Source organism: Pinus tabuliformis, chromosome 3_1 (assembly GCF_031772625.1).
Source record: "Pinus tabuliformis cultivar Carrire ecotype Pingquan chromosome 3_1, CPIR1, whole genome shotgun sequence".
NCBI classification, from domain to species: Eukaryota; Viridiplantae; Streptophyta; class Pinopsida; order Pinales; family Pinaceae; genus Pinus; species Pinus tabuliformis.
This window is the reverse complement of record NC_142301.1, coordinates 635,071,503-635,143,591: the sequence shown is the minus strand read 5'-3', so window position 1 is coordinate 635,143,591 and position 72,089 is coordinate 635,071,503. Positions and strand designations below refer to the sequence as shown.

Here is a 72,089-nt window from a genome sequence, read left to right as displayed (position 1 = left end):
TTAAGATTATTTGATAGTGGTTAATTTTTATAATTTACTTAAATTTATAATAAATTTATCTTATAGCTTAAAGGTGAATGGACTCAGTCCCTAGATTACGAGAACACAACCTTTCGCTGCCGAAATTTCCATCACATAGGGCACCTTCAGAGCTCTTGTCCCTCGTTGCCTTCCCAAAAGAAGAAAGCCAATCCTAAGTCGAAATCGAAAAGCTGGAAGCCTCATGATCCTACTCCCATGGATGATTCTGATTCCAGCTCAGATGAAGAGGAAGGGGATGCAGAAGGAATGGAAACAAAGTAGGCACAGGATCTGCCTTCGACTGGTCCTGAGGAATCTTCTGTCCCTTCAAACTAACAGAAAAGAACTCATGAGTCCTCTCCCTCAGATTCAGACAAGGATTCCTCTTCGTCAGCCCAGCTCAGTGTGCAAATCATGCCAGCTCAACAGAGTCATCTTGATTGGGTCAAAGTTGGTAAAAAGAAAGGGAAAAAATGCCGAATAGTTGATTCTACCCACGTTGGGTAGAATACTCTATTCTGCGCTTGTTTCTCTGTTCTTCTTGTTACTTCTTGTTTAGCACTGTTCTCTTCCTGATTTCTCTCAGGGGCCGAGGTGGATAGTCAATCCTTTCCGGTTGCCCGTTTTCTTGCTTCTCTTGGTTGTAACTTCATATTGTACCATACTTCCTCTTAATAGAATTAGTTTTTACCGAGAAAAAAAACTTTCAATTGAGATAGCTAATGCAAAACCTATACTAATTTTTTTTTAAAGAGGTGAGTGTTTTACATTTGAAGTGTGTGTTTACTCTAGAAACCCTTATGTTTTCTAGAATTTTTTTTTAACACAAACATACACAAAAGAAAACATAAGGAAAAAAATAGATCCAAAGTTTAACAATATCATAGTTAGATCATAGTTAACTTACCTACAAAATGCCATTTTTCTTGTTGTTTATGATTTGTTGAGAATGCAAAATGCATAGAGAAAAATAATGTACAAAAAATAAAATACTTTTGTCTTTGTTTTTGGCTTGTTGAGAGTGCACGAATCACACAACGAAGAGCATATATATATATATAAAAGGATATCAAACCAAAAATATGAATGGAAAAGACTAACATATTAATATGGTGTTAAAAAAACTGAAATCCATAATGAAACTTTAAACTTTCGATCTAAAAAAATTAGTTGTATCTTGGGAAAGCATAAACTTTTTCAAGTGAAACAAATAGTGTTTCTTTCTAAAATAAATACTTCAATGCAATGGAATAGCTTGGTTAAACCCAAAATGCACACAAATAATAAAATCCATAATCTTTTTGATGTATATAATAACACAAGGTTAGGATTATGATAAACAACCAGAATGCATCTTCATATGACCTCTATTACCATGTTGTATAAAACAAGATATTTCAACACAGATTGAAGACCTTAAGAAATTGCTTATTCAAACAAATAAAAATTCAATAAAAGAGTGTATTTTGTGATTAAAACATTTAAAAAGAAAAATAATTCCAACATAATCATTTCAACTTAAATTGAAAACCTTAAAAATTTGCTTATTCAAAGAAATAAAAAATAAATAAAAAAGTGTATTATATAATTAAATCATTTAAAAAAAATAATTCCAACATAGCCATTTCAACGTCATTAAGAAATTGCTTATTCAAACAAATAAAAAATCAAATCAACTAATGTAGTATGTGATTAAAACATTAAAAAAAAGAAATAATTCCCACATAACTATTTCACACATTATATTAATAAAAACCAATTATATTAAAATTTAAGAAAAAATAGCCATCCACATTTTAAATAAAGAATATAAATCAATTAAACGCAAAACCAAATTTATTATGAATATTAAAAATTATATATATATATATATATATATATATATATATATATATATATATATATAAAACCAATAAATGTAATAGATGTATAATATATTTAACCAATAAATGTAATAGACGTATAATATCTTTATATAATCTATATTAAAATTAAATTTTTAAACTTTTATAAAATAAAAATTTGTAAATAAATTATCTTTAATGTTGTGATAATATTCTTGTATCTCATACATAATTCAATATTAATACCAATAAATGTAATAGATGTATAATATATTTATGTAATCTACATGTATAAATGTAATATACATGTTCTTAACCAATAAATGTAATAGATGTATAATATATTTATGTAATCTATATTAAAATTAAATTTTTAAACTTTTATAAAATAAAAATTTGTAAATAAATTATCTTTAATGTTGTGATAATAGTCTTGTATCTTATACATAATTCAATATTAATTCCATTGAATGAAATTAATTGACAATCCCAAGAAAATTCCAACCATTTCTAAACAATCCACTCTCCCAAGTCTATCTGTTTGAATTATTCTCTTGCTGCTATTTATTTGTCTTTTTCCTGCTTGAATAGTTTCGTTGATTCACTGGAAAACCAATTGAAAACTCTCGAAAGCCGATTTGTTCCATTTTGGAAAGCCGACATTTTTTTTTCCAGTAGGAAAAAAGCACTATTTATATTAATAACAACGTAGAATTTACAGAAATTACAAGTAAATCTGGCAAAACAAGTGCCAATATCATAGATAGTAAGCATCATGTGGTAACAGCAAGAATCGTCTTCCCCAAACATTGGAAGGAAGGAACAGAAAACTAATATATGGAGGCTGTGTGAAACAGTAACAGAAAAAGATAAGATACAACCTATATGGAGGCTGTGTGAAACAGTAACAGAAAAAGATAAGATACAACCTAATACTTGGAACATATTAATCCTGTTGTAAATGAAAGATAATCACCATCTGGGAAGGAGAGAAATCCCACTTCGCAGAAAATACTGTATAATGCCGCCACGGTTAGAAACTAATATTTTCCAGGACAGTGGAGGACACATTCACTGGTACGCAAAAAATTGTTGGCAAAATATTCTAATTTTCAAATTAAGTCTCTTTGATCCATCATGAACCATCCAAGCTAGCCTCCACGATACTAACAGTGTGGAGGAAATCTCTTCTGATTTTCGGCCGCAACTATTTCACTGTTTTCTATTTAATAGTGAGAATCATCAGGTTTAATAATTTTTCATTAAGAAAATGTAAACACGATTTCGTCATAATACATTCTATAGTCTTTTGTTTAAACTGTTTTTTGGACATCGCAAAATATCAAAATTTACTCAAAGAGAGGTAGTTAAGTTTTACCGTTTCTCTCGCCTTTTCTGTTACCCCTGTACTTATAAACGATTTATTACAATTTTTTTTGGTAACTCCACTAACCGGATGTGAATACCTGTAGTGCTAAGACACGGGTTTGTGATGGTATCGTGATTCACAATACTTTGCGATCGGTCCAGAATTGAACATTAATGGCTACTATGAAGCAATTAATAAATTTCATTTATTTTATATAATAAAAACCATTATTCTAGTTTATGGGAGGTTTTGGGCAAAAACATGCAATCAATAAATTAACAATTTGAAATCAATAATAACTTATAAAGATCTTCTTTATACTATATTTGATTTTATACAATATCATCTCTAAACGAATTAAACTGAAAACGAAAGCCAGCAATGGCTTTAGCAATTACAATAGCAGTTGTTGGCGCAGAAATGGTACTCACAACCACTTGGTTTGTTGGAAATTTTATTCTATAGAGGTGTCTAGACTTTTCCAATTCTCGACACTCTTGTTGGAAATATTAATCTTAACCACTACCTTAAACACATTGATGAATGGTTACGATTTTGTTTGCAGGCGAAATGACTGAAGTCAGAACAGAAGTACAACATGATGACCAACAGAAGTACAACATGGTGACCATTTCGCAATACAACAAAGAGTTTAATGCATTTAATGAAGTTTGGTAAATAAATATAGGCAAACATTCACTCCGCCACTGTTGCCCACACTCCACAACACTTGCAAGTTTAGAAAACCATTTACTATGTAAAATCGCCCATGTTGGGTATTAATTATTTTATCTGTCATGTATTAATGTCAAATTTGTATGTTGAGATAAATATGGATGTAAAAGTCATTTGTAATGTATTAATGTCAAATTTGTATGTTGAGATAAATATGTATGTAAAAGTCATTTGTAATGTTGGACAAGTGAAAGAGCGAGAGGGTGAAAGTCTGTAAGGTATTGAGGAGAAAATCGTGGAGGAAATATTGGTGGACCAGTTTTATGGAGTGTAAATCACAATAAGTTTTTTTTGTGTTTTTCACTTGGAGCTGTGGCCTCCATTTACCAATGTATTTTCCTATATTTGACATATAATATAAAGTGTGGCTTGCTCAGTTATGGTATTAATCTTTGACAAGCAAATTTATGGTGACTTTTTTGTTTTACTCTGTTTTGCCGTGAATCTATGTAAATGCAATTTCCTTGCTGCAACATAAGACTTACCTTGCCACAATTGAGCCGCAACCGAATTTTGAGCTATACTCATGAAAGTATTTTTCCAAGGGTTGGAGCAACAACGAAGTCAAGCAAGAATGGGACATCTTCTAGACAACCTACCAAGGCATGGCAGAAGTCAAGACAACAAAACTGCAAATGTTGAGAAGAGATTTTGAAACACTTTGTATGAAAGAGTCTGAGAATGTAGACTCGTTTTTTACACATGTAATTGGACTGATTACTCAAATCAAGTTTCATGGTGAGGCACTTACACAAAGAAGAATAGTTGAGAAAGTTTTGAGAAGTTTGCCAGTAAGGTTTGATTCCATTGTTGTGGCCATAGAAGAGACGAAAGATCTCTCATAGTTCTCAGTGGATGAGCTTCATGCATCACTGATTTCTCATGAACACAGACTGAATAGAGAAATAGGCTCCTCATTGGAGCATTCCTTCAACACACAAGTTACATTTGGTCAAGGTTGAGGCATAGGAAGATCATATGCTAGAGGAAAATGAAGAATCCCACACAAAGGTTGATCCAAATTTAAACAAGAACGCAATAAAACACAGAGATAACCATAAAAAGGTTGATCCAGATTTAAACAAGAACGCAATAAAACACAGAGATAACCATAAACATAGATATGCAGCGGAAATAATACTTCACTTCATTAATGTAAAATACTGAAATATGCTTACAAACAGTAATGGAAATAAACCAGCTAGGGCGATGGTAGCTTATCTCTGAGAAGAGATGTGGTGGCTACATGCCTCTGAACTGTCTTACAATGAGGCTCGAAGGCCTATTTATTTTTGAGAAACAATAGAAAACCCTTAACATTCCGAAACCTAACCCTAGAAGATGAAACACCAAACTATGGGCCCCATTTGGGTAAATTGGTACATCAACTTCCCGGGGTCGTAACTTTGGCATACGATCTCCATTTGACGCGTACAATAGCTCGTTAGAAAGATCTACACAAGCACTACCACTTTGGGAAGCAACATGGACACATCTTGTCTCAGATTTCCCAGAAAGTGTCGTTTAGGGCCTCAAAATGGCTCTGAAAGTTTAGGACCTGAAAAACTGCTAAAAATAGTAAGTTGTGCTACAATTAAGGAAACTGAAAGCTCAGAGAAACAATGGTGGGGGTCTAGGTGGACTTGGCAGGTGGCCACCAGGATCCACCTGGATCATTCCTTCCCCCTTAGGAAGTAATGGTCCCCATTGCGTTGAGTTCCTCCATGAGATGAGGAAACGTTTGCTGAACTTGGTCCCTGGTGAGCCACTTGCCCTGGTGAAGGAGTTGGCCTGCTTTGACAACTCGATACAGTTCGATATTTTGTTGGCGAGTGTGCTTCATCTGTGTGTCGATGATTCGATCAGTTGCAGCCTGTTCCATGCAATCTGAATTTAATTCTCTGGGTGTGAGTTGTTCTGCAATGTCGGATGTGTCTAGCAATGGTGGAAAGTATGGCCGAAGATGGTCCACATTGAACACTGGGTGTAAGCCAAGGAATGGGGGAATGCTGAGCTCAAATGAATTGTCCCCCACAACCTTAGTAATGGTGTAAGGACCATATCGGAGTGGTCTCAATTCCCGATAGGCTCCAGTAAGGCATTCCTTTTGCAAATGCAAATTGACTTTGTCGCCCACTCAAAACTTGTGTGGCACCCGATGTTGATCATGTCACTGCTTGTACTTAGCATTTGATTTCTCCAGAATGTCATGGACCTGCTGGTGAATATGTTGGATGTGCTCAATGAAGCTGGTTTCCTTATCCGTTTTGGACTGGACATGATTCGAATCTGTGTGAGTAGCTGCAAGTGGCATGGCCACATCAATGGGGCATAGTGGCTGGAATCCCAAGCCCACTTGAAAAGGGCTATGGCCAGTCGAGCTGTGAAGAGCTCGGTTGTAGCTGTGCTAAACATAGGGGAGGCTCTCATCCCATGTGCTTGGATGCTTTGAGTTGTCCATGCGCAGAATGTGTACAATCATCCGATTGACAACCTCTGTCTGGCCATAAGTTTGAGGATGGAAGGTTGTGGACTTAGTGAGTTTGGTGTCCAGCATTGACTAGAGACTGGACCAAAATGTATTAAGGAACCGACTGTCCCGATCTGAGATGATAGACTGTGGGATCCCAAAGTGCACCCACACTCGTTCAAAGAAGAGTTTAGTAGTGGCTTCTGCTGTGATATTCTTCTTGCAGGCTGCCATAATGGCCTTCTTCAAGAACCTGTCGACGACCACAAAAACACAATCATTTCCATGCTTAGTGGAAGGAAGGCCTGACATGTAATCCATAGAGATGGATTCACAAGGTCGACAAGGGGTAGGCAGCGGGGTATAGAGGCCTTGCTTCTTTATTGTTGGTTTGGTAATGGCACAGGTAGTACATGATCTGATGTACTTCCTGACATCCTGTCGAACATTTGGCCAATAGAAATACTTTTGTAGTACTGCCACTGTTTTCTCAACCCTGAAATGCCCAGCAGCCCGACTATAGTGTGCTTCCCAAATCATCTTGGCACGCTCGCTTGAAGGAACACAAAGGTGACCCAGGTGGCATAACAGGGCATCTTGGAGGTGAAAATATGAAACATGCTGACCCCCCAAGAGTGTCTGGTATGTGTGGCCAAATTCTGGGTCACTTTTGTAGAGAAGTGGCCAATCAGAAGTCTTGTGCCCACAAGAGTTGAGCACAATGGTTAACGCCATGATTGGTGGTCGACTGAGGCAATCTAAAACATTATTGATGCTACCCTTCTTATACTTGATATTCAAATGGAACTGTTGTAGATATGTAGACCACTTCTGATGGCGATCATTCTGCAATTTCCCTTGGGTCTGTATGAACTGCAGGGGTCAGTGGTCTGTGTGGATGACTATTTCCTTCCCCAAAATGTAATGCTTCCATTGTCGGTAGGTCTGCACTATGGAATACATCTCTTTATCATAAGTGGGATACTTCCGAACTGTGTCTGAAAGTGTTTCACTGTGATATGCCACTGGATGCCCGTGTTGAGTAAGAACTACTCCAATAGCATAGTTAGAGGCATCTGTTTCGACCTCAAATGGTTTTTGTAAATCTGGTAACGCAAGCATTGGTGTCGTACAGAGGCGATCTTTCAATTCTATGAATGCCTTCTATTGAGATTCAGACCAAAAGAATTTTGCTTTTGCTCCTCCCTTGGTGACTTGACTCAAGGGTCAAGTGATATGAGAAAACCCCAACATGAACCTACGGTAGAAGTTGGCAAGACCTAGAAAGTTGTGGAGCTCTGTCAGGGTGGTCGGAGATGGCCAATCCCAAATGACTTGGATCTTGGTCGGATCCACATGCACCCCCTGTTCATCAATAATGTATCCCAGATACTGAACCTGGGTCATGCCAAAAGTGCATTTCTCCAAATTGGCACATAGCTTGTGTTGCCGCAGTGTCTGAAGAACCTGTCGGATGTGGTGGAGGTTCTCTTCCCAACTTTGGCTGAAGATCAGAATGTCATCCAAGTATACCACTACAAATGAGTTGGTGAATGGCCGCAAGATGTCATCCATTAGCCTCATGAAGGTTGCAGGAGAATTCGTCAATCTAAAAGGCATAACCAACCATTCAAAGAGGCCCTCCTTAGCTTTGAAGGCAGTCTTCCACACATCAGAGGGTTTGATTGATACCTGGTGATATCCTGACTTCAGATCAATCTTGCTAAAATATTTTGCCTCCTTTAGTTGGTCCAAGAGGTCATCAATCCGTGGGATCTGGTACCTATTAGAGACAGTGATCTTGTTCAGCGCTCTATAGTCAATACAGAGTCTCTAAGTCCCGTCTTTCTTTTGTGCCAATACAATTGGGCTCCCACAAGGCGATGAACTCGGACGGATGTGACCTTTCTACAGCAGCTCCTAAATCTACCTCTTGATTTCATTGTTCTCTAGAATAGAGCGCCGATAAATTGGTCCATTGGGTAGCGGCACACCTAGGGTCAGATCGATGGAGTGCTTGACTTGACAGTGCAGAGGAACCCCTGCGGGGGAGGTGAAGATGTCCTCGTACTCCTTCACAACCTTATCCATTTTTAGTTGTCGTGCAGAGGGGTCCTATCTGGAGGCTGTGGCCACCACCTTCTTCTTTCCTTAAGGGTGTATCATCAGGAAAACAAATTTCCCAGTCTTGGAGATGAGCTTACTGCATTGTTTTGCAGTAATCAAAGAGATGGTGGTAGGCAATTCTACCTCTGGTATCCTGTACAACCTATTCCCCAATGTAACAATAATAGCCCGGGGCCTTGATTTATACACAACATGTCGCTTCCAAGAGTATGATTGTCCTAATAATACATCACAAACTTCAAGGGGAGCAATGTCACACAATACCTCATCTGTGAAGGGCTTGACGTTGTATGGAAGGCAACACTGTTAGCTCACGCGAAGATCCCGTCCTTGGTGAAGCCACTTGATGGTGTATGGTTGTGGATGTGTTGTGGTCGGTGAGCCTAACCGCTTCACGACCTCTGCCGAAATGAGGTTCTTTTGGCTCCCGCTACCGACAATGAAATGTAGTGGGGAGTCCTTTACCCACATATGGGAGTGGAAGAGATGCTTCTCCTCCTCTGGATCTTCGGGTTCATTTTTCTGGATCTTGGCGGTAGCAATAGTGGCATTGGGATCTGTGTCAATGATCTGCTTCCCTTTTTCATTCCCCTTGTTAGGTTCTAACTCAGAGTTGGAACATGCATATGATTCTGGAACCTTTAGCTCAGCCACTAGTGACTGCTTGGCCCAACACTCACTGGTGTTGTGAGTGGAGCTCTTATGGAACTCACACCATTTTCCCGTGTGGCGCTATTATTTACCGGCAGCTTTGGCGGGTTGTCTTGGGCTGCCCTACCTTGGATTTGTCCTTTGTTCTGTGTTTTAGGGGAACCTTTCCCTTGCTTCAGATTCGCAGATCCAAAGTCTCGTTTCTTTTGTTTAAACTTCTGCTCGACCTTCACCGCATATCGGTATGCTATGCCGAGTGAGGAGATGTTCAGGAATTGCATTTCTTCCTAGATGTACTTGTGCAGGCAGCCGCGATATTTGAGTATCAAATGCTACTCCGTATCCTTGATACCCAACTTTGTACGAAGGGTATTGAAAATATTGGTGAACTCCGACACGTCTTGGTCCCTTCCCTGCCGCAGCATGGTCCATTTTATGTATTCATCCTCATAGCTTCTGACAGGGTAGTACTGCTCCTTGATGGCATCCCGGAATGAATTCCAGGTGGGTGCGGATGAAAATAGTGAGCCGGTATTTTCATCCTTCTGCTTGCAGTAGGTTTCCGACCAGTCCTTGACGTGGGGGGCTGCTTTGAGAAGAGCGAAAACAATCTTTTCCTGACTTGAAAATTCATGAACAGAAAGATAACCCTCCAGCAGATTTAACCATTTATCTACGGCATCTGCATCTATCTGACCCTCAAATATGGGGATTTCAAAATTAACTTGTACCTTAAAGGGCGTGGCGTTTCCAGAGTAGCTACTAGAAGTCGATGCATCGCTTCTGGGTAGCCGCTGAAGGATCTAGGCAAAGTTGTCCATCATCGCATTCCGTTGTCGCTCGAGGGCTTCTTCGAGAAAGATTTTGATAGGATCTCCTACCCCCTCGTCTTTCTTCTCATCTGCCATGGGAGGCCATCGGGATTTGCGAGGCTGGTCTTGCAAAGGTTCAACCATTTCAATCCCTAACTCCTTATATCCCGACCTCGTTGGGGACATGCAAAGAAAAACAGAGAAAAAGCAGACCGCTCTGATACCACTGATCCAAATTTAAACAGGAACACAATAAAACACAGAGATAACCATAAACATAGATATGCAGTGGAAATAATACTTCACTTCATTAATGTAAAATACTGAAATATGCTTACAAACAGTAATGGAAATAAACCAGCTAGGGCGATGGTAGCTTATCTCTGAGAAGAGATGTGGTGGCTACATGCCTCTGAACTGTCTTACAATGAGGCTCGAAGGCCTATTTATTGTTGAGAAACAATGGAAAACCCTTAACATTCCAAAACCTAACCCTAGAAGATGAAACGCCAAACTATGGGCCCCGTTTGGGTAAATTGGTACATCAACTTCCCGGGGTCGTAACTTTGGCATACGATCTCCATTTGACGCATACAATAGCTCATTAGAAAGATCTACCCGAGCAATACCACTTTGGGAGGCAATAATTGTCCCAGATTTCCCAAAAAACATCATTTAGGGCCTCAAAACAGCTCCGGAAGTTCAGGACCCGAAAAATTGCTAAAAATAGTAAGTTGTGCTACAATTAAGGAAACAAAAAATGCTGAGAGAAACAATGGTGGGGGTCCAAGTGGACTTGGCAGGTGGCCACCAAGATCCACCTGGATCAAAGGTGGAAGAAGCAACCCTTCAAGCTCAAGTGGAAGGGGGCAACAATCAAAATCTAAGTCAAGGCCCAAGCCAAAATCAAGCACAAGGTCAGAGGAATGATAAATATCAAGTTCAATGTCATTACTGTAAGAAGTATGGTCATTATGCAAATGAATGTATAAAGAAGCATGTTTTTAGCTTGTAATGTAGCACAAGAAAAACAAAGTGATATATGGTATCTAGATTTAGGGTGTAGCAACCACATGTCAAGGAACATAGAAATGTTTTCCAATCTCGCTGAAAGTGTGAAATATGAAGTGACATTAGGGATTGATAGCAAAGTCTCTATCGTGGGGAAAGGAAGAGTCAATATCCTGACAAAGAAGGGGGAGAAGAAGTACATCTCAGATGTTTACTTTGTCTTTGGTCTGAAGCATAGCCTCACAAGCATTGGGCAACTCATGCAAAAGGGCTACAATGTCTTCTTGAAAAATGACGTGTGCACAATTTTGGATAAGCCTCCAAGAAGGCACCTGATTGCAAAGGTTGAGATGACAAACAATAGAATGTTTCCACTAAAGATAAGATCATATTTGGAGGAAGAAGGTGCATAAGAACAACTATCAATGAACTCACAAGAGAATGGAAGAAATGATGCAACTGTCACACAAGTAATCTTTTAGGAAGAGGTTAAATATGAAAATTGGTTATGGAATTTGAGATTTGGTCATCTCAACTTTGGAGGTTTGAATTTTCTGCATAGGAAAGGCATGGTGAAGGGTTTTCCACTCATAGAAAAATTAGACAACCTATATGAAGGATGTATCTTGGGCAAAAAACATAGAGAAACATTTCCAGCAGGAAAGTTAGTAAGGGCAAAGGCACCTTTGGAGATTGTCCATTCAGATTTATGTGGACCAATGCAGACAACATCAATTGGTGGCAACCACTATTTATTGACCTTCATAGATGATTACACAAGAAAAACTTTGGTTTATCTCCTAAAACTAAAAAGTGAAGTGTTTGAGTGCTTTTGCCAATATGAAACTCTTGTTGAGAAGCAAAGAAGACACTACATCAAAGTCCTCAACACTGACAGAGGTGGTGAATACATCTCAATGATTTCCTTCGTTTTTGTAGGGAACATGGAACTCACAAGAAATTTACAACAAGTTATACACCTCAGCAAAATGGTGTCGCAGAATGGAAGAATAGGACCATTATGGAAATGGAAAGGAGTATGTTGAAGGCAAAGCATTTGCCAAATGATTATTGGGTTGGAGTTGTCACTTGTGCAACATATATCTTGAATAGACATCCAACCAAAAGCATCGAGAACATGGTTCCTGAAGAGGCATGGAGTGGAAGAAAACATTGTGTCACTCACATGAGGGTCTTTGGATGTGTGGCATATGCACATGTCTTGGATGAGTTGAGGAAGAAGTTGGACAACAAGGGGGAGAATCATATTTGTTGGATATAGTGATGAATCCAGGGCATACAAACTCTACAATCCATTAACCAAGAAGGTGATAATCAGTAGATATGTGCAGTTCATAGAAGAGGAAGCATGGGATGGAATTTTAGAGAAGACAATCAATGTGAAAGCATGTATACCACATGAAGACAAAGAGGAATTGACATCAACAAGAAATTCGTCGACAATGACTCCCTATGCTCTTATTCAAGCACAACAAATCAGGTAGCAAGTAACAACATCAACAAATAATAGGACAATTTCACGTAGTAAAGCAAGTTCTTCTCCAAGCATGTTGCAAAGTGCAACACCATGTGACATGTCAAGCTCTTCTTCAGCAGACACAAGAAGAACAAAATTCAGAAATTTAAATCAAATTTGTGAGCCAGATGAAGTTGATAGTAACACTGGTCTAAATTCCTTAATTGCATTAATTTGTCATGTAGATGACCCAATCCATTTTGAAGATTCCGTCAAAGATGAAAAATGGGTTGTAACAATGGAGGAAGAAATAGAAGCAGTCGAAAGAAATGACACATGGGAGTTAGTGAACCTTCCATAAGGAAAAGAAGTCATTGGAGTGAAGTGGGTCTACAAGACAAAGAGCAACGTTGAGGGAAAGATTGAAAGGCACAAAGCAAGGCTAGTTGTCAAAGGATACAAGCAGTAGAATGAAGAGATTATTCATAGACATTTGCACCGGTTATGAGGATGGAGACAATGCATACAGTTGTGGCGCTTGTCACACAAATAATGGAAAGTGCATCAAATGGACGTAAAATCAACATTCTTAAATGGAGTGATGAAAGAGGAAGTGTATGTTACACAACTGCCTAATTATGAGGTAGAAGGCCAAGAAGACAAAGCCTATCATTTGAGGAAAGCTCTTTATGGGCTGAAGCAAGCACCGCATGAATGGTACATCAGGATAGATGCCTACTTGTTGGATAATGGTTTTGACAAATGTGATAGTGAGCCTACTCTCTACATCAAAGAGAGCGATGGTAAGATTCTTATTATTGTCTTATATGTAGATTATTTGATTTTTACAGGTAATGATGGTGTCCTCATTGTTGATTTCAAAGAAGTCATGAAGAGTGAATTTGAAATGAGTGACTTGGAGTTGTTAAGGTATTTTTTGGGCATAGAAGTAAAGTAAACAGAAAATGGCATTTTTATCTCTCAAGGAAAGTATGTAGTAAACATTTTGGAGAGGTTTAAGATGCAGAACAACAAGCCCACACTAACTCCAATTGTCATGGTATTGAAGTTGAGCAGAGAAGACTACTACAACAATGTCAATCCGACATTATACAAAAGTATGACAGGGAGATTGATGTATTTGATCGCCACTAGGCTGGATATAATGTATGCAGTGAATTTGGTGTTGAGGTTCATGGAGACACCCAAGGAAACAAATTGGCAAGCAGTGAAAGGATTCTAAGGCATGTCAATGGGACAAAAAAATATGGCGTTTTGTACACTGCAACAGATGATTTCAGGCTGGTTGTTTACATTGATAGTGATTAGGCAAGAAGTGTTGATGACAGAAAGAGCACGTCAAGATATGTTTTTCATTTGGGTTTTGGTGCCATTTCATGGGCCTCCAAGAAGCAACTGATAGTTTCATTGTCAACAGTAGAAGATGAATATGTTTCCGCAATAACAACAATGTGTCAAGTAGTATGGATGAGAAGGTTGTTGAGGGATCTTTGTCACAACCAAGGGGGGACGACAACTATTTCCTGTGACAACACATCAGCAATTGCATTATCAAAGAATTCTATTTTTCACAAGAGGAACAAGCATATTGATGCTAAATATAATTTTATTAGAGAGTTGATTAACAATGATGAAATTGTGTTGCAGCACTGTAGGTCATAGGAACAATCTGCTGATATTTTCACAAAGCCATTCACATGTGAAAGTTTTGTTTATCTTAGAGACTATTTCGGAATTGTCAATGGGGGCAGTTCTTATTAAGGTGGAGTGTGGGAAATATTAATCCCAACCACCACCTTAAACACATTTACAAACACCATGCTTTCCTAGTCAACTACGGTTTCGATTTTGTTTGCAGGTGAAAGGATTGAAGTCAGAGCAGAAGTACAATGCTGACCATTCCACAACACAACAAAGAGTTTAAGGTGTTTATTTAATTTTGGTAACTAAATATCAGAAAGCATTCACTCTACCACTATTTTCCACACTCCACAACATTTGCAAGTACAGAAAATCATTTACTATGTAAAATCACCCATGTTGGGTATTAATTATTTTCTTTGTCATGTATTAATGTCAAGTTTGTATGTTGAGATAAATATGGATGTAAAAGTCATTTGTAATGTTGGGCAAGTAAGAGATTGAGAGAGGATGAAATTCTATGAGGTAGTGAGGAGAAAATCATGGAGAAAATATTGGTGGGTGCGTGAAAATGAGTTTTATGGAGTTTTAGAGACATTTACTCTGCATGCCTAAATCGCAATAAGTTTTTTTGTTTTTTGTTTTTTTTCACTTGGAGCTGTAGCCTCCATTTATCACACAGATGTATTTTCCTATGTTTGACTTATAATATAAAGTGTGGCTTGTTGTGTTATGGTATTAATATTTCACAAGTAGATTTACCACAACCTCCTTGTTTTACTCTGTTTTACCATGAATGAATTCTCTATTTTATTAAGCCTCTGTGTGGTTGTGATTTCCTTACCGCAACATAAGATTTACCTTGCCGAAGTTCACTTTGCCACAACTGAATTTTGTGCTAGACTCCTCTCCTCTGTGCCCATAAATTTTTTCTAACAACCCTATATGCCTTTTGGAAAACCATTATAGTTTTAAGTTTTAGAACAAGGAGTTGTTCCATTATGATTTTTGTATCTCTCCCTTTCTCTTTGTTCTTTTTATCCTAAAATTTATACGGATGTCTAGAATGATCTTTTTGGCTTTAAACCTGTAGGTTACATTGAGCCATGAACGATAGGCACAAAAGCCTCTATACGATAGAGCAACTCAATGGAAAAGAAGTGGAAATAAAGGTCATCTTGGAAGAACCTAAAGGCAAAGGTTTCCCTTCCACAAGCTTTGGTACATATGTTTTCATTTTTTTTTCTATTTTCAATTTCCATATAATTTCTTCACTATTATTTTAGCTGAAAGCTGGCCTACTATGAATTTTATTCTTCATAGGCTCAGATTTTCTTAAATTTAATTGGAAAATCATACCTCTCCAAATATAGTTTAGTTGGGCAAGTCATGCTCGTGACCTCTCCAAATATAGCTTAGCTGAGCAGGTCATGCTTGTGAGACACTTTAAGTCAAAATTTTTGTTGTCTTCATTGAAAAATTTCTAAATAACCTTGCCATTTACTCAATTTAGTAAATTTAGTTTGGCATGTCATTAGTAAATAATTTTTAGGATACTTGAATATTTAGGTATTTAATTAAACATCTTGAAGGGATATTGTTTTATTTTAATTAAACATCTTGAATGGATATTCTTTTCTTAGCCATTAACTAATGTAAATTGTTGAAACTCATTTTACACCTGGATTTAACATCATAAGATCAAACTTCGTTATTATCTCTAAACATTAGACACGTAATATGGAATTATCTATAAACCTTCCCAATGAACACATTAGAGCTCAAAAATGTGTCATAAAATGTAGAGAGAGAGGTTAAATGTGTTGAAAGATGGTTAGATGGGCGTTAAACTGTATCTAATTTGGATGCCAATAAAAATAAAGAAATTACTTTACTTGTAATGGTTAGCAAAGGAAATTGGTTAGTAGTAATGGTGTCTACAAGGTGGATAATGCATATACAAAGTGTTTGAATTGTAAGTATGTGGATATGTGGTTCATGATCCTGTAATACAATTATCCTAATTACACTATATGATATTTGTTCCTTGCAATAAAAGAAAATACATGTGGATAATGTGCCACTTATTTTTCCAAATTATGTTATATGTGGGAATAATATAGGGAGATGAAAAATTAGTTCTTTTGGAAACATTATATTTCCATTACCAACTAAATTGAACTGTGTAACTTGATTTAATTAAATAGCTAAAATTTGTTGCTTATGCATAAATGATGATTTAACTTCAAGAGATGCCATAATTGAGAACACCCAATAGAAAAACTTTTACGTAAAGGATAAGAATTTTTCAAACTAGTTGAAGGCATGCAATTTGTAAAATATTTGCACTTAAAACACATATATATTTTACATTTTAAATATGATTCTATGTTAACATGAAAAATTAATTCATTTATATATAAATTTTAACTGTACAAATTAAATTTATCTTTTATGTTAAATCATAACAATGTTGGCAAAAATAATTAATTAACTAATTTAAGTGTTTAAAAATTGACATATGAAATATGTAATATATAGTTATAAGTGTGGTTATATATTTCTATAAATGGTTAATAAAATACAATATTGATTTTTTTTAATTTTTTTTTTTTTTTTTTTTTAAATTTCCAATATCATAATTCAAAATCGTTAATATATACTAATCTTATTTATATAAAATTATTAAATTTAATCAATTATTTCAAGAAAATGTATCATACTACTAAAAAAATTGGAATTTATTTATTCATTTAATAATGTAAAAAAAATATAAAAAATTCATAAATATATAATTTTAAATATATCTATCTCCATCTCTCCATTTACCAAGTGAAACATTTGACCTTTTTCAAAATTAGTTTTTTGGCAAAATTTTTTTCATTTCAGAGACTATATAAACCCTAAACTAAAAGTGATCTCTACATCGAGATGGTGTTATATTTTTGTTCATACATCTCATTCACCAACATTTGAGTTAAAATCCAATACCAACTAAAAGGGAATGTGAGAAGAGAAGGAAAGGGAAAAATGATTTTAAAAGAATAGGTGTGAAGAATAAAATTAGATAAATTTGAGAGTAAATTGTTAATAAGTCTATTTCCCAAGTGATATATTCCCACAAGAAATAATCTCTCTTCACCCTCCCCCGAACACATGTTTAAGAAACAAAAAAACTTAAAACCATTTTGGCATAGGATTGAAGGGTGTGTGATAAAGGTGATATATTTTTATACATAACCCCAAAGTTTTACTATTGAATATTGTTTTGAAGCTTTATTTGGTTTCACAACAAGTCACATTTACCACTTGAAGCATTTGACCTTTTTAAAAATCAGTTCTTCTTAGCAACAATTTTCCATTTATTCAAAATACTATATGAATTCCAAATTAAAGGGATCTCTATTGTAAAAAGGATGATATTATATTTTTGTTCATATCTCATTTACCAAACATTTCAATTATTTAAATTCAATGTAATTTAAAAGGGATTGTGAGAAGAGAATGAAGTATATTTAAGTGATTATAAAATAATAGGTATTAGGAATAAAATTAGAAGATTTAGAGAGTTTACTAAAGAAGCTAAAGAGAGTGACTAAAAGATGAGAAGATGATGAAGATCTAGCAAAGTTGAGGAAGAAGATATTGTATAATAATTTGCAAGGTTGTTGAACTAAAGACTAATACAAATCAAGTTTAAATTCTTATATGGGAAGTCTAAATACATATTTCAGAGGGAATTATTACTAAATTAATGATATGGCAAAGATATTAAATTTGAGAGAATGAGAGATTCTTGAAAAATCAAGCTAGTGATTACCAAATTCGACGGCCAAGTTTATTTCTTGAGAGAAAAAAAAATCTATATCTATAGCTTTATACAAATCTAATCAACTATAAAATAATTTGTGACTAAAAAACCATAAATACATGAATTCACACTCCATGATACAATAAGGAACCTATTGAACAAGTTTTTAAGTATGTTAATATGTGAAGGTCTACTATACAATATAAAATTAGTTGAAAACATTTTTCTTCATTAAAAGCACCATGTCATTTAGTGTTTTAAAATGTGTAACAAAAATTACTATAAAACAATGGTAAGAATAACTTTATTAAAGGAAGAAATTATCATAACTACATAGAATTTTACAAATCCAATTTTTTTTTTGATGAAATGTGGGATGAGAAGTATGTGAAATCCAATGAAATTGTTGATAAGGAAACAAAAAGAAATCAAGAGATAGAGGTTTTAGTGGATTTAGAGAACAAGGAAGATTTTTCTAGGTCTTATCAAAAAAGGATGTACATTGTTATCATTTGTGGTGAAGAGGGGCACAAATAATTTAAGCATTTTTTGGGAGAATGTACATGGAGATTTTATCACAAAAATCAAATAGGGAACAAGAAGGGCTAAAAGGTTTTAAAAAACTACATGTTTCTACAAGGAACCTTTTTTATGCATGTTCAAAGATGGATATCCAATGTCCTTTATATTTTCAATTATTTTCATCAAATCTTAACAAAATTTAAAATAAGGTTCCTCTTTTTTACTTTTGAACCATACTTTGCAATATATTTCATGATTACATGTTGGGAACAACTATATAAATTAATTGACATTAAATTTCCATCGTCTAAGAAGATTAATGGTTTAAACATTTCTAGCATATCATCAATACATGCATGCTAATTTATTTATTTTTCATTTATTAGTTATGAATTTAATATTGATTAATCATATGAGCCTTCCATGGAGCATTATAGTTATATGCAATAATACAATCCTTTTTGGGCAAGCATGAATCTACACTACACTTTGTATGTATTTCAAAAACTTGTTCTATTTAAAAAATTCTCATAACCTACATGTGAGAATTGAAAGAAGAAACTTGTGAGGTTTTCAAAGGTAAGTATCATCATTTACGATTGAAGGAACCATTAAATGTTATATATGATTATGGATGTCACAAAAATTTAATGTTGTTATATATGTTTAACAAAGAATATCTTCTGAACATGCACATTGGAAGGAGGGATACTCTTGATCCTTCTAGATCTTGACACGTTTTCTCTCTTTTAACTCCTACAAGGATATAAAGCATCAATAAAAATAATGTTTATAGGTTTTGGAGTACTTATGTGACAACCATTTTTTCTAATCCCTCTTGTAAATACATTTCCATGAATTGTAATTCATGTTAAATAATATATGGAAATTATGTTACAATGATTTTCTTTAGTTAATTCACATCCTCAATTTTTGTGGGTTATCCTAAACCATTAAAATTTGAAGGTGGTTCATAATTTGCATGAATTCAAGTGGTTCCAAAAAATTCCAATAAACCATGGTTTCAAGTGGTTTTAAAAAAAAAATTCATGGTTTCAAGGGGTTTTCTTTAGTTGTTGTTACAACTCAATTTTTAGCTACATGGTATCACTTCCAATGCTTATTTTATCTTAGTTTTATTATTTCATTCTCCATTTGTTTCTTTTTTCAATCATATTTCCTTATCCATACAAGATGGAGCAAGTAATATGAGAAGTGAGACAACTTCAAATACCTGTATTTGCATGAATTTCTTGAATTGTATGATCTTCTTGTTCTCTCAATGTCTGTCATATTTCTCTCATCCTTTATCTAGAATTTTCTCGCATTTCCTCTATGATTGGAAATTTATTTCCTTTTCTAGATACAAATCTCCAATTTCTCATGTTTGTTGTGAATTCTTATGTAATTTTCATGCTCTGATATTTCTTTATGAATGAATGTTTGTTGTAATGTTTTCTACATTCAAACCTAAGCTTCTTTTTTGGTTGATAGTAGATGTTCGATCAAGATACTAATCCATAGGATTTAACATAAATGGCATTAATAAAATTTGGCAAAGTGATTGTTGGGTGGTTAGCCTTTTAGAGGCTCGATCAAGCCACTCGTTAACCACCTTCAAGGATTGATTAAGGGTTTCTTTAACACTCTATCGAGATTTTTAAGTTCTTGATCAAGCTCCTAATGTCCTAAAAATCATAGTTTTAGCACCCCTTCTGCAGATTTCTCTGCAACCCCATTTTGTACACTAGCAAATTTAGGACATTATTTTTCCTTAAGTGGTAGAGTTTATCATGTTGGATTCGTGAAATAATCCTCTATCCAATGCCATTAGTTTGACACTTTCGAATTCATATGATATTTTTCATCTAATTTCTTTAAAACATAACGTTTGAATTTTTTTAGACAATTTCAAAGGGGCTAATAAAAAATCAATAACATGAAATATAAATAACAAAAAAAATTCAAAAAATACCACTATCTTGAACCTACAACACACAAATCACACGGAATTTGACAAGATAGGATCTTGTGATTCTAACAATTAATCTTGATGTTTTTCTTATTCATTGTTTCTTCTAAATCCATCATATTCTTGAAATATTAGACTCTAGATAAACCTCTTGCTAAAAAATTGCATTGCCTCTTAGTGTTCTTACTTTTTTATTTTGGTCCCCTGTCACCATTGGGAATAGACACTAGATGAGATGGTTTGGAGTGGTTATTTTTCTATTACTTGCGAGGATGTTAGTTATTTATATGCTTGGATCTATCTCTTTGTGAGGCTGTTAGGATTTGCTATATGTACCTACAAGGTTGATAAAACATGTACTATCAAACCTAATGAAAAGATCATATACACTTAGCATCATTATTTTTTATTTTACAGTCTTCAATTAAAAGTTTGAGTGTTTTGAACTTAGCTAGATAATATTCAATATAATAGAAATGACCATAATTTAAAGAAACCAATTTGTTTTCAAGATGGTGGGAACAAATATCATTGTGTTTACCAAGCATGATTTCCAAATTTCCTAAATTTCATCTAAGTCATGCTAGATATGGAGATTTCAATTAATTTGTGTTCTTCATCACTTTTATTATACCATGACTTTCTTTGAGGCATTATTAGGGGTATCTTTTTTCCTAAGGTAATTATGTAAAGTGATTCACTTCATAGTACATTTTGAATACAATATTTTCATGAGAAATACTTTGAACTTATAAGAAAAATGTCACTTAGAGTAACCATTATAAGATATTTAAGTAATATGGTTTCAAAAGTATAAACTAACTATTTTGGGCAAAAATCTCCAAAGAAATAGGGAGTTAAAAAAATATCGCACTAAAAATAGACTTAATATTAAAATTGTACCTTTTTTAGCAAATGAACAAAAGATAACTAAAGTACCATATGGTAGGTAAAGGATCGTCGACATCATGATAAATTTACAATAATATTGATTAAAATTTTATTCTTCTTCTTTAACTTTTCCTACAAGCTCACTTTTACCAATAAAATACTTTAACATGAAGTCACCTAATTTTTTAAATGAGCAAGAATCACTTTTACAATGAAATTATTTTTATAGTGGTTAAGTTTTATAATTTAGGTGAAATTTATAATAAAATCATTTAATCTCTTAAAGTTGCAGAGACTCTTTTCAAAAAGTAACTTAATGAAAATAAAGATTTTAAATCAAGGCTTGTTTGGTTGACTTCTACAATTTACATGAAATTTATAATAAAGTTACCTAATATCTTAAAGTTGTATGGAATCTTTTCAAAAAGTAACTTAATGAAAATAAAGATTTTAAGTCAAGACTTGTTTTTTAATAGAGTAACTTTCAACTGAGATAGCTAATACAAAATATATATTAGAATTTTTGAAAGAGGTGATTTTTTTACATTTAAAGTGTGCCTTTACCCTAGAAACTTGGTGAGCACCAGTATTGCAGCAATAATGCTGCAACTCCTGGGGCTTCCTACTTTAATTTTATCAACTTGGTAGTTTGTAACAAACTTGGAAGCGACAGTGCTATATGCATAAGTACTAGCTCTTACTGCAGGCTGTCACTTGGTTAGTTGGTGCAAGATCATTAGGAGCTTAAGCCAACTTCTATGAATTCTCGGAAGAAGTTTTTAACTATGATGAAAGAAAGCTAACTCTACAGAGGATATTCTATTTGCAGAAAGAGAAGGAAAACTGAAATGTGACGCAAACCTTAGCAAACGCTAATTTACCTACTAACCCTACTTTTGTAGGAAAAGAGATGAAAACTAATGAAATGAGTGCCATTAACTATTGAAAATGTAAATTGCATTTATTCAAGCTACTTCCGAAAAGAAATGAGAAGAAAACATCTTTTTGTGCTTTTGAGTGTTTCTATGTGAAATTATTATGCTTGTGATTTATCTAGTTGTGATTGTGTAGAGGTTTGGTGGTGAAGGAAGATGGATTTGGATTTTGTAGAGGTGGAGGAAGGTGTGGATAGGTCCTAAGAAGCCCCTAGCACCCTTCTAAAGACATCCATTGCAATCGGATTTCGAAAAACCACTTACATGGAATTCTATAGGAGGCTGTAGGGGATCTACAGGAGGATCTATAGGAGGAGGCCGAGAGCTATTTTTGGAGTTTTGAAGGTGGAAAAATGTTGGAAAAGGGTAACTGAAGGCTATATGAAGGTGTTGAGGTGTCTGGAGCTTGCCAAGGAAGATCAAGAAAGAACATGATGGTTGGATTTGTTCAAATGGCAAGAGGTAAGCTTATGGAGAAAAATGCAGAAATTAGGGCAGATTGGCGAAATGTTGCGAATGACTTGGGAAATATGTGAGAAGTGAGCTGATACTGGCTACTTTGTGGATGTATGGTGAGTTGAGGTATCCTGCAAGAGATCTGCACATCTACTTAGAAAACCTGATCAAAGAAAGGACTAACTGTACCATGAAAACATAAATTTCTCTAGCTTGACCTAATTTCTGACCTACAAATAGAAAATGATGAACAGTAACCTTTGAACAGAAAAGAATGCAGAGAGATCTATGGTAAAAAAATAGGAAATGATCTAGGCAACTGAATCTTGATCAATATATCAATCTTTCCAAATCAAGTCATCACACTAGCAATTGCAAGGAAGAGCAAAACTGTGTTTTTGGTGGCAATAGTAGTGCCTTGACCTTAAATCATAGTCCCAGAAAGGGAGAAAGGAGATCAGGCCTTGTTTTTGACCTTTTTGAATCTTATTCTGTCACTACATTAACCTACTTTGAGCAATTGAAACAAAACCAGCTATGCAAACCATCAAAAGCAACCTAATCTAAACAAAGTAAAATGAATCTATGTAATAGAAATTAACTCGTGAACTGAAGCAGAAACATATAATTACAAAGCAAGAGGTGCTAGGTAGCTTGGGTTAAGCCCTAATGCAAGAGCTTCAACTCTCTGAAAGAGATCAGTGATGTCTCAAAAATTGTTTCATCTCCATTATCAAAAATAATAGTCACATTACATAAACTATTCTTAAAAAGGAACTCAAAAATAAGCTGAACAAGTGCTACGCAAAAGTGCGAAAATTCTACTAATGACTGGCTAACCTACTAAGGCTCGAAGCCCCCTTATTTATACAAATGGAGTCCTCCAACAATCCTCCTAAAATCAAGGAGCTTGGCTTCCCAGAACTGGAGATAAATAGTAGTCCTTCTTTACTTTCTCTGTTGCCCCTTGGAATGTGGACCTTTGTGCTCCGAGTTGCTGATGGAGGATTCAAGGAAAGGGGTAATAAATGAAGGAGATACCCCCCTACAAATCCTCTTCCCTATTTCCCTTGAGAATTTGCTGCTATTTTCTCATAAATCCCTTGACTTTGTCCAAAATTGGTCAAAAAATTTGCATAAAGCACACATTAGACTACATGGAAAAATGACTAACCCAATTCACTCTATTAGCATAAATATATTCAAAAACATGAAATAAACTAAAGAGAATGGTGGATTACGTTGAATTAAGATGCAAAATGAGCCCATATAATTACACATTTCTGGGGCTCATCATCACCCCCCTATTGAATGGGTTGCTCATCCTCTGAGAAACTAGTTTAACTCTTCATCCTTGATGGCTCTGATAGATTCCCTGACATCCCATGCTTCTGATGTGATATCTTCCTCTTTATCATGGAATCCTGCCTTTCTATCCACCTCTTCCCACTATTTCTATTCTTCCTCCTCTTTTACTCCTTCCAGCAATCTTAGCAGTAGTGGAGGACTGAATTTGAGGCCAATCCAATTGGCCTTCAAACTTTGCATAGAGTGCTTATACAATGGCACTCTCCTCATGGCTTCCCTCATCCTGTTTGGGGAGTGATACTCCCTGATCTGTAGGCTATGTGTTCCACCTTCTCATGCAGGCATGAATGCAATCATCTCCAAACAATCTCTCCATGTCCTCGAAATGTGCAATAGCTTGGGCCTGGTTATCAACATAGTTGGGGAGAACTTGAGGATTAGCCACAAGGTGTTTGTGGGCATAGATGAGAGCCACGGGTTCTGCTGGTTCTACTCTAATCATCAGGGGTTCATTCAACTTTTTTGCCATCATTTTCTGGATATCTGCTACCCTTTTCTCTTCATGGCTCATCCAAGATGCCATGGCCATCAGCTGTAAGTCTCCAAATGTAGCATTGGGATCCCATAGGTTCATATCAGTAAGGGCCAGGTTGTGCAAGTAAAAATCTACTAGCTTCACTTTGTCCTCAGCCAAACTATGATCACATAGATGTATGAATTGGCCATAATCTTAAAAAGGTATTGTGCCCCTCTAGGGCAGTGTCTTGATCTAAAATTGGAGCCACTGATCCTTGAGGTACACTACATATGATTTGGCTGGTTGCCTGCACTGTAATGCCTCCATAGCCTAACTGGCCATGCAGGCTAATTGGGCTTCCTTTCCCTGTAGCTGCCTTCTCAAGATCAACACCTCATTTTGTACCTAGGATTCCATTTCCTGTCGCTGTCTTATTAATGTCTCACTGTTTGCTTAGGGTTCCTCTTCCTGTTGCTATATTTTTAATATTGACAGCTCATTTCCTCCTTGAGGTTCCATTTCTTGCAACTGCTTCTTTAACATTTCATTTTCTGCCTCTAATTGAGACCTTCTAATGCTTTCTGTATGCCTAACCATGCCCAATTCTTTGCCCATTTCCCTCAATTTGTATTCCATGTGCCCAATGTCTTCCATCCCTCTTGATTTTTCAATCGGCATACATGTATGGGTCTTTACTCTTTCATTTTCCAACTCAAAGAAAAGAGGGACTGCAAAAGTTTGTGGGATGATCTTCCCCCCTTCCAGAAGGTTGTAGTAAGAGCCTAAGTTAGGCTAAGGTCTAGACTCTGGTATCTATTTTTCCTTGTCTTCCTCCTTGGTTTGTTCTTCTACCTTCTTTCCAAGTTTTTCAGTCTCTTGGAGCTTTGCCATTATCTCCTCTAGAGAGGTCTGTGCCTCCTGTAGGACTATTTTAGAGTCCATTAGTATGAACCTTTCTTTCCAAGTAGAGGTCTTAGGACTTCCTCTTTCATAAGTGATGGGGGTTTTAAATGGAGATTCCTCCTTTGTTGCAGTAGGGACATCCTCAATGATGATGGGCTCCTTTGAAGGTGGCTGAGGCTTCCCCATCTTTATTCTGGTGCTCTTTCGAGCCTTAAAGTACATAGATGGTTGTCTCTTCCTTTCTCCTTTGGGTTTGGCTAGAGTACTAAGTGCAGCAAGAACAACTGCTACCTCTCTTGCTAGTGTCTCATGAGACACTTCTTCTTGCTTTGGTATTCTTCTTCATTTGTTGTTTTTCCTATTTTTGTGGATTTTTTCTGCTATCTCTAATTTTGTTTTCTCCTCTGCTTGCTTAGTTTTTTCCTTTCTTGTGGAAACCTTTTTATGCACTGTCTTAGGCTTCTTCCTTTCAATTCTTGGTCTCTTCTTTTTCTCTATTGTGGTTTTACCCTTTTCTGCTTTTGATTCTTTCTTCTTCTTTGCTTTAGGCTCATCTTTGGTGGTGTCATGTTTCTCCTCTCCTATCTAGTTTCCTTCTTCTTCTATGTGGGGTTCCTCTTCTTCCAATTGAGTGTTCTTTTCTTCTTCATGGATTTCCTTCTCAGCTTCCTCTTTTTGTCCCTCCTCTTCACTTCTAGATGGACTAAGGTCATTAGTGAGAGTTTTTATATCATCCTCTTTAGTCATGTTTCTAAAAATCTCCTAGGCTATGCGGATTGTGAAAGTGTGGAAGGCATCCTCCACCAGAAATTTAATTAGCCCATGGTGAGCCAATTGGTTTGGAACCCCTACCTTCAATTTGGTGCTAGATTCTATTAAGGTTTCGAGGAGAAAATATGGAATACTGAGTTTTCTGGATGCAGGAAGGTCCATACCATATCTTAGTTCATGTAACAGTTTGAAATGATACCCATAAACTATGTTGTATCTTCCTTCACAAGAGATATATTTCATGATCTGATAATTGGCCTCACCCCATGGATAAGGTATAATTGTCCTCCTGATGCCATTCTTATCCTCCACAGGATGTTCATTAGGCTAGAAAAAGGTCTTTTTGGCCACTTGACCCAGTGTTTTTTCTTCTTTGCTCAAGGGTAGCCCAAGTGGGAGATCGATGACCCTACTGATGAATTCTGGTGCGAGTTCTATGGTTAGACCCCTAAAACTGACAGTAGCATGGGTTTTTGAGTGAGGTTTTAAAGACAATTAAATTTCCTCTGCGACTTCCTCATCATACCCATGAAATTTTTCAAAGGCATCCAATTTTCCCTGGTAAAGAGGGCTACCACTTCTGGATGTTCATGCAACTTAGTTGAATTCAGAGGCTCCTTCCTCATAAAACCACCTCTCATGATGTTCAGAGGCTGTTGGAATGTCTCAGGTGAGGAGGAAGGTAGCAAATTTCAAACCCGAAAACAGAGGAACAATTGAGGTTTTCTTTCTAGAACCAGAGAGAGAGTTTTTCATGTTCTTCCTTGTTGAAAGAAACAAATTGCAACTTTCCTTGCTTCCAAACTCTATTCTTAAACTTACATTACTTCTCAGTCTATTTGAGGGAAACAATATCTTAAAAAACAAAGAGTATACAGAACATTGTAGCAGACTACCCAATGCAAGTTCACTTTTTTTAGGCTTAATTTTCTAGAACTGCATCATCTCTTTGTAGAAGAGAATACCATGGAGGAGAAAGAGATAGTATTTCAGTGCAAAGAGTAAATGGAGAATCTGTATATATATATATATATATATATATTTTCTTAAAAAGCATAGGTAGACTATGTTCTCACTTTCCTTCACTTTTTCAACTCAATACTTCACTTCAAATCCCACCACCTTTTGTATATATATGGAAATGCAGAGTGGGTTTTATTGAGCCTACCTTTTAGAGCTCGAATTTGCCATAAAATCCCAAATTTTCCTCTACGATGCTGCTCACTGTCCCTCCGATAGCAAGGCTCTTGTAGGACTATGTTTCCGCTCCTGTAGAGTCCAATAATGCTCATGTAGAGCTTGATAAGCAGAAGGGTTATAAAATAGAGAGTGACTGTTTTGAGGCTCTGGAGGTGGTAGGTAGGTTGCTACAACTGAGAGCTCATTGATACAAATGAAAACAAAGGTGGTGGAGGTGGTCGACTATAGCATACTTAAGTTTATAGGAGTGTTCTGCGGTGACGAGATGAGGTGGCAGGAAGGGTACGTTATCCCCATCTGGACCATTGGTCCCTACTTCAGTGCCATTATGAAAATTCATGCCGCCTGCCCGCAATCATTTCCATCATTCCCGTTAGATGTTGCCACTACCTGTTTTGAGTTTTTTCCCCAATTTTACTGATCATATGTGCTGATTACACCCATTGGGTGTTGTTTCAATTGGACGAGGCACTGTTTGAATTGGATGAGGAGCTGTTTGAACTGGACGAGGGGCGCTGTTTGAACTGGACGAGGGTGGCCAATTAACTGGCCACCGATCTCGTTTAATCACAACCATCTCACATGTCCATGCAGTTTTCAAATTATACTCATGCAACAAAGGAATGAGTTTAGTCATGTACCTGTTAGTTGCTACCATGATGTTGCATGCTCAGAATTTGGCATTCTATTCATGGATTGCTGCTGCTGGCACTTGTGGCTTCTGAATTAGTGGCTTGGCTACCTCTTACTGTTGATCTTTAATCAAGACTAGCTCCTTGAATGTTTTATAAATTTGTGGCTACACTGGCCCTGCCTCTGGATCTTGATTTTTAAGGGGATCAGCTACTACAAGAATCCTGCAAGATTTTCTGTAACTACTTCTCCCTCTAAAACTTTTGGTTGAGGCTTGAGAAAGGACTAGATAGATAGCTGAGGGAGGTTCTATCAGTCAAGGAAAAGTAGCTGGTATGCACTAGGTAAGAGTTAAGTTAAGGGCACTTCTTGTTTATTCTTCATTTTTTTTAAAACAAAAGAAATAAGATTTCTATGTTTTCTGTGCAGGGAAGAAAGAAGCGAGTGGAAATGCAAAGGTGCAGGCATGGAATGGAGAGTTAGGAGGATGAATGCTTGTAGGGGGGTCCACAGGTCTTCTGGACAAGTTTCTAGACCTTTGATCCTTTTCTTGACTTGATTTCGAGCTTTTGTGGTTTCTACAGGAGCCTCCTGTAGAATGCACAAAGCCTCTTGTAGGATGCATATTTTCCAGAAAAGGTGAACTAGGGACTGGGAAAAGACAATAGTGATGGAGAAATGGTCTATCAGAGGTGTATTTGGCTCGACCATGTCCCTTTTTCTTCTGTGGCCCTCCTGCATCCTGCAATGCATTCAAATTAAGTTAATTTTTCTGTTCCTATTTTTTTTTTTTAAGAGACAGTTGGGCTGCCTCTAGGAGGTTTTCAGCCTCACTCCCTGCCTTATACACCTCCAAGGGGAGATTTTCACCCAGGGATCTTTTATTCTCCTCATTTTCCCTTTCTTTTTTAAGGGTGTTTTGGAGTGGAGGCAGAGACTTGCTCCACTACCAACACTATTTTACTTAGATTTTCAATGAATTCTTGCTTGGAGAGGGGCTTCCTATAGATTTTCAACCAATGTCCATTGAAAAGCATGGGGATGGCTTCTTCATCGATGGTCCTGATCAGAACTGAACCATTTTCATTGCACCTTTCTACTGTGTACGGTCCCAGTCATCTTGTCCTCAGTTTTCCCTTGAAATCTTTATACCTTGAATCATACAACAATGCCCAATCTCCTTCCTGGAATTTTTTCTCTTTGAGGTATCTATCATCCCATATTTTCCTTTGAAGCTGGACTACCTCTGAGTGGAGGAGGGTCTGCAATCTTTGTTCATGCAATCCATTTAGTTGAAGTAACCTTTCCTTTTGTGCATGGTTGAGATCCAGGTGCAGCTGAGCTGCCATCCTTAGTGTCTTATATTCAAATTCTATTGATAGCAAAGCCTTCTTCCCATAGACCGACTCATAGGGTGTGAACCCTGCGGTGGTCTTCCAGGTGGTGTTATAGGCATAGGTGGCCTCAACCAATCGATCTGCCAAACTTTTCTGCTGCTGCATAGTACCTTGGTCAAAATTTCTTCCAAAGCTTAGTTAGTGACTTCCACCTATCCATTTGCTTGTGGATGATAAAGGGTGGAAGTTCTATACTTAATTTTGTGATGTTTTAGTAGGTCTTCAATCAGATTGGAGGTAAACTGACTCCCTTGATCTATGACTAATTCTCTCGGATATCCAAACTTGTAGAATACATTATCTCTAAAAAACTTAGCTACTTTTTCTTTTTTTGTTGCCTTGATCATGTTTGTTTCTACCCATTTTGTCAGATAATCAGTGCACACGATGATGTAAGAATTTTTCTTTGAAGGAGAGTTGACAGGACACACAAAGTCCATGCTCCATTTCTCAAATGGTTCGAAAGTCACTTGAGGTTGTAGGGGCATCTCATCCCTTGGAGTAGGTTTCCCCATCCTTTGACATTGGTCAAATTGGCTGATATATTTCCTTACATCTTGATGAAGAGTGGGCCAATAGTAACCTGCTTGCAAGATTTTGAAGGCAGTCCTCTTTGCTTCAAAATGGCCCCCACTGGGCCCATCATGACAGGTTAGGAGAATGTCAAAAACTTCCTCCTACCTGACACATCTCCTCAAAACTTGATCTGGGCCAAGTTTGAAGAGATTGCCTCCAATTTAGGTGAAAGGGGCACTTTTCCTCACGATCTTTCTCTTCTCTTTTGAGGACAGGTGTGGTGGGAACTGTGTGGAAACCAAGTAATTTGCTATATTAGCAAACCATGGAGAAAGTACTGAGATAGAAAATAGGTGTTCATCTAGCATTTGATCATCCACCATTCTTTCTTCACCTGCAGGCAGATCTATTCTAAACAAACAATTAGCAACAACATTTTCCTTACGCGGCTTATCAACAATGGTTAAATCAAATTGCTGTAATAAAAGCAACCATCTAATAATGCGAGCAATTACATCTGGTTTTTTCATTAAATACCTATTTGCAGCATGATCAGTTTGTACAAATGTTTGATAGCTGGTGATGTATTGTCTAAACTTATTTAGGGAATGGACTACATCTAGGAGCTCCTTTTCAGTTACAATGTAGTTTAATTCTGCCTTTGACTAGTTTTTACTTACAAAATATATGGCATAAGGCAGCTTCTCATCAACTTTCCCTAAGGCTTCTCTTATCGTTTTTTTCAAGGCATCTGTATAAATGTGGAATGGTAAGGCCTAGTTTGGACCTCTAAAAATTGGGGCAATCACCAGTTTACTTTTCAAAGTATCCATAACCTCTTGACAATTGTCAGTTGATATGAACTCAGCATCTTTTCCCAAAATACCAAACAATGGAGAGGCTAGCTTACTGAAATCCTTAATGAATTTTCTATAATACCTTGATAAACCTAGGAAACTTTGAACATCTCTTACCTTTTGAGGAGGTGGGACCCTTTGGATGATGGCAATTTTGTTGGGGTCCACCGGTAATCCTTGCTGAGAGATTGCATGACCTAGCATGATCCCTTTAGTCATCAGGAATTCACATTTTTCAGGACTGAGGGATAGGTTGATTTCAATACACTTGTCCAAAACTTTTCCCAGGTTAGACAAAGCTTCCTGGAAGTTAGAACCATAAGGGGTAAAGTCATCCATATAGATTTCCACTGCATCATGAACCAATTCAGCAAATATACTCAATACTGCTCTCTGGAAAGTGGTGAGAGCATTGCACAAACTAAAAGGAAGGACCCGATATGCAAAGGTACCCCGAGGAAAAGTTAAAGTGGTCGTATCTTGGTCTTCTAGGCTGATTTGGATCTGGCTGGACCTGCTAAACCCATCTAGGAAGGAGAAAAAATTCTTCCCTGCCAGGGCATCTAACACTTGATCTATGAAAGGCAAAGGAAAATGGTCCTTCTTGGTGGCCTTGTTTAGTTCCCAATAATCGACACAGATTCTCCACTTCCCATTTTTCTTTGGCATTAGCACCAAAGGAGATAAATATTCATGACCAGAGATAGGGTAGATGAATCTTGCATCCAGTAACTTTTGTAGTTCTTCTTTGACAATGTCCTTAAGGGCTGGATTCATCCTCCTTTGAGGCTGCCTGACTGGTTTGAAATCTTCCTTAATGTAAATGTGATGAGTACAAACTGAAGGGTGCACTCCCTTCATCTACTTATAGTTCCAAGAAAAAGCATCTAAGTGGTTTCTTAATAAGCTACACAGTTCTTTCTCCTGAGAGGTGGATATGGATGAGTTGATCTTCAAGGTTCTTTCTGGGCTGAACTCCATATTCTTAACTCAGAGAGAGGTTGGGTTAGCCACACAAAGATCAACTAAAGGATTGGCTTGGGTTTCTTCCACCAGCTCTTCTAATGGCAATATACTGGGGGATGGATTCTGAATCAAGTTTTCAATAAGATCATCCTTGGTTTGTGCCCCCCCCCCCATGGTAGCTTCCACTGCACACAGTGGTGAGAAATAAACTTCATCCTCATCTTCTTCCTCCAACCAGAGAGGTAAATCATGTTCTAATAAAGGTTGGGCAAGAGGATATAGGACTAGCTATTTGGACATATGCCCTTTCTTGATTGTCATGTTCCCTACTCAACAACTAATGTAGGCATCTGCAGTAGCCAAACAAGGTCTTCTCAAGATGAGAGGATACCCAGTGAGATTTGCCTTTGGTTGGAGAATTAGGAAATTAGTAGGGTACTCCTAAGAATCGATGGAGACCATTACATCTTCCACAATCCCTTCAGGGGTCATGGTGGAGGAGTCTGCTAACTGTAGTACTGTTGTGGTCTTTCTCAGGGAGACCTGAAGGTTGAGCTTGAGCATAGTGTCCTTGGTCATCACATTAATGGCAACCCCTAGATCAATCAAGGTATGGGGGATTATGGTGCCATTGATGTGGACATTGACTACAGGGCTTCCAGGGTCTAGATATTTCAGACAGATTACCTGCCCCAACATTAGGTCGGACAATTTTCCTATGACATTGATAGTTGGAGCATCTCTCATGAGCCTGCCTAGGTGCCTGAAGCACTTCTCCTTGATCATCTTCTTGTATATAGGCACATCCTTTATGGCTTGGAGAAGTGGTATCTTTACACATAATTGTTTCAATTCTCCTAGAAGTTCAGTTTCTTCTGGGGTAGGTTGTGTTCTTCAAGTTAATCTCTTAGGAAAGGGTGGAGTGGCTTTTGGTTCACTTCCCTCTTTTTCTTCCTCATCCTCCTTAGGGGGAGGCTGGTTATCTGGGAGAACCTTCCCAGATCGTAGGTTAATCTCCTGAATTTCCACAGAATAGGTCAGGCATGATGGTTCTCTACTATATACCTGCTGGGATAGTCTGTTATTCAGGTTTGGGTTCGGTTGAGCGGGTATTTGGGGTTGCCTTGGTGGAGCAGGAGGCAATGGTTGTGGTTGAGCAGGTGGTGGAAGCAAAAGAGTGGGAGGAGAGTTGTACTAGGGCCTCCACCCCTGATGAGGTGCATTCCACTGAGGCTGTGACTGAGCATAAGAGTGAAATGAATGAGCAGCTGGTTGAGCATGGTATTGAGATGGATATGACTAAGGAGTGGGTGTGGACCAGGAAGGATGAGCAGGGGGACCCCAAGAAGGCATGGAAGTGGCTTGATTGGGGTTGTAATATGTCTGGGATGTCCCTTGCATTCACTATTAGTAAGGTTTGGGCCCATGTTTCCTCCTTTGGTTCATGAAATAGAGTGGTTCAGTGGCTCCTTCGGCCCCCTAGTATGCAGCTTTAAGTCCGGACAAAGAAGGGTACTGATTTGGAGAATGGTCTTCTTAACAGACTGAACACACTTCTATAGAGTTCAATGGAAATTCATTCCTAGGATGCCTTATGGTGCATCTAGGGAAAAAATGGCCAAAGCCCTCTCTGCTTCCTCTTGTTTTCTTTTGATATGCAAGGTATCCATTTGCATGGAAAGAGTTTGCATCATCTCGCTCTTGAAATATTCTAGTAGATTTCCAAATTCACCTCTAAGGGATGAAATGGATGAGGATGTACTAGCTAGAGGTTGACCTCCCCTACCTCTCTTTCTAGCTGCCCTAGAATGGTTTCTAAGCATAGTCTTTATGTCTTCATAAGGTAGTTGGTAGATGTCCCCCCCAGCCAGCAAATGGAGGGTATCTAGATGGTTTTCTGGGACTCCTCTGAGTAGGACCAACTTTAGATATTCGGAGTCAAGTGTGCACTTGGCCCTTTTATAACAGAGCTGAAACCTCTTTTCATAATCTTCCAAGGATTCATCGCTTCCCTTAGTCATTTGAAAGATTTCTTCCTTGGTATCCTTTGACCTACATTAGTCCTAGTATTTGTTGTTAAAGGCTTATTGCATCTGAGCCCAAGTTGTGATGCTATTGCCAAGTAACCCCATGAACCAGCACAACGTTGCATCCTTGAGGATAGAAGGAAATTGTTTCAACTTTTGCTCATCTTCTGCATAGTCATAGGTTCGATAGATAATAACAAATTCAAACAAAAAGGTATCATGATCTTCGGTAGTCAACCTATGGAAGTGAGTTAAGGCTAAAGGACTTATGTTCTTCATTATAGTGTCCCCATTGGTCTCTCGGATGGGAAAGGTACCCTCCACTCTTACCCCATTCCCTTTAACGTTTTTGTTTTCAATCATGGTCTCAAGAGGGATGGTTTCTTGCTCTTCTTCTGCTATAGGATCTTCGTATATCTCTGGTGGTTCACCTATAGGTTCTTCTAGATCACTACCACCGAAGAAGAGATAAGGGTGACTTTGTGATGTGGTGGGGGTGTTGGGTAGGAATTTTCCTGAATTATCTCTGTTCCTATGAGGCATGAAAGGAAATCTCTTTTTGGGTGATTTTTGTTTTTTTCTGCTTGTACCTACAATATTAAAATGGATTGAACAACAAATTGCAACTAACTAAAATGAACTTGCTAAAATAAATTTTAGAATTGAAATGAAAGCAAGGAAACGACTAATCTACTTTGCTGGAATGGAAATTATAGAATTAAAATGAAAGCGAGGAAATGTCTAATCTACTCTTGCTGAAATGGAAATTGCAGAATTGAAATGAAAGCAGGAAATGCCTAATCTACTTTGCTGAAATGGGAATTGTAGAATTGAAATGAAAGCAAGAAATGCCTAATCTACTTTGTTGAAATGGAAATTGCATAATTGAAATGAAAGTAGGAAATGTCTAATCTACTTTTGCAGAATTGAAATGAAGCAAGTACTCTACTTTTGTTGAAATAAACTACTTAGCAAAAAATTACACTAGAAAATAGAAGAAAGTAGTAATCACAAAATACTCTGATGCTTCTCCGACAACGACACCAAAGAGTGGTGAGCACCAATATTGCAGCAATAATGCTGCAACTCCTGGGGCTTCTTACTTTAGTTTTATCAACTCGGTAGTTCGTAACAAACTTGGAAGCGATGATGCTGTATGCACAAGTATTAGCTCTTACTACAGGTTGTCACTTGGTCAGCTAGTGCAAGATTACTAGGAGCTTAAGCCAACTTCTATGAATTCTCAGAAGAAGCTTTTAACTGTGATGAAAGAAATCTAATTCTACAGAGGCTATTCTATTTGTAGAAAGAAGAGGAAAACTGAAATGTGACGCAAACCCTAGCAAACCCTAATTTACTCACTAAGCCTACTTTTGCAGGAGAAGAGATGAAAGCTGATGAAATGAGTTCCATTGACTATTGAAAAGATAAATTGCATTTATTCAAGCTACTTCTGAAAAGAAATGAGAAGAAAACATCTTTTTGTGCTTTTGAGTGTTTTTATGTGAAATTATTATGCATGTGATTTATTTAGTTGTGATTGTGCAGAGGTTTGGTAGTGAAGGAAGATGGAGTTGGCTTTTGCAGAGAGGGAGGAAGGTGTGGAGAGGTCCTAAGAAGCCCCTAGTACCCTTATGAGGACTTCCATTATAATTGGATTTCGAAAAACCACTTACAGGGAATTCTACAGGAGGCTACAGGGGATCTATAGGAGGATCTACAAGAGGAGGCCGAAAGCTATTTTTGGAGTTTTGAAGGTGGAAAAATGTTGGGAAAGGGTAAAAGAAGGCTAGATGAAGGTGTTTAGGTGTCTGGAGCTTGTCAAGGAAGATCAAGAAAGAACATGATGGTTGGATTTGTTCAAATGGCAAGAGGGAAGCTTGTGGAGAAAAATGTAGAAATTAAGGCAGATTGGCGAAATGTTGCGAATGACTTGGGAAATCTATGAGAAGTGAGCTAATGCTGGCTACTTTATGGATGTATGGTGAGCTGAGGTGTTATGAAAGAGATCTGCACATCTACTTACAAAAACTGATCAAAGAAAGGACTAACTATACCATGAAAATAGAAATTTCTCTAGCCTGACATAATTTCTGACCTACAAATAGAAAATGCTGAACAATAACCTTTGAACAGAAAAGCATGTAGAGAGATATATGGTAAAAGAAGAGGAAATTATCTAGGCAACTGAATCTGAATCAATATATCAAACTTTCCGAATCAAGTCATCACACTAGCAGTTGCGTGGAAGAGCAAAACTATGTTTTTGGTGGCAGCAGTAGTGCCTTAACTCAAATCATAGTCCCAGAAAGGGAGAAAGGAGATCAGGGCCTACTGTTGACCTTTTTGAATCTTATTCTGTCATTGCATTAACCTACTTTGAGCAATTAAAACCAAAATAACTATGCAAACCATCAAAAGCAACCTAATCTAAACAAAGTAAAATGAATGTATGTAATAGAAATTAACTCATGAAATGAAGCAAAAACATATAAGTACAAAGAAAGAGGTGCTGGGCAGCTTGGGTTGGGCCTTAACCCAAGAGCTTCAACCCTCTGAAAGAGATCAATGCTGGGTCAAAAATTGTTTCATCTCCATTATCAAAAGTAATAGTCATATTACATAAACTGTTCTAAAAAAGGAACTCGAAAATAAGCTAAACAAGTGCTGCACAAAGGTGTGGAAATTCTACTAATGACTCACTAACCTACTGAGGCTCTAATTCCCCTTATTTATAAAAATGGAGTCCTCTAACAGTCCTCCTAAAATCAAGGAGTTTGACTTCCTAGAACTGGAGATAAACAATAGTTCTTCTTTACTTGCTCGGCTGCCCCTTGGAATGTGGACCTTTGTGCTCTGAGTTGCTGATGGAGGATTCAAGGAAAGGGGTCATAAATAAATGAGACAACCCCTACAAATCCTCCCCCCTGTTTCCCTCGAGTATTTGTTGCCATTTGCTCATAAATCCCTTGACTTTGTTCAAAATTGGTCAAAAAATCTACATAAAGCACACATTAGACTACATGGCAAAATGACTAACCCGATTCATTCTATTAACATAAATATATTCAAAAATATGCAATAAATTAATAAAATGGTGGATTAAGTCTAATTAAGAGGCAAAATGAGCCCATATAATAACCCATTTTTGGGGCTCATCAAAATTCTTATGTTTTCTTGCAATCTTTTTTTAGCATAGACATACACAAAAGAAAATTTAAAGGAAAAATAGATCCAAAACTTAACAATATCATAGTTAGATGATAGTTAGCTTACTGTAAAATGCTAGTTTTTCTTTGTTCATGATTTGTTGAGAATGTAGAATGCATGTAGCAAAATAATGTACAAACATTGAAATACTTTTGTCTTTATTTTTGGTTTGTTGAGATTGCACAAATCACACAACAAAGAGCATATATATATATATATATATAGATAAGGATAGCAAACCAAGAATATGAATGGGAGAAACTAAAATATTAATACAGTGTTAAAAAAGAAAACTAAAACCATAATGAAACTTTATACCTTTGGATCTAAAAAATAGTTGTATCTTGGAAAAGCATAAACTTTTTCAAATGAAATAAATAATGTTCTTTCTAAATTCAATACTTCAATGCAATGGAATCATTTGCTTAACACTAAAATGCACACAAATAAAAAACCCATAATCATTTTGATATATATAATATCATAAGTTTAAAATTATAATAAACAACAAAAGTGCACCTTCATATAAGCTCTATTACCATGTTGTATAAAATATGATATTTCGACTTAGATTGAACACCTTAAGAAATTACTTATTCAAACAAATAAAAAATTAATTAACGAATGTATTATGTGATTAAAACATTTAAAAAAATAATAATTCCAACATAGATTGAACACCCTAAGAAATTGCTTATTCAAACAAATAAAAAATGGATAAACTAATATAATATACCATTAAAACATTTATAATTCCAATTCCAACCTACCATATATTAACAAAAAATAATTATATAAAAATTTTAAAAAATAATCATCCACATTTTAAATAAAAATTTTAAAAAACAATCATCCACATTTTAAATAAAAATTTTAAAAAATAATTATCTACATTTTAAATAAAAGACCTAAATCAATTAAAAAAAAACCCAAATTTAAATAAAAAACATTATAAATATTAAATTACATAATTATAAATTTATTTTAAAAAATATACTTACACCTAAAATGTATTAAACCTCACATACATATACATATAAAAAACCCTAATTGATGTTAAATTAGAGTAACCGGCTTTCACACATAAAATTTGGGAAAATAATGTCTAAGTTCATTGTGAACCTCAAAGAAGATTATTATCGTAAGCGGTTTTTTTTTTTTTTTTTTTAATAGTTATGATCTTAAACGATACTTTTTAAAGGTATAATGTGATGAAACATTAAAATATATCAATATTATTTAAGTAGATATTTCAAGAAGAATGTGAAAAATGCTTAATGATTTAATCAATTATATATATAATATTTTTAATAAATTATAGTAATACAAAATTAAATAAATTAAGTACTTTTAATATCACTATGATTATGACTTCGAAGCAAGTGATATGGAACGAAGTGACTCACATGCCATTGCTTCCCGGTAAAGGAAATGCACTTTTGCTTTGTAAAGAGGCGAGTGCAGCTAAAGGCCTCACAAAATTGTTAATGATTAACTTTAAAGCTGACTACTCCGTAACACGAATCTTCTTACAGAGAAAGGTATTCCTTGTAAACGCAAGTTCCCAATTATTTAGAAAAATGGGCTCCTTCAGTAAGTTCGAAGAGTCAATTTACATACCCAATGGCCATTTAGTAATGGTTTCAGAAAATTAAGTTGATGTTTTCAGAAAATTTTAAAATCACTTTCAATTTACTTGCTCAGTTAATGGCTGCAGAAAATTACGTTGACGTTACATGATATTTTTAAATGCCTTCCTGTCTGTTGAAATGACAGATTCGAAACTTTTGTCAGGTAGTTTGACATATATATGTAGATGAAGGTTAATCTTTGCCATTCAAAGGATTTACGCAGTAGAAGGTATGACGATTACTGAAACACGAAAGGTATAATCCTGGTATAAGGATTACTACAAGACGAAACGTAGAATCCTATACTCCACGAAATCGTTTCATGTCGGTGGTGGACATGTCAGGGGTGGAAGAACTCAGTGGCCTTGTCGACTACGAATAGGTAAATAACGGCAGTAACATAAGATAAATAGTTCGTAAATTTAATTTTATAAGTTATTCATTGTTGAGAGGATCAAATTTCTATACAAATTGTGTTGAAAGGGATGAAATTATTTTGGAAATATATTTATGAAAGTAAATATTTGATAAAAAGAAGCAATTAAAGAGGGAAGCGCCTAACCAGCCATACATAGGGTATTTAATGCACCGGGAGATGCACGGGAGATAACCCGCTAACACGCGAATTCGGAAACTCGCCACTAAATAAGAAAAGACAATTCGCGTGTTAGCGGGCTATGTCCCGTGCATCTCCTGGCGCATTGAATACCCTATGTATGGCTGGTTAGGCGCTGCCATTAAAGAGAATCCCAGCCAAGATCTTACGCAAGTTCTCATGTCTCAACCAAAGTAGTTTATTATACATATGAAATGATTATTTTTTGTTATTAAACTCAAATAATCAATAGCTGTGAAGGTGAGATTTTAATATTGGGTTACTGTCTCACGAGAATGATACATTTCCATTACTAATGTTCTTTAAACGCAATCCTCGTGCAGGAGCTCATTGAAAGTTCGCGAGGAGTGAAGCTCTTTACTTGCAGATGGTTACCTGCAGATAAGGAAGCCAAAGCCGTCATATGTCTCTGCCATGGTCAGCTTCCCAATTCATTGTCCACATCATAACGCAACCTAGTCACGAATCCATGGATTCGCCACTTTGTAAATTCGTTAAGGATTTCGAGTTTCTGTTGTGTAATTTGTTTTCTTCTTGTGCTTGCAGGCTATGGCATGGAGTGCAGCATTTTCATGGAAGGTACTTTAACTCTTTTCCCTGGAATAATATAAGTAAATATGACCACGATGTTCACGAATGAACAATATTTGTTAGAGTGTCGTTGCCAAAATTTCGTATTAATTTAGCTCTAAAATTAATAACCCAATTGGACCTATTACCAGACACAAGAGCGAGGCTTGCAAAGGCAGGGTATGCAGTATTTGGTATAAATTATGAAGGGCATGGCAAATCCGCTGGAACGCGCTGTTACATAAAAAACTTCGATGACCTTGTAACGGATTGTACAACTTTTTTCAGGACCGTCGCTGGTATGCATTATTGGGACTTTCTATGCATGCGATATATTTAAATATTAGGGTAATTAATGTCCACTGGAGAAATCAAGTTGTGCAGTTACTAGTGTTCATAAGAAAGTATGATAGTTACATTGCAGAACGCGCTGAGTATAGGGAGAAAGCGAGGTTCCTTTATTTAGAATCAATGGGAGGAGTGGAGCTGTTGTTGTTGCGCCTATGTGCAAGATATAAATTATATTAATATTTCACATTGCATGGTTGAATCATTATATTAGCATTCACCTCGTTTATTGTTGCAACAGATATCAGAAGAGTTTGTTGGGAATAATGCTTAATTAGTTATGTAAATTTCTATTTAGTGTTCTCTGCAAAAATAAGGCAGCAAATTGTTAGCTGCAGTAGTGCTGGCAAATTGTTAGCTGCAGTAGTGCTGGAAATTAGCTGTAGATTGATTGCAGAGTTGATTGACAAATATTTTAGTAATAGTTTTAGTATTTAAGAATGTAGTTTATAGTTGAATTAAATATATGAGATTTGCAGCATTTGTTAGCTCACATAGTCACTGTGTTTTTTAATTGTTTTATCTTTTATATGTTTTTTTCTTCATAGTACTGTTTTCTCATTTGGCTGGAAATAAGTCATTTCATATTCTACATGTGGTATCAGAGCAGGTAAAATTATTTTGGGTTAAAGCTGTATTGTTGGAATTTCGCCAAAGTTAATCATGTCGAATTCTAACCAGATGCTAGTTCCAGAATTTGATGGCAACGATTATGATTATTGGTGCATTAAGATGCTAACCTTTTTGATTGGAAAAGATTTGTGGGAGATTGTTGAATCAGGATATGAAGAGCCAGCTGATTGGAATGCTCTTACAGCCAATGAAAGAACAGCAAGAAAGGAAGCAAGGAAGAAGAATGCTCAAGCTTTGTTTCACATTCAGATAGCTCTTCATAAGAGCTTATTTCCAAGAATATCTGGAGCAAAAACTGCCAAAGCTGCCTGGGAGACTCTACAAGAAGCTTACCAAGGTAGTGATCAAGTTAAGGTGGTCAAGCTTCAGACATTGAGGCGAGAGTTCGAGAATTCGAAGATGCAAGAAGCTGAAAGTATGAGTGACTATTGTGTGAGAGTCAAAGATATGGTCAACAAAATGGCTACACTTGGAGAAGCTGTAAGTAATGAAGTTTTAATTAAAAAAGTATTGAGGTTTTTAACACATAGATGGAATCATGTTGCAATAATCATGGAAGAAAGTAAGGATTTAACAAAACTACAGTTTGATGAATTGGTTGGATCTTTGATGTCTCATGAAGAAAGATTGAAGGATACTTTTGAAGCTGTAGAGAAAGCTTTTTCCTCTAAATTACAAATTACAAAGAATGAAGATGCAAGTAGTAGTACCAAAAGCCATCAAGGTCAAGGTAAATGGCAAAGCCAAAATTATTCAAGAGGTAGAGGAAGAGGTGGCTCAAGTGGAAGAGGTAGTTTCAGAGGAAGAAGTAGAGGTAGATTTGATAAGAGAAATGTTCAATGTTACCATTGTACTAGGTATGGTCACTTTGAAAGAGAATGCAGATTGAAAGAAGGTAAAAATGCTAATTATGCTCAAGAAAGTGGTGAGTATCCTCAAGATCACTTATTTTTATCTTATGCCAAAGGTGAAAATACTAGTAAAGATGTTTGGTACCTAGATTCTGGATGCTCTAACCATATGACAGGGAATGAGAAGTTGTTTTCGGCAAAGGATGGAAGTTTCAAATCCAAGATCCAGCTTGGTGATGATAAATCATTGGAGGTTGCTGCCAAAGGAGCTATGGAGGTCCAAACAAAAGAAGGTATAAAGAGTATTCATGACATTTATTATACTCCACAATTGAAGCATAATTTGTTGAGTGTTGGACAGCTATGTGAGAAAAATTATAAAGTAGTCTTTGAAAATAAGACATGTACTATCTATGATAAGAATAAGGGAAATAGGGTGATCACTGTTGTGCCTATGACAAGAAATAGGATGTTTCCCTTGAGGTTTGATGAAGATAACAGCAATCTTGCTAATATGGCTTATGAGGATTCAAGTTGGTTATGGCATCTGAGGTATGGGCATTTAAATTTTCACAGTTTGAAGTTTCTAACCTCACATGCATTAGTTTCTGGTTTGCCCAAGGTAGAAGAGCATAAGGAGGTTTGTGAAGGATGTGCTAAAGGAAAGCATGCAAGGGAAAGGTTTCCAAAGGGAAGTGCATGGAGGGCTCATTACCCACTTCAGCTTGTTCATTCAGACATATGTGGTCCTATGCAGACTAAGAGTTTGGGTAAGTCATCATATTTCATCACTTTTATTGATGATTACTCACGAAATTGTTGGGTATATTTTTTGAAGGCCAAAAGTGAAGCCCTAGATACATTCAAGAAGTTCAAAGCCCTTATAGAAAATGAGAGAGGGTGCAAGATCAAATGTTTGCGGACTGACCGTGGAGGAGAATTCTGCTCAAAAGCTTTCCAGAGTTATTCTGATATGAATGGCATCAGGAGGCAGCATACTACAGCATACACACCCCAGCAGAATGGCACAGCTGAAAGGAAAAATCGTACTGTGGTTGAAATGGCAAGATGCATGCTACAAACTAAGGGATTGAGCAACACTTATTGGGGAGATGCAGTTGCTACAGCAGTATACATCCTCAACCGTAGCCCCACCAGTGCATTGAAAAATATGACTCCTTATGAAGCTTGGTATGAAAAAAAGCCTAATGTTAATCATTTCAAAGTTTTTGGTTGTTTGGCTTATGTGCATGTACCTGATCAGAATAGAAAAAAGTTAGATGCAAAGAGTGAGTTATGTATTTTTATTGGGTATAGTGAGACAAGCAAGGCTTATAAATTGTATAATCCTCTAACTAACAAGCTTATTGTCTCAAGAGATGTAATTTTTGATGAAGGGGGAGTTTATGGTCATCAAAAAGGCCATGTTGAGAAGACAAAATCTGTTTTGAATGATATAATTGTTGATAATGATAATGAGCAGCCAACTAATGTTTCTGTAATTAGTGGCTTAACTCCACCAAGCAACGCTTCATCAATTTCTTCAACATCAAATTCAAGTCCAACTTCTTCTCCAAGTTCTACAAGGAAGGTAAGAAGATTGAGTGATATTTATGAGAGGAGTGCAAATCAAGCACATGAAGAAAGCCCAATAGGTGAGATAGTCAATTTTGCTTTATTAGCTAAGGCTGAATTTGAACCATCATGTTTTGAAGATGCATGTACTAGTGAGGTTTGGATGCAAGCCATGCAAGAAGAGATGGATTCCATTCAAAGGAATGACACTTGGAAGTTGACAGAGCTTCCACATGACAAGGAAAAGATTGGCACCAAATGGGTCTATAAGACTAAATTTAACAGTGATGGGAGTGTTGAAAGACACAAAGCAAGATTAGTTGCTAAAGGATTCACACAGAAGTATGGAATTGATTATGAAGAGACATTTGCACCAGTAGCAAGACAAGAGACCATTAGAATGTTGATTTCATTAGCAGCTCATAAAAATTGGAGCATACATCATATGGATGTGAAAAGTGCCTTCTTGAATGGGTACTTAGAAGAGGAAGTATATGTGGAATAGCCACAAGGTTTTGAAGTGGAAGGAAAGGAGAATAATGTCTACAAGTTGAAGAAGGCTTTGTATGGCCTTAAGCAAGCACCAAGAGCATGGTATGCAAGGATTGATGGATACTTTCAGGAAAATGGCTTCCAGAGAAGTAAGAATGATCCTACCCTTTACTACAAACAAGAAGGTATTGATATTTTAATCATAAGTTTGTATGTTGATGATCTATTGTATATGGGTAGTAGTTCTAAGATGAGTGATAAATTCAAAGCTGCTATGATGAATGAATTTGAGATGAAAGATCTAGGCATCATGAAATATTTTCTAGGAATGGAGGTTTATCAAAGTAGGGATGAGATTTTCATTTGTCAGACAAAGTATGCACAGGATATGCTAAATAAATTTGATATGCTTGATTGTCATCCATCCCCTATTCCAAGTGCTCATGGAGAGGTGTTATGTAGAGATGATGGTGCTGATTTAGTTGATGAGAAAACTTACAGAAGTATTGTGGGGAGCTTGATCTTTCTAACCCACACAAGGCCTGATATTACATATTCAGTTTCACTTGTTTCAAGGTATATGACAAATCCATCTGAAATACATATGAAGGCAGCCAAGAGGATTTTAAGGTATGTGAAAGGCACTCTAAATTTTGGTATTCATTACTACTCTTCTGAAAAGTTCAATCTTGTTGGATTTAGTGATTCAGATTGGGGAGGTAGTCTTGATGACCGTAAGTCCACATCTGGAAATTGTTTCTCTTTTGGTTCTGGTTTGATTACATGGAGCTCAAAAAAACAAAGCATTGTTGCCCTCTCATCCACAGAAGCAGAATATGTTGCAGTTACCTCAGCAGGTACACAAGCTCTTTGGCTCAGAAAAATTTTGGAAGAAATTGGAGAAAAACAAGTTCAGCCTACAGTCATTTATTGTGATAATGTAAGTGCCATCAAGTTAGCAAAGAATCCAGTTCATCACAGTAGGACAAAGCATTTTGACCTCAAATATCACTTCATTAGAGATTTGGTGCAGAAGAAGGAGATTGAATTGAAGCATATAAATACTCAGCATCAACTAGCAGATATATTCACTAAAGAAGTTGCAAAAGATCAGTTTTTGGCATTACGAGATAAGATAGTAAAGCCTCATTAATCATTAAGGGGGAGTGTTGGGAATAATGCTTAATTAGTTATGTAAATTTCTATTTAGTGTTCTCTGCAAAAATAAGGCAGCAAATTGTTAGCTGCAGTAGTGCTAGAAAATAAGGCAACAAATTGTTAGCTGCAGTAGTGCTGGAAATTAGCTGTAGATTGATTGCAGAGTTGATTGACAAATATTTTAGTAATAGTTTTAGTATTTAAGAATGTAGTTTATAGTTGAATTAAATATATGAGATTTGCAGCATTTGTTAGCTCACATAGTCACTGTGTTTTTTAATTGTTTTATCTTTTATATGTTTTTTTCTTCATAGTACTGTTTTCTCATTTGGCTGGAAATAAGTCATTTCATATTCTACAGAGTTAAAGCCTCACCCCCTGGTTATAAACATATTGAAGAAACTGCAATAATCCCAACGTGGAAGGTTGTACCTACTGAGGGTATTGTAGACGTTGGCTTCAAGGAACCAGAAATGAGACAAAAGGTAATGAATCGTATTGTTGATTTGTTTCCTGTAGAAATTCTTATTAATTTTCATGGTTTTTGTTTTCTCTAATATCTGCACATAAGCACAGATTTGGGCAAATCCGTATGCTTATCAATGTCGACCTCGTCTAAAAACGGCTTACGAGCTTCTCATGATCAGTGTGGACATAGAGAAACGGCTGAACGAGGTACCGTATTTGAACATTTAATTCAAGCTGCAATTTTTCTGCGGCTACCTTTAATAGACGCCTTAACTAAATGGGCTGTCGCGGTCATAATGAATTATATGATGCAGGTGAAGTTGCCTTTTCTGATTGTTCATGGTGAAGCCGATAAAGTGACAGACCCATCTGTGAGCAAATTACTGTATGCTTCTACCAAAAGCACAGACAAGATATGTGGCATGGATTGACATATGGAGAACCTCCAGAGAACACAGAATTGGTATTCTCAGACATCATTGCGTGTTTGGGCAAGACAAGCGGAGCAGTAGGGTGCCCTGAAAATGGCCATGTAGAGAACAATCCGATTCCATAGTCCGCCAGGATGGTAGCGGAAAGAGAACGAAAGGAGTACGTATTGCAACGTGCAAGGGAAGTGAGCAGGAGTGATAATAATGATAAAATCCTATAATAAACGGCAAAGGGATGTGTCGTGGGTGCGTTGTGAAAAGCTTTTTGCACGCTGGTTGCACGCCATTACCAGAGTTGAAATAACAAAAAAAAAACGTGTATGGAAATTATTATGGCATTGGTTTTTCTTAACTAAAGAAAAAATTTATGTCTAATTTGATTTACCCAATTGAACATACTTATTGGTTTGAACTCTGTACCGTGCATTTATTCCATTTATATTAAATTATTAGATTAGTATTAGGCTAGTTGGTATTGTGAAAAGCATAACAATAATTTTAAGAAAATACTAATGCTCCACGGAGCCACTGAAACGTATTGTCCAACCTCGCTTCAAAACGTGAAGGTACGCGTTACTTAACCAATCTCGTACGAGAATAAATATTTTTATTTTTCAGAAAATACATATTCATTATTACAGTGATATATTGCTTAAACATTTAAGCCATTTTAATTAGAAATAAATCATACTTTATGCATCAGCTGAAAACGATTTCGTACATCAATTAGACTCATTAATATAATAAGTAAAAGTAATATTATTATTATTAGTTTCTAAAATTATTTAGTGTAGTTTTTTGTGGCAACATGTATTTTGAGAAATGGTTTGGGTTAAGTGTCTTGTTTATAGTGTAATTTTTATGATAGAATTTTGTCTTATCAATCCTTTCTATCTAAATTACACTTATATTTCTAAAGCTTTTATATAAAGTTTTTTTTGCAAAATTAGCTATTAATATTGATCTTTTGTAGATCATGTCATGAATCCACCTGCTAGATTTTGGATAGATCTTTCTTTCGGGCACTAGATGTTGTAAGTCAATGTGAGGCTACAAGTTGACATCCATGGCCTTGGTGTTTCTAAGTTGCCATGTTGGCTTCCATTTTTTTATGTATATTGGCCAATGAGTGTCATCTGAAATATTTCGAAGTTCTTGTTGAGTGTTTGGATTCCATTCAGTTACTATAACCATCAAATGGTCACTCTGTTCCATATATTCTCTGCTTAGGAAGTCAGGGAAGCAATTTTGTTCTCCTTTGACATGCCCAACTTCAAAACCAAAGTTAGCAAATAGTGCCTGCCATCTAATTAGCTTGGCTTCTTCGAGAATTTTTTATTTCTTTAGTTAGAACCTTTTTCAAGGCTAAACCATCAGCTGTAAGAAAAAATTGTTTATGTACAGGTGTATATCAAACTTTTCTATACAATCAAGGCAACTATTACCTCCTTTTCAATAGTGGAGTAGTTTTTCTCTGCTGGGTTCCATGTACCTGAGGCAAATTGTACAGTTTTCTCGGTCCCTTCTTTGACTTGCTTTAGTATTTCTCCCCATTCAAGGTTGCTAGCATCACTCTCAACAATTTTGGGGAGATCTTCATCTTTGAGATAGAGCATTGGCAATGTATGGACTTTGCTTTTGATTTTCTAAACAACTTTAGTGTGATTAGCTGTCCATGGTGAAGGCTCTTTTTTCAATCTTTGGTTAAGAATCTTGCAGTTTGCTACACACCCTTTATAAAAATTACTATAATAATTCAAGCAACTGAGGAACCTCTGCAGCTGTGTTTTGTCTGTGATTACATCTGGAAACTTATTAGCAAATTCTACAACATGATTTTGCAAAGTTATATGGCCATCTTCTATCGTATGTCCCAGAAATTTGATTTTGGTCTGGAACAATTCCATCTTCTTTTTGCTTAAAACTAAACCACTTCTTTTTACAGCTTGAGCAAAAGTGTGGATATGTCTAAAATGTTTATCTATGGTGTTGGAGAAAATTAACACATCATCTATATACACAATTAGCCATTTAAGGTAGGGCTTAAAAATTTGATCCATTACCTTCTGGAACTTAGATGGAGCATGCTTTAGTCCAAAAGGCATCACATTCCATTCATAGTGCCTTGCTGGAATGCTGAAAGTAGTTTCGAATTTGTCTTCTTCTTTGATAGGAACTTGCCAAAAACGAGACTCCATGTCGAATTTTGAGAATACTTTGGCTCCTGTAATTTTTGCAATTAAGCTTCCTTTATGTGGAATAGGATAGGTATTATCTGCTAAAACATAGCTTAGAGGTTTATAATTTATAACAAGTCTAGGCACTCCCCTGATCTGTTCTGAATGCTTATTTACATAAAATCCATAGCAGTTCCACAGACTATTGGATTCTCTGATGAGTCTATTTTGCAGAAGACCGAAGATTTCTTTTTGGCAGAGATTTCTACAGTCCCTGTTCATGGGAATTTCCCTACTTTTACAAGGTTTTCCTTCAAATGTATTTTTGAAAGGAAATTATATTGTTCTTTCTGTGCAAGAAAGCCTTTAGGTTTTTTTAACAACACTCAGTTTCCAGATGCTTTCTTAGTTCTGCAAGTTTTTGTATGATGCTACAAAGTTGGAGTTGTTCTTTGATTCTGATTGAAGATTTAAAGTCTTTCAACTCTTCAATCATTTTCTCTGATAGTTCTACCTCTTGCATTGTTTGTACCATTGTGGAAATTGTGGGAGTAGAAATATATGGTAAGGTTAGTGTTTCTAGAAATCTTTTATGATTTGGTGCTGAAATGAAAAATCATGCTTTTCTATCAGGAAATCTAGCTAACCCATGGCGTTTAACTATTGTATTCCAATATGCAATCTATGGGAATTTCTCCTACTATAAATTTTAACTTCATACAATATTTTTTGAAACAGACGGTGTCAATAGGAACTTCATACCTGAAAGTGTGAGTTCCAATTCTAGTTACCTATCAAGGATCCACCTTCAAGTATTTAGCTGGGACAATCTTTTCATTAATAACATTGATATCTGTGCCTAAATCAATCAACGTTCTCAAAGTGAAATTTTCTCCTTGGATATCAATGGTCAACAACACATGATGCTAGTGTTATTGGACTGTCATTATTTTCATTTCTCCAAATCCTATTCTAGAATAGGATTTATCTTCATAGATCTCTATATTATCATTCTTAATAGGCTCCTTCTTGTTTTCTATCTAAGAGATCTATGTTTTCAGGCCAAGAACTTCTTTTTTGAGATGGTATATTTATGTGTTGGCTTCTCCTAAGTTTAAGGACCTTGGCTTGGTATGCTACTTGTTTCTTTGAAAAGATCTAGTGTTATTTTCATAGGAAGCATCTACAAATAAGGCTTTAGCCTGATTATTCTTTGAACTACTACTGCGCTGTTCTTTGTGCATTATTTGTAGAAAAGCTTCTAGCATCTTTTCTTTCATTTCTCCTTCTGCCAACATTTTGATGCTAGGAAGAACCTTTGACTCGTCGTCTTCAATGGTGTGTGCCATACATATTTTTTTTCTTTTTCCTTATTTGACCTGAGTTCGGTCTCTTCTTTTAAATTGAGCATTTATTCTGACTCTGAATTATTGCAATTTCAATCTTCAGATTCTGTACATTCACATTGATGTATATTTACATGCTTAATGTTGGAATAAGAATTATAGGAAGTAGTGCTTGTTGTTTTTGGAGTGTCGCAATAATCATTTTTCATTAAATGGGTTTTCTGAACAACACTTAGTTTCTAGGTGCTTTCTTAGTTCTGCAATTTTTTGTATGATTATGGGAAGTTGGAGTTGTTCTTTTATTTTGATTGAATATTTAAAGTCTTTCACTTCTAAAATATTTTTCTCTGATAGTTCTACTTCCTGCATTATTTGTACCATTGTGAAAATTCTGGGAGTAAAAATATATGGTAAGGTCAGTGTTTCTAGAAATCCTTTATGATTTGGTACTAAAATGAAAAATCGTGCTTTGCCATCACAGAATCTAGCTGACCCATGGGGTTCAACTACTGCTAGAAACACATTTCCCGATATGCAGTCTATGAGAATTTCTCCTACTGCAAATTTTAACTTCATACAGTATTTTTCGAAATAGATGGTGGCAATAGGAACTTCATACTTGAAAGTTTGAGTTCCAATTCCAGTTACTTTTCGAGGATCCACCTTCCAGTATTTAGCTAGGACAATCTTTTTGTCAATAACATTGATATCCACGCTTGAATCAATCAATGTTCTCAAAGTGAACTTTTCTCCTTGGATATCAATGGTCAACAACACATGAAGTTGCTGATATTGTAGTTTCATTATTTTCATTTCTCCAAATCCCATTCTAGAACAGGATTTATCTTCATAGACCTCTACATTATCATCCTCAATAGGCTCCTTCTTGTTTTAAATCTGAGAGATCTGTGTTTTCAGGCCAACAACTTCTTTTTTGAGATGGTATATTTCCATGCTAACTTCTCCCAAGGTTAAGGACCTTGGCTTGGTATGCTTACTGTTCCTTTAAAAATATCCGGTGTTGTTTTCCTAGGAAGCATCCACAAATAGGGCTTTAGCCTTATTATTCTTTGAACTACTACTGCCTTGTTCTTTGTGCATTGTTTGTAGAAAAGATTCAAGTGGATTTTATTTCATTTCTCCTTCTGCCAACATTTTGATGCTGGACAAAACCTTTCTCTCATCATCTTCAATGGTGTGTGCCATACAATTTTTTCTTTTTCCTTATTTGACCTGAGTTTGGTCTCTTCTTTTGAACCGAGGATTGATTCTCACTTTGAATTATTGCAATTGTAATCTTCAGATTTTGTACATTCACATTGCTGTACATTTACATGCACAATGTTGGAATTATAAATATAGGAAGTAGTGCTTGTTGTTTCTGAAGTGCTGCAATAGTCATTTTTCATTAAATGCGCTTCTTCTTTGAAGGCGATTCTTGGATATCTTCTTGTCTCTGTCTAGGATCTTTTTGAGGCAACCTCTTTTGATTTCTTTCCTTTTGTCATCTTAGATTCTTTACCTTTAGGAAACTTATTTGTTGTATGTCCCTTTTGGCCACATAACCAACATAATATTCCATCCCGTCTTTGTGTTTTAAGATGGATATCTTTTGGATCATAATAATGAGTTTTAGGGACATATCTGTAAGATCCTTTCTTGTCCTGGTGTGTTCTGTAAGCACAGACCTTTGAATTTTTTGTAGGCTACCTTTGGGCCTTTTTGTTGCTTTTCTTACTCTTTCTTCTCTAAATAATTGGATCATCAATTGCAAGCCCATACTTACTGCAAATTGATTTGTTGTTTGGTAGTCTTAATAGCTTTTTCATTGATTTTTTCACCCGCATGTTGGTGCAAAGTCTTACCCTAGCTAAAAATTGGTATCAGAGTGATAACTTTGGTTCTATTGGGTATTTATGCTTTTTTTATTTATTGATAAAATGGATTCAGAAAGAAAATCTGTTTCATTAAGAGAACTTTAAAAGGAGGCACAAGACCACAACTTTAATATGGAAAATATTTTTCAATCTGCGTCTTCTAGAGAAGTTAACTCTATAGAATTAGAAATAGTTGAAAGTCAGCCTTTAGCCTGATGGGCTTTACCATCTATAAATATATCCACTGTATATTCAGATATGTTTTTCTTTCATCTTAAAGCAGTCACCAGAGTAGCTGCAAAAGAATGTGTGTATCAAATTCAAGAAAATGTTGAGTCTGTTCAGACTATTTCTCTCTTAGACCCAAAGAAGCTTCAGGAAGAAGCTAGAAGACACAGAACCAAATACCTGCACCTTGGTTGTATACAAGTCGACATAAATGCCCTCACCCATAGAGGGTTAAATACATATGTGTTGGCCACTGTTAGGGATCTCATACATAACAGATATGCAGATTCATTAATCGGAGCCATTGTGGCTCCCTTGTCAAACAACCCTGTTTGGTTTGGCTATCATCCGATTTTTTCTGTCTATTTGTTCGATGAATGTATAAATGATATCCTACAATTTGAAATCAAAACAATTGGTTTTGATATGAAGAGAAAAAGAACAAATATTGAAATTCATGCTAGAGGGTGTATTAGACACACAAACACATTGTATCCGGCAGTACTACATACTCCCAACCAAGAATCGAAATGAAACACTCTTGTAATTACTAATGCTCATAACTAGAAAATAGAACATTAGAAAATCAGATGGGAAGACCTGAGTTTTCTTGAAAATTGGGTCATAGATCTCCCTAAGTCACCAAAAATCCAAAAAATTACGACTGCACAAATCCAAGAAGGATCTTCTTCAGCTACCTTGTGTTTTCCTCAAAGATCAATTATTGACCATCAAAAAATAAAAAAATATTGCCATGGCATTCAGCCAAAGTCAAGTCTTGACCTTTGTCAACCTTCTACTTCTACATCTATACACAATTCACCTCCAAATTGTTTACATGCCACTTTATTTGAACTAGAACAAATTTTTCATTTCTCTAATCTCAAAGTTAAATGTCCTGGATGATGTTTAGTAGTCTTCTTAAAAAAAATTGCATATTTAATCCTCCATAATCCAGCCACAGGAGAAGCTCCACCAACCACTATTGCTAAGTCATGCCCAAATTCATAATCCAGCCACAGGAGAAGCTCCACCAACCACTATTGCTAAGTCATGCCCAAATCCAAAATGTTCTGACATTCCTTTTCCTCTTGACAACATCATGATGATCCATGAACTACCTTCTCTAGAAAACAAAGAACCAAGGCTTATTGAAATGTTCAGTAAAATGTGTCCTAAAGGAATGCCTAGATATGGATTGGGATATATTGAACGACTTGACTGTCTAATTCCGCAACCCATATTTGAAAACCATATCCCTGAAAACTGCAAAAAGCCTTCTATTCCAGAAATGTATAAGTTCTTCTCATTAATGGATGGATGTCAAAAATATAAAATTGACCCCAAATGGATGAAAAGAATGTTAAATTGGGATTTATACACTCATCCTACATCAAAAGCATTTGATATAAGCACACTAGGTGTTAAGAAAAGAAATCTATCTTTACAATGGAAGCAATATATGGAAGATACATATTCCTGGATTTCTTTGTATAGTTGGAAAGAAACAGAATAATGGAAAGAAGTTCACATGGCAGTTGCAGAGGGATCTTCTGCACGAAAACATTCATGGACCAACCATGATGGCACCAAGATAAACACCGCCACCACTGTTTCAAATTTCAAAGGAATATTGTTAGGTGAGTCTAGTAATGCAACAAAAGATATTACTTTGGTCCATACAGATGAATCTGCACTGGGCATTGATGAAAGAATACAAAAAGCCAGTGAGCAGATAAATTGGACAAATACTACTCTTAAAGGGTTAGAAATGAATATGATCAAATCTTAGGGCCATAAGGACTGTTTTGATTCCTTAAATGTTGCTTTAAAGTATGTAAATAATAATTTGAACAATGTAAATTATTCAGTTTCTACTTTGAAAGGATTCATTAAAGAATCTTTTGTTTGAATATAAAGCATAGAAAAGAATGCAGATTTTGAATTCAAAACTGTTAATAGTCTTATGGCAGAATTGGTTGATAAATTTGAAAACCTTTCCACAACACCCAAAGATAAGCACATTCTTTCTTCTATGCTTTTTAGCCACCATGTAAATATCCAACATGGTGTTAAGCAAGTAGAAAAATTTCCATATTTATTCCCAAAGGAAAAGCCAGAACTGCATGAACAATTTCCCAGTAGTTCACCAAAAGTCTCCTGCTCATTGTTTTCAGAAGCTTTCACTAAAAATGAATATCCTGAGTCTTCTGAAAAGCATTTACTTCCCATCTATGAGCTCCTCTCAAGCTAGTTTTCTAGATATTCAACCCAGAAACTCACACCTTTCAAATTGGCTCTTACAAAGAATGGAACATTGAAAATCTCAACACTGGTCAAATCAGGAAAATGATCGACCAAATGTTTACTGAATATAAGCTTATGTGTATGCGGGGAAAAGAAGAAGTTGAAGCCTGTAAAACAATCATACAATGTTTTACCTATACATTGTAAAGCTGGTGGGATGTTGAATCATATCCTGCACTTATTACATAAATGGAAGCAAAAGTAGTTAAGGACGAAGAAGGTGATGTCATCTAAAATGAAGAGGGTACTCCACAAAGCAATATGATAGGATCCCTCACCTCCTTTATTCTTTAGAACTGGTGTGGAGATACAATTGAGATTGCTAACAAGCATGAGATGGTACTCATGAACCTCAAGTGTAAAAAAATGTCCCAGTATGAAGACTTTCATCGTGACTGGACCCAACAAATTTATGAGGTAAAATGAAGCCAAAATGCATTATGGAAGTAGGTTTATCTTACTACTCTACCTTCTAAATTCGTTGAGTATATCAAGAGGAAATGAGTCTTCCAGAATTCTTTTGAAGCATACAATTGGGGTGAAATTTATTGCAATATCACCAAAGCAAGGGTAGGACTTTACACCAGCATGAGGGTGAAAAAATCAATGAAAAAGTTGTCAAGACTACCAAACAACAAATCAATTTGTAGTAAGTATGGGCTTGCAATTGATGATCCAATTGTTCAGAGAAGAAAGAGCAAGAAACACAGCAAAAAGGACAAGAGGAGCCTACAAAAAATTCAAAGGTCTATTCTTATATAACAAATCAACACAAGAGAGGATCTTATAGACATGTCCCTAAAACTCATTATTATGAGGCAAAAGATATCCATCTTAAAATACAAAGACAGGATGGAATATTTTGTTGGTAATGTGCCAAAATGGGCATACAACAAAGAAGTGTCTTAAAGGTAAACAATTTAAGATGAGAAAAGGAAAGAAATCACAAGAATCTGCCTCACAAAGATCCCAAGAGAGACAAGAAGACATCCTGGAATCACCTTCAAAGAAGAAGTGCATTTAATGAAAAATGACTGCTGCAACACTTCAGAAACAACAAGCACTACTTCCTATAATTCTGATTCCAACATTAGCCATGTAAATATACACCAATGTGAATGTACAAAATCTGAAGATTGCAATTGCAATAATTTAGAGTTAGAATCAATCCTCAGCATAGAAGAAGAGACCGAACTCAGGTCAAATAAGGAAAAAGAAAAATTTTATATGGCACACACCATTGAAGACGATGAGTCAATGGTTCTGTCCAGCATCAAAATGTTGGCAGAAGGAGAAATGAAAGAAAAGATGCTAGAAGCTTTTCTACAAGCAATGCACAAAGAACAGGGCATCAATAGTTCAAAGAATAATCAGGCTAAATCCCTATTTGTAGATGCTTCCTGTGAAAAGGACATGAGATCTTTTCAAAGAAGCAAGGAACATACCAAGCCAAGGTCCTTAACCTTGGGAGAAGTTAGCAGGAAAATATATCATCTCAAGAAAAAAGTTTCTGACCTCAGAAGGTACTATGGAGCTCATGAGCACATGTACCTCAAAAGCAACTAGCTCCCCTCCCATTAGAATAGAGGATGAGCTTAAATATTAGAAGCCCTAAGTTATGCTCCTCATTAGCCAACTATTCACTAAATTAGTTGGTAGTATAGGTGTATATATATAGATTGCGCAATTATCTCTATTAAAATACACTTTATAAAGTTGCTAGCTATGTGCGATTTTCTAAATAAATTTAGATTTGATTTTCATTTTAACATATAGTAATCACTTATATTATTTTTAATATAAAATATATTAAGCCAACTTAAAAAACTTATTTATATCCATAAAAACATATATAAATGCAATTTTTATTTATTTATATCCATAAAAACATATATAAATGCAATAGAAATTGGAATGGTTTAAGTCTTCAACATATTAAAACAAATATTTATTATTTCATCATTTTAAGTAAGCAAAAAATAATATGCCTTTAGAACAAATCAAGTACAATAAAATAATATGCCTTAAAAACAAATCTAGTACAATGAATTTTAATAAAACTACATAACATTTAAACATGACTACTCAAAAAATAATGTTTCAATAATGATTGCACCACTATGGTAGTTTAACTTCATATATATGTATGTTAAAATATTTATAGTTATAATGATATTAATTATTTGTTATTATTACATGGATATGATTCAAATGTTTGAGGGAGAACTATTGTTATGTTAGTGGTAGATACCATTATGATATAAAAAATAAAAATAAAAATGTTAAATTTATGTTTTTGAATTAGAAATCAAAATAAAAAATATTATTTATTTTATTACGTGAAAATAATAATAATATTTTACCTACACATATATTTTTAATTAATTTGTAATAAGAAAAATAAATCTGTTTACCTATATTCACATAGCAACATCTAAAAATAATAAATCAATATAAATCACTTAGTCTTGAAAAATTAAGATACAGAAATAAATAAATAATTAGAAAAAATAATCCATCTTACTCATTAATAAATCTTTTCATAATTAATAACCCTAACTTATATTTATGATAACATAAAATTTGAAATCCAAAATAACACTAACACACATTATTGGAAGACCACCCCACCGCACCCCACCCCACCCCAACTTCAACTTTATGACACTTGACCATCATGCACCTTCAGCAGCAGAACATATTTTCTACACACAACATGTTAGGGTTTCTACAATCTTTAATGCAAGGATCCTTCCAGCGTCCGAATTCACTTCCATGTCCATTCACTTCTGTGTCAAGGTTCTGCCACAATCAAATAACATAAATTTATTTGTGAATATAAATATAAATTTTCCTAAATGAATCTCATAAATTAAATTTAAATAATGTATTTGTGAATATAAATATAAATTTTACTGAATGAATCTCATCAATTAAATTAAATTAAATTTTTTTTTTAACACAAATTTTAAATAACAAAAAATCAAAAGTTTTTCAGTGGGGGAGTGAATCCTCGCTGAACAATCACAATACATCATATATCGCCGAAGCGAGCAAATTTCATGATACAATATCGCCGAAGCGACCAAATTTCATGATACAATATCGCCAAAGCGAGCAAAATACGTGCAGAATACATCAAACACATCGAAACATATACATCATCATAGAATCATAACGCTGCAGCAGCAGCACGTGACATTAGCAGCATTGGCAAGAATCGATCCTGGCTGGGGGAGCGAAAGCCTACCGCCCCCACCAGCCCGTCATGCACTCACGTGCAACAAAAAATCTAAAGTTATTCAACCACATTTTTTTGGTGAATATATTAAATAACAAAAATTCGAAAGTTATTCAACCATATACTAAAACAGAAAATAAAATAAAATAAAATGATGAAAATTAACACTGAACACTAACAGGAGGACACACTAATCAGCAGCGTTTAAGAGTTGGTGACACCCAGTTTTGCCATCTTCTTAATTCACACCAATAAAATCATACACACTTTCACACACACTTATTTTTAATTTATTAATTAATATTTGAGGATATGTTGTGATAGTGATTTGTTAAATTTTTATTAAATTATTTATAATATTTTATAGTAATGGTTGATTAATAAAAGTAAAAATTGATAAATTTATTTTAATTTTTAAATTTTCATTGTTAAAACTGATTACATTTTTTAAAATGTAAATATGTTTCTAAATTTTATATTATCCCAAAGCTTTGGATTGTTTCACGTTGATCTAATTTTTACTTTTCTATTTATCTCTAAAAATAAAATATTAAAAAATCTTAATTAATCTTTTTCTTAAAGTCTTTTAAAACACAGATTTTAATTGACATATTATATATATATATATATAACATAAAAAAAATTATACCTCTCCTCCCAATTTAATAACACAAAAAACACATCACACAAAAAAACACATTTTTACTTTTGAAGTGTGTGGTTACTCTAGAAATTCTTATGTTTTTTTGCAATTTTTGAAGTGTGAAGACCTATTGTTCATGGATTTTTCTTACAGAAGAGTAATTTTCCATTGATACTTTGAGAATGACAAGCCTTTCGATTTGGTGTTTTGAAAATCACCGAAAAACGAGAGTTTTGCAGAGCCGTTGAAAAAGGAGGATTAGGTGCCCCAAAATATCTTAAATCGTGGAAAGGGCCAGTATTGAGAGATCTTCCCTACTCTTCCACCTTAGTTGCTATTGTAAGAAATTTGTTTGTATGGTATCATTCATTGCTTTAGTTTATTTGTTATATATTTTGGAGTTTTCTTAGATATTTTTCAATTAAATTTGCTCTTTATTATATACCTTGGAGTTTTCTTAGATATTTTTCAATTAGATTTGTTATTGGTTATATACTTTGGAGTTTTCTTAGATATTTTTCAATTAAATTTGTTCTTTGTTATATATTTTGGAGTTTCGCTAGATATTTTTCAATTCAGTTTGTTCAAAATCATGCAGAGATATGTTAGAATCACACATTTAAATTGTAATCTCTAAATTAAATATATATATATATATATATATATATATATAACAATTCTAAACAATTTAACCAAAAATTATTTGGCTGATTGAAAAACTCCATAACATAGACAACTTCGTTTCCATCTATTTCGGACACAATCCATGTTGAGAAGAGATGAACGCAGGTAAGAGCGTACCGATTTGAGAGCATAAGATTGATAAGAGTGGAAGAAAATCGACTTATGCTAGATTTGATAGTATTATATTATACTTTTTGATAAGGTTTCGGGGACTTACTTTATTGTTGGACCCAATCTTTAAGTCTTTTACTCGTATAGTTTGAAGAAATATTGAGTGGCAAGAAATATTGAGTTGCAACTGTGGAGCCAATCTTTAAGGCCTTGCCATCCCATCAAAAAGGATAAAAATAAAAAAGGGAAAGACTGACATACCTTGATATGCAAAAAATATATTTTTATGGAGCATATGAAGAAAAAATGCCAGAAAAGAACAACTTGGTACCTGGAAGGGAGAAATCTTCTATCTGATATATTGTAGATTCCATTTGTATTTCCATTTTCCATGTACCAGGCTCGATTATGAGGCCCTTCTTTGTCAGCACGTCCGCCCGAGAGTTCTGTGACCTGTCCACATGATTGATTGTGTAATCTTTATTGCTATTCCATAACATTCCAATCCTATTCATCCATCCAGATAACAAAGGATTCTTTATGTTCAACTTCCCTTGAGCCTGTTCTAATATGATTTTGGAATTTTGGAATCCCCATATATCTGAAGTAATTGTATATTCAGCAAGGAACTGAACTAAAGAAGGCCCACCAATGCCATAGGTTCGGCCTTATTGTTTTTACCATTACCACCATTCCAATAAATGGAAAAGTGTTGTTCTTCATTCATCGATATGAAACAACCACAAGCACATGAACCCTGTTGTGCAGCTCTGTCGAAAAAGGCTCGCGGAGAACTCATCGAAATCTTCAATTAATACTCTATATTTCTAGATTTGTTTGTGGACAACTTCGGGATAGAATTATACTGTCTAGTCAATTTAACGTCTTAAATTTATCTACATAAATTATCAATCCGGGTATCATAAATTGATGAAGTGTGGTGCACCATATGTGCTTAGTTAACATTTTTCTTACTTTGTTGTTTGATAGTTTTTATTTTCTTTTTGGGTTTTGTTCTTGTTGATCTCCGAAAGTGAATGGAATTCCTATTCCTAAGTCTTTAGAAAGCAAGTATGGATACAAATTTTAAGGCAATTATGTCCTCTATAATGATTTCCAGAACTTAACACTTCAACAGGTCTTAGAATATACTAGTGATGAAAGTAATACTTGAACAAGAATGAAAATATGCTGCTATTCAAATCAAACAAATAATGAAATACTGATCATGAAACCATTATCTCTTCTTCTATCAAAATATACAAAAATGAATTAAGCTACTGCACTCAAACAAATAAAAAATTGCAATCTAATAAAAGTAAAATCAATTCACATCATTCATAGTCTGATACCTCGTTAGGTAGTCTAAGCTATGGCTTTCGGAAATAACGTCAATGATATGAGCAAGTTGATATCTAATTGCAGAAAAGTAAAGCTAAAATCAAATCACATCATTCATAGTCCGATACCTCGCCAAGTAGTCTAAGCTATGGCTTTCAGAGATAATGTCAATGATATGAGCAAGTTGATATCTAATTGTAGAAAAGTAAAGATAAAATCAAATCACATCATTCATAGTTCGATACCTCGCCAGGTAGTCTAAGTTATGGCTTTCGAAGGTAACGTCAATGATATGAGCAAGTTGATATCTAATTGCAGAAAAGTAAAACTAAAATCAAATCACATCATTCATAGTCCAATACCTTGCTAGGTAGTCTAAGCTATGGATTTCGGAGATAATGTCAATGATATGAGAAATCTGATATCTAAACTAACTACCAAAGCAAATAAAGAAGACTGAAATTAAAACAGAATTGGAATTAAAAAAAAATAAGGAAAGCAAAGTCAGCAGAGAGGTTAATCTCATGTCACTAGTTGATGCAAAAACATGTAAAGAAAAACTAATTTACAATCAATCGGTTGAACACACTTACATGAATTAAAATTGTGTGAATGGAAAATCTAATCTATCAAACTTGAAAGCAATCAAATAACATAATGAAATCAAAGTAAAATTACAAAATGAAATCTACTCTACCTTACATTCTAATATGCTCCATGGCATCTACTTGACATCTCCTTCCATGTTGAGAACATCAAAGCTTTATTCAAATTCTTCAAAATTACAAAGTACAATAAAGCTCTCCAAAGCTTTCAAAAGCCATCAAGGAAGAACTACAAACTCTAAGCTAAGCTAAGACTCACAAGTTAAGCTCTAAACTCGAAGCTAAAAAACAAAGGAGAGAGATCTCCTATTTATACAAAAAGATGAGAAGCCATCTCATTAATGAGAGTCCATGAATCTCTCCCTCTACCTCTAGAGTCCTAATCAAAATAGGAATTGATAAGACACATGTCTTCTTTAGAGTTACAATACAGTTAGGAGATGTGACACATATCCTCATGATCCCATGATTCTTTCCACTCAAATTCGAATTTAATTGACATTATATATATATATATATATATATATATATATATATTAAACATGAAAAAAAAAAAAACTATACCTCTCCTCTCAATTTAATAACACAAAAAACACATTTTTACTTTTGAAGTGTGTGGTTACTCTAGAAATTCTTATGTTTTTTTGCAATTTTTGAAGTGTAAAGACCTATTGCTCATGGATTTTTCTTACATAAGATTAATTTTCCATTGATACTTTGAGAATGACAAGCCTTTCGATTCGATGTTTTGAAAATCACTGAAAAACGAGAGTTTTGCAGAGCCATTGAAAAAGGAGGATTAGGTGCCCCAAAATATCTTAAATCATGGAAAGGGACAGTATTGAGAGATCTTCCCTACTCTTCCACCTTAGTTGCTATTGTAAGAAATCTGTTTGTATGGTATCATTCATTGCTTTAGTTTATTTGTTATATATTTTGGAGTTTTCTTAGATATTTTTCAATTAAATTTGTTCTTTATTATATACCTTGGAGTTTTCTTAGATATTTTTCAATTAAATTTGTTATTGGTTATATACTTTGGAGTTTTCTTAGATATTTTTCAATTAAATTTGTTCTTTGTTATATATTTTGGAGTTTCCCTAGATATTTTTCAATTCAGTTTGTTCAAAATCATGCAGAGATATGTTAGAATCACATATTTAAATTGTAATCTCTAAATTAAATCTATATATATAACAATTCTAAACAATTTAACCAAAAATTATTTGGCTGATTGAAAAACTCCATAACATAGACAACTCCGTTTCCATCTATTTCGGACAAAATCCATGTTGAGAAGAGATGAACGCAGGTAAGAGCATGCCGATTTGAGAGCATAAGATTGATAAGAGTGGAAGAAAATCGACTTATGCTAGATTTGATAGTATTATATTATACTTTTTGATAAGGTTTCGGGGACTTACTTTATTGTTGGACCCAATCTTTAAGTCTTTTACTCGTATAGTTTGAAGAAATATTGAGTGGCAAGAAATATTGAGTTGCAACTGTGGAGCCAATCTTTAAGGCCTTGCCATCCCATCAAAAAGGATAAAAATAAAAAAGGGAAAGACTGACATACCTTGATATGCAAAAAATATATTTTTATGGAGCATATGAAGAAAAAATGCCAAAAAGAACAACTTGGTACCCGGAAGGGAGAAATCTTCTATCTGATATATTGTAGATTCCATTTGTATCTCCATTTTCCATGTACCAGGCTCGATTATGAGGCCCTTCTTTGTCAGCACGTCCGCCTGAGAGTTCTGTGACCTGTCCACATGATTGATTGTGTAATCTTTATTGCTATTCCATAACATTCCAATCCTGTTCATCCATCCAGATAACAAAGGATTGTTTACGTTCAACTTCCCTTGAGCCTGTTCTAATATGATTTTGGAATTTTGGAATCCCCATATATCCAAAGTAATTTTATATTCAGGAAGGAACTGAACTAAAGAAGGCCCGCCAATGCCATAGCTTCGGCCTTATTGTTTGTACCATTACCACCATTCCAATAAATGGAAAAGTGTTGTTCTTCATTCATTGATATGAAACAACCACAAGCACATGAACCCTATTGTGTAGCTCTGTTGAAAAAGGCTCGCGGAGAACTCATTGAAATCTTCGATTAATACTCTATATTTCTAGATTTGTTTGTGGACAACTTCAGGATAGAATTATACTGTCTAGTAAATCTAACGTCTTAAATTTATCTACATAAATTATCAATCCGGGTATCATAAATTGATGAAGTGTGGTGCACCATATGTGCTTAGTTAACATTTTTCTTACTTCGTTGTTTGATAGTTTATATTTTGTTTTTGGGTTTTGTTCTTGTTGATCTCCTAAAGTGAATGGAATTCCTATTCCTAAGTCTCTAGAAAGCAAGTATGGATACAGATTTTAAGGCAATTATGTCCGCTATAATGATTTCCAGAACTTAACACTTCAGAAGGTCTTATAATATACTAGTGATGAAAGTAATACTTGAACAAGAATGAAAATATGGTGCTATTCAAATCAAACAAATAATGAAATACTGATCATGAAACCATTATCTCTTCTGCTATCTAAATATAGAGAAATGAATTAAGCTACTGCACTCAAACAAATAAAAAATTGCAATTTAATAAAAGTAAAATCAATTCACATCATTCATAGTCCGATACCTCGCTAGGTAGTCTAAGCTATGGCTTTCAGAAATAACGTCAATGATATGAACAAGTTGATATCTAATTGCAGAAAAGTAAAGCTAAAATTAAATCACATCATTCATAGTCTGATACCTCGCCAAGTAGTCTAAGCTATGGCTTTCAGAGATAATGTCAATGATATGAGCGAGTTGATATCTAATTGTAGAAAAGTAAAGATAAAATCAAATCACATCATTCATAGTCCAATACCTTGCCAGGTAGTCTAAGTTATGGCTTTCAAAGATAAATCAATGATATGAGCAAGTTGATATCTAATTGCAGAAAAGTAAAACTAAAATCAAATCACATCATTCATAGTCCAATACCTTGCCAGGTAGTCTAAGCTATGGATTTCAGAGATAATGTCAATGATATGAGAAATCTGATATCTAAACTAACTACCAAAGCAAATAAAGAAGACTGAAATCAAAACAGAACTGGAATTAAAAAAAAAATAAGGAAAGTAAAGTCAGCAGAGAGGTTAATCTCATGTCACTAGTTGATGCAAAAACATGTAAAGAAAAACTAATTTACAATCAATCGGTTGAACACACCTACATGAATTAAAATTGTATGAATGGAAAATCTAATCTATCAAACTTGAAAGCAATCAAATAACATAATGAAATCAAAGCAAAATTACAAAAGGAAATCTACTCTACCTTACATTCTAATATGCTCCATGGCATCTACTTGACATCTCCTTCCATGTTGAGAACATCAAAGCTTTATTCAAATTCTTCAAAATTACAAAGTACAATAAAGCTCTCCAAAGCTTTCAAAAGCCATCAAGGAAGAACTACAAACTCTAAGATAAGCTAAGACTCACAAGTTAAGCTCTAAACTCTAAGCTAAAAAATGAAGGAGAGATATCTCCTATTTATACAAAAAGATGAGAAGCCATCTCATTAATGAGAGTCCATGAATCTCTCCCTCTACCTCTAGAGTCCTAATCAAAATAGAAATTGATAAGACACATCTTCTTTAGAGTTACAATACAATTAGGAGTTGTGACACATATCCTCATGATCCCATGATTCTTTCCACTCAAATTCGAATTTGGCGTTAGAGTGTCACATAAGGGTTTTCTAGAAGCCTCCTTTTGACCTACACATGTCAACTATCTCAACCCACTTGTTAGGTATAAGCATATGCGCATTATTTTCTCATTTTTAACCACAAATTCACTTAAAAGGACTAAGAATTAATAAAGTTTGGGAAAACATAAATGTGGCCCAATGATAATGAAAGTGGGATGAATGTGGTGACATAGTAGTGAAATGGAGGTGAAATGGAGGTGATATAATGGACATAATAATGAAAGTGTAATGGAAATTAATGACATTTTCAGGACTCAGCATACCCCCAACTGAAGTTATTGCATGTACTCATGCGATATATATTACATTAAATCTTTTGATCCTTCAGCTTTGGCTTAACTTTGCATGATATCATTTGATAACTTCATATTTTTGCAAAGTGTTTTACTTGAATTGCAGCATGGTTGGTTCTTGTGTTACAACCATTTTTTTTGTTATTGCATTCTATTTTGATATTTGAACTTTTCATAATGATATTTTGATTATTGTTGCAAAGTATATCTTTATTGGATTATATGATGTTTGGTTCTTGTGTGACAACCATGATTTTGTTTGTATCCAATTTATCCTTTAAGCACTTTATGAAAAGCCATTCTATGCTCATAATAACAATGTAATAGTTAATATTTGTTGGAAGTATGTGGGCACCTGATTATGATATGGACATGGAAAGATATGAACATGAATGTATTCCCCCCCAACTGATGGTATTGACAATTTTGTGAAATGAGGAAGAGAAATGTTTTTCCAACAATTATCATTCTAGCTTTTTATGGAATTCTATGGTCAAAAGTCAGAAAATGACGTACCTTAACTTACCCTTTGGAATGGATGAGTTGTATGTGTGGTGGCTGTAAAATTCTGAACATATTCTTCTTCAAGAGGCTGAACAAAAGGAGTCATGGATAAAGAAATAAGATGACTTTTTATTGCTTCTACTAAATCTTGTTGAATCTACTCCAAAATGCTGAAAATAATAGTCTTCATGTCTTCAAAACTCATTGGCACAATTCCTACTATGTGAAACGATGTTCTGATGTCGAACATAGTAGGAAATTGTTGACTTAGTGGCCACTAATGGATGCCACTAGTGAACACGAGAACTCTCACCATTGATGACAATGTGAGTCAAGATGCTCAAACACATCTTGCTAGGTACAAATGATTTTGCTGATTTCGAGTCACCTAGAAGATCTGATGAACAAGGTACATTAATGTATTCCAATTGTTTGTCAGCATGAGAACTTGCCATTAAGGCATGCAAGCCTCAAGGTGTTTTTACAAAGAACTTAGACTCAAAGGACTATGAACTCAATAATTTTTATTGAAGCGGGGCTTACTTACGAAATGAAAATGACAAGAAATAGAAGATGAAAATGGAAGATGGTAATGGAGAGTAGAAATGGTAATAGGCAATAAGCATGTGAATGAGCCTCTTGCTTTTATTTGTGGGTTATGAATGGACAAAAAGAGATGGAAAGTGTATGTGAATGTAAATGGAAAGTATGAAGTGAAATGAGGTGAATGGTTTATTATGAGGTATGGATGTGATGGATGGATGTGATGGAGACAATAACATCTGAAAGTTTTTCAAGTGTTTGGATCTGATTTTGAATCAACATATTTCCTCTTTTTTGCTGATCATCCTCTTATGAAACAAATTGGTCTCTTAGAGAGACACCATTCTCTTGTAGTCATTTGTCCTTCCTCCTGAAACCTGCAAAGAAAAAAAACTAATACTTCCTCTGCAATGGAATGCAAGATTATCAAAGGAGAGAGGTGATCAATCTCTCTAGTTATGATATTTACATACAAAACTAAGAATTTGTATTAATGAAACAAGTTCTCAAAGGAAAAATCAAAAGAAATTATACCTATTTTGGAATTAGTGCCTCAAGTTGATGTTGCTTCATTTCAGTAATTTATTTCATTATTTTCCATTTCAAACTATAATGATGGATTTCTCATTGTGTAGATCTTGTTGAGATCTTTCCAATGGTACTTAAATAATCAAAATTTGATTTCGTATGAGAAAGTTAGGTTGATTTGAACAATGAGGTTTTTTTTTTAGCTGCGGAATTGGAGAACAGCTGCGGAATTGGACTTTAGTTGTGGAATGTACACAATTTTTGTAGCTAAAAATCTTGAATAAAAAGTTAGCCATTCATCTTTCATCATCAGTCCAAAATTAATCAATACCTTCAGAAAAGTGAGAAAATAACTTATTCATTTCATTGATTCATTTTTTTTTTGACATGCGACGACTTAGTGTGGCTACTTAGTGATAACACACAACTTGACTTCCCTTTGACGAGGGTCTTTTTCATCGACTTGAATCAAATGAATAGGACACCATCCATGTATTGACATTTTCCCAGCTACCCATGTGGCTCGTTTCATCTCTTGACCCCTATAACCTATAGAAGTAATAAAATGGCTGCGGAATTGCCAATTAGCTGTGGAATCAGGCTGCTTTCTGCAGCTAAAAGTCAGTCAACCATATGTTTTCTGATTTAAGTTATTGGAGAAGAGATTTTATGCAGGCAAGTAATAGGGAGAGAGAGACTAAGATAACAACTGGTGCATAAGACCAATTATTCATGATTTTATTTTATTTTATTTTATTTTTTAATTTTTTTTTCACTATTTGCCTGAAAAATAAAAACTTTGAAATATGAAGCAAAATAGTTTTAATGATCGAAATATATTAGAGTACCAACTCTTGTGCTACTCATATATTTTTTTTTAGTTTTTGTCACCAACAATTCCTATGCATGCTATAACAAAAACATCTAAGTCAATCTTAAAATAATTGGGAAGTTTAACATGCATGTGCACTACCTACTGAACTCTACATCTCTGAGAAATGGGTCATTTAGAAGTGCTACAGCAGAAGGCCTTGCTAATGCAATTGTCATTCATTTTCAATGACTTATCTTATTTCTTGATTGGTAACCTTTTCCACTGCCATAGGCCTTTGCCTTCTTATAAATTTGAACAACGCAACTGCACTCACTGTAAGGAATCTCCAGAGTAACCATCTCCAGCAAGCATACGCCAAAGGAATAAACATCGACAAGCTATAATCCTCTTCATATAATTCTGGTGTCGTATTTGATCATCTTACTGTTAAACAGGAAGTAGCGGAACAGGATTAGACGAGTGGCGGAAGACATGTTTCCTCAAACAACCAAACCGTGACGTGTTTAAACTGTTCTTTGTTCATTTAATAGAAATCCTTTTTTCTCCCACATTCAGTGACATGGTGGATGACCTGGCAGCCAGAGAAATTAGATCTAGGCAGATTTCTCAAAGAAATTGGAATATGGTCGCAACTGTTCATAAAAACAACTATTTTTCCTCGTGCGGCATGCAAAAATAGGCCTCAAAGAACTGAGAAATTCTCTCAAACCGCCACGAGTTTCTTAAAACGATTTTTGGGTTATCTAATTGACCCTATTGGCAAAAAAACCAATGTTTTATTTTTCTCAAATTCGTCTCTATTTGGCTAAATTGTGCATTTTCAATTTGACGTTTTTTAGCTATTACGCCTTTTTTTGTCTGTAAGGTGTATTACACAGGCACAATGATAGAGCTGAAGAATTGGGGCAGCTAACCAGCTCTCATGGATTTCTAGAAGAAATTAGTCACAGGCTTGTTATATGAAGACAAAAGAATGAGCCAATCATCGATCCGTAGTGAAAATCATCGATCTATTATCCTCATGTTTATTCAATATTTAAGATTACCTGATATGGGAATAACTCTTTTCTCTACTAGTTTATTAACAAAGAAACTAGAGAGGAAATGTAAAACGATGACACCCAACACACGGGTTGCTAAACAATTGCTGCAGTGGTTGTTTTTAATTCATATTGGTACCTTGGATTTTTAAAACAACGATTTAATAATTTTGCTGAAGTTTGTAGCTTAGATTGTTTACATCGCAGGTTTTGTAGGCCGTGGAAATCTAAGTGGTAGCAATAATTGTATTAAGCTCATTGATTCATTTTCAGGTTGGGACAACACCGAAGCCCCTTAATGGAGTTAACATGGATCTACAAATTTGCATTCACCTCGTCATTGTTACCTAATCGTTTAACATTTGAACCCTTTGTTTTTTCACATATACAATGCATTTTTTATTTTATTTTGCAGGTTTGTTTCAGGGCCTAGGCGTCAAACATGAATGCATATTTTTCTATCGAGGCCACAGTGAAAGCTAGGATTGAAGATAGCCACAGATTGTTTTTCTTTTTTTTCTTCTCTGAAATTGTAAAATTTTATAAGAAGGATTAATGATTTTCAATTTCAGGTACCAAAGAATTCAAGAAAAACATGATAAAAGCAGGACTTTGACTAAGGTTTTAAGCTGATTTTCTATCAGTCTGGGCTCGGTGACTAGGATAGGATCCATGTCAGGATAATTCAGGAGATGCCCATGTGGTCGGTTTCTTCATTGGATGCCTGTAACCTACTAAACCTTGAAACTAGCTGCGAAATTCACAATTAGCTGTGGAATCATGCCACATTCCGCAGCTAAGTTGCAAAATCTTATTAAAATAGTATACAGTGTTTTGACGACCACTACAGACTATAACCAGTCAATCTTGGACAACTGAACCTGTCAAAGTAGTTGGGTTTCATATATATATATATATATATATATATATATTATATAACAATTCTTTTTTTGATCCTCTAGATCACACAAAGTGTAGAAGGAGAGCATACTCAAGAATTATTAATTTTTTTTTTTTGTTTACATAACAATCCTTTTTTTGATCCTCCAGATCACACAAAGTGCAGGAGGAGAGCATACTCAAGAATCATTAATATTTTTTTTAGATGTAAGAAATAAGGTCTCTTAATTACACTTCCCCGGCAACGACGCCAAAATGTATAGTCAATTTAACGTCTTAAATTGCTCTACATAAATTATCAATTTGGGTATCGTAAACTGATGAAGTGTGGTGCACCATATGTGCTTAGTTAACCTTTTTCTTACTTCATTGTTTTATAGTTTTTATTTTGTTTTGGGGTTCTGTTCTTGTTGATCTCCTAAAGTGAATGGAATTCCTATTCCTAAGTCTCTAGAAGGCAAATATGGACACAGATTTTAAGGCAATTATGTCCTCTATAATGATTTCCAGAACTTAACACTTCAGAAGGTCTTAGAACATACTAGTGACGAAAGTAATACTTGAAAAAGAATGAAAATATGCTGCTATTCAAATAAAAAAAATAATGAACCACTGATCATGAAACCATTATCTGTGCTGCTGTCTAAATACAGAAAAATGAATTAAGCTACTACACTCAAACAAATCAAAAATTTCAATCTAATAAAAGAAAAATCAATTCACATCATTCGTAGTCTGATACCTCGCCAGGTAGTCTAAGCTATGATTTTCAAAGATAACATCAATGATATGAGCAAGTTGATATCTAATTGTAGAAAAGTAAAGCTAAAATCAAATCACATCATTCATAGTCCGATACCTCGCCAGGTAGTCTAAGATATGGCTTTCGAAGATAACGTCAATGATATGAGCAAGTTGATATCTAATTGCAAAAAAGTAAAGCTAAAATCAAATCACATCATTCATAGTTCGATACCTTGCTAGGTAGTTTAAGCTATGGCTTTCGGAGATAACGTCAATGATATGAGCAAGTTGATATCTAATTGCAGAAAAGTAAAAATAAAATAAAATCACATTCATAATCCAATACCTCGCCAGGTAGTCTAAGCTATGGCTTTCAGAGATAATGTCAATGATATGAGCAATCTGATATCTAAACTAACTATCAAAGCAAGTAAAGAAGATATTTGAAATCAAAACAGAACTAGAATAAAAAAAAAAAAAAAAAGAGTAAAGTTAGCAGAGAGGTTAATCTCATGTCACTAGTTGATGCAGAAACATGTAAAGAAAAACTAATTTACAATCAACCGGTTGAATACACTTACATGAATTAAAATTGTATGAATGGAAAATCTAATCTATCAAACTTGAAAGCAATCAAATAACATAATGAAATAAAAAAAAACATTACAAAATGAAATCTACTCTACCTTACATTCTAATATGCTCCATGACATCTAGTTGACATCTCCTTCCATGTTGAGAACATCAAAGCTTTATTCAAATTCTTCAAAATTACAAAGTACAACAAAGCTGTCCAAAGCTTTCAAAAGCCATCAAGGAAGAACTACAAACTCCAAGCTAAGCTAAGACTCACAAGTTAAGCTCTAAACTCTAAGCTAACAAATGAAAGAGAGAGATCTCCTATTTATATAACAAGATGAGAAGTCATCTCATTAATGAGAGTCCATGAATCTCTCCCTCTACCTCTGGAGTCCTAATCAAAATATAAACGGATAAGGAACATGTCTTCTTTAGAGTTACAATACAATTAGGAGATGTGACACATATCCTCATGATCCCATGATTCTTTCCACTCAAATTCGAATTTGGCCTTAGAGTGCCACATAAGGGTCTTCTAGAAGCCTCTTTTTGACCTACACAAGTCAGCAATCTCAACCCACTTGTTAGGTATAAGCCTTTGCACATTATTTTCTAATTTTTAACCACAAATTCACTTAAAAAGATTAAGAATTAATAAAGTTTGGAAAAACATAAATGTGGCCCAATGATAATGAAAGTGGGATGAATGTGGTGACATAGTAGTGAAATGGAGGTGATATAATGGACATCATAGTGAAAATGTAATGGAAATGAATGACATTTTCAGGACTCAACATATACAATGAAAGGATCTGCTCAAAAACAGGGTTTTGTTCTTCTATCCCATCTCGGAATACAATTTTTTTCCTTCGCTTCCGAACTATCCATAATAGGAGAAGAGGAATTGGACTAAACGAAGCATTTTACAAGCTCCACCAGTATAAAGCCTCTTGGATAATTGTGTGATCCACCAAACTGATACCAAACTAAACTCCTAGTTTCCTCCATAACTGATAAGTAAATCTGCAGGTGAGAAATAAGTGATTATTATTTTCTTCCTCACTTTTGCATAATAGGCATATACTTGGCCCTGACCTGTTCCTTTTTTGAAGATTATCGCATGTTAGATTTTTGTTGTGAAAAACGAGCCAGGAGAAGTGAATAATTTTATTTGGCACCCTCGTTTTCCAAAGTGATAACAGAAAGATGATCTGAAAAGGGGGAGGAATTATTTTACCAAGAACTAAATAGATATCTTTTACCTGTATATCATCCCACCCCTTTATCCCCCTCCATGTGAGATAGTCCTTTCCTTCAGGTTTTCATATGCTAGAGCTTCACATAGACATCATGATATTGTCCCATTACTGAGCCAGTGCTTCATTAAGACCCAAAACTTGTAGGTCCTTCCATATAGGAATGCCTCCCTGCCATTCTACAATTAGTTGACTCCATGTAAAAATTCTACTTCTATGAAGGGCCATTATGATGGATGAATGAATAATGAAATGCTCCCCCAACCCCATGATATGATCATATCCAATAACACATCCCTACCATTTTGGACATTCCAGTGGAGGTTATTGAGAAAGAAAGTTTCAATTTTCCGAAAGCTCTGCCATATATAAGATCCATCAGATTTTCCAATTGAACCTTCCCTATATCAGAATATGAGATCTTTATTCCCCATGTACTTATTTATGATGACGGAGCTCTAGAAACTATCCCTATTTATGCCCCTCCAAATGGATTTGCATAAGAGGGCTTTACCAAAATTCCTTATGTCCATAATACCCCAGCTTCCCAAAGCTTTTGGAAAGGAAATTTTCAAAAGACTAGTTAGGTGGTATTTACTTTTTTCCTTACTACCACCCCATATGAAATTTGCCGTCAGTCTGTACAAAATATAAATAAATCCCTTAGGGA

The 72,089-nt window shown here is 35.2% G+C and overlaps 1 pseudogene; it reads left to right on the top strand.

The window, feature by feature from the left end:
- Nucleotides 1-38,438: 38,438 nt before the first annotated feature.
- LOC149188675 (caffeoylshikimate esterase-like) lies at nt 38,439-45,969 on the top strand (annotated as a pseudogene).
- The last annotated feature ends 26,120 nt before the right edge of the window (nt 45,970-72,089 follow it).